General features: G+C 45.5%; 1 protein-coding gene and 1 long non-coding RNA gene across 2 annotated transcripts; both read left to right on the top strand.

Annotated features, from left to right (window-relative positions):
- Nucleotides 1-23624: 23624 nt before the first annotated feature.
- LOC139835262 (uncharacterized) lies at nt 23625-24654 on the top strand. The gene is made up of 4 exons (XR_011751048.1): nt 23625-23788; nt 23866-23911; nt 23996-24115; nt 24295-24654. It is a non-coding gene; the product is annotated as an uncharacterized lncRNA (long non-coding RNA).
- Nucleotides 24655-55859: 31205 nt separating this feature from the next.
- Nucleotides 55860-59017, top strand: LOC127321091 (zinc finger BED domain-containing protein RICESLEEPER 2). The gene is made up of 4 exons (XM_051350128.2): nt 55860-58152; nt 58230-58273; nt 58358-58478; nt 58658-59017. The coding sequence occupies exons 1-4, from the start codon at nt 55860-55862 to the stop codon at nt 58669-58671; spliced, it is 2472 nt and encodes an 823-aa protein (XP_051206088.1). The 3' UTR covers nt 58672-59017.
- Nucleotides 59018-72089: the final 13072 nt, after the last annotated feature.

Genomic DNA, 72089 nt, shown 5'->3' with positions numbered 1-72089 from the left:
AGATGAAAAGAAGATCATATTGGGAAATAATGACAATATAGCGACAAGGTGGACTAAAATGTTGAGCCTACAACCAAGCACAAGTTCTTGGCTGTAGCCTCGGGGGCTACTCCCATCGGGAACGCTGTTCGCGTGCCCGATGAAATTAAAAAACGAAAAGATAGAAAAGCAAGAGAGTATATTTCGAGTTTTAATTAACTCTACATATACTCCCATCGGGAGAGCAATATAAGTCATATTTGACTCGATAAAATGTGCCATTCCAACAGCCGGAAAAGCACTCGACAATATATTCTCAGAACGCCGAAGTTGCGATCAATTTCTGAATGCCGCAAATTTGCGAAGGTAAGACCCCAGATCCGTTTCAAGGGCGTGGCATCGCCGAAGACTGCGCTCTGCTACTTTTATCCGTATCAACAGATACGAAGAAAAATCCTAACGGACGCGTTAGGTACTCGATAAATTTGACTGGGACTCGACAGAATGGTAAGACCTTAAGCGGCACCTGTCGAAGTTTACACCAGTATCCCGAGATCATGTCCAGGGACGTGATCTCGAAGAAGGTTTTTGCGGATTGCCACTAGAGCAGTTAACTAGTACCTGATCCGTCAGATGAACTAGCCCCAACTACCAGTATCCCTGTACAATATAGAATTTTATGTGAAGAAATATAAAAAAGATTAAAGCTCTCGAATAAAAATAAAACAGTGGAGATTTTCCCTGACTCTACGATTCAAGCAAAATCTCGGGGGCTACTGACATAGGCATCCCAAATGGGCCTGCCGAAGATAGTACCCGGGGTTTACTGAAGGCCCAGTACTCGAAGAATAAGAAGATTCGGGAGCCCAAGATATATTAAGGAAAGTTAGAGTTGTAATAGGAAGTGTTATTTGTAAATCCGGCGGGATGAGTTAGAAACCGTCCCGGACTCTGTAACTTGTACAAAACGAAACCCTCGGCTCCGCCTCCTATATAAAGGGGGAGTCGAGGGACGAAGAGGCAATCGAATCATTGTTACAAACCCTAGTTTTCATAATCGTCGAGTACTTTTCGGCTGAAACCTTCGAGATCTACTTGCCCTCTACTTCTAACTAAACCCTAGCCTTCAATCCATAGGCATTGACAAGTTGATACCTTGTCACTATACTCATCATGATATGTATGTGCATGGTCATGCCCTCTTTATTTGTCAATTGCCCAACTGTAATTTGTTCACCCAACATGCTGTTTATCATATGGGAGAGACACCTCTAGTGAACTGTGGACCCCGGTCCAATTCTCTTTACTGAAATACAATCTACTGCAATACTTGTTCTACTGTTTTCTGCAAACAATCATCTTCCACACAATACGGTTAATCCTTTGTTACAGCAAGCCGGTGAGATTGACAACCTCACTGTTTCGTTGGGGCAAAGTACTTTGGTTGTGTTGTGCAGGTTCCACGTTGGCGCCGGAATCCCTGGTGTTGCGCCGCACTACATCCCGCCGCCATCAACCTTCAACGTGCTTCTTGGCTCCTCCTGGTTCGATAAACCTTGGTTTCTTTCTGAGGGAAAACTTGCTGCTGTGCGCATCATACCTTCCTCTTGGGGTTCCCAACGAACGTGTGAGTTACACGCCATCAAGCTCTTTTTCTGGCGCCGTTGCCGGGGAGATCAAGACACGCTGCAAGGGGAGTCTCCACTTCTCAATCTCTTTACTTTGTTTTTGTCTTGCTTAGTTTTATTTACTACTTTGTTTGCTGCACTAAATCAAAATACAAAAAAATTAGTTGCTAGTTTTACTTTACTTGCTATCTTGTTTGCTATATCAAAAACACAAAAAAATTAGTTTACTTGCATTTACTTTATCTAGTTTGTTTTATTTACTGTTGCTAAAATGGCCAACGCTGAAAATACTAAGTTGTGTGACTTCACAACCACAAATAATAATGATTTCTTATGCACACCTATTGCTCCACCTGCTACTACAACAGAATTCTTTGAAATTAAACCTGCTTTACTGAATCTTGTTATGCGAGAGCACTTTTGCAGTGTTAGTTACGATGATGCTGCTGCCCATCTTAATAATTTTGTTGAACTATGTGAAATGCAAAAATATAAAGATGTAGATGGTGATATTATTAAACTAAAATTGTTCCCTTTCTCATTAAGAGGAAGAGCTAAAGATTGGTTGCTATCTCTGCCTAAGAATAGTATTGATTCATGGACTAAATGCAAGGATGCTTTTATTGGTAGATATTATCCCCTGCTAAAATTATATCTTTGAGGAGTAGCATAATGAATTTTAAACAATTAGATACTGAACATGTTGCTCAAGCTTGGGAAAGAATGAAATCTCTGGTTAAAAATTGCCCAACCCATGGACTGACTACTTGGATGATCATCCAAACCTTCTATGCAGGACTAAATTTTTCTTCACGGAATTTATTGGATTCAGCTGCTGGAGGTACCTTTATGTCCATCACTCTTGGTGAAGCAACAAAGCTTCTTGATAATATGATGATCAACTACTCTGAATGGCACACGGAAAGAGCTCCACAAGGTAAGAAGGTAAATTCTGTCGAAGAAACCTCTTCCTTGAGTGATAAGATTGATGCTATTATGTCTATGCTTGTGAATGATAGGACTAATATTGATCCTAATAATGTTCCATTAGCTTCATTGGTTGCACAAGAAGAATATGTTGATGTAAACTTCATTAAAAATAATAATTTCAACAACAATGCTTACCGGAACAATTCTAGTAACAACTATAGGCCATATCCTTATAATAATGGCAACGGCTATGGTAATTCTTATGGGAATTCTTACAACAATAATAGGAGTTCACCCCCTGGACTTGAAGCCATGCTTAAAGAATTTATTAGTACACAAACTGCTTTTAACCAATCTGTTGAAGAAAAGCTTGGGAAAATTGATATACTTGCTTCTAAAGTCGATAGTCTTGCTGCTGATGTTGATCTTTTGAAATCAAAAGTTTTGCCTAATGAGAATCATCATAATAAAATTGTTACTACAGCAAATGCCATTCAAGTTAGAATTAATGAGAATATAAGATTAATGGCTGAACTGCGTGCTAGGTGGGATAGAGAAGAAAATGAAAAACTAGCTAAAGAGAAGAATGTAGCTAAAGTTTGGACTATTACCACCACTAGTAATGCTAATGCTACACATGTTGCTGCACCTCCTACTAATAATAATAAAAGAATTGGTGTTAGCAATGTTTCCACTTCTAATGCAAAGCGCGAGAAAACTGCTGAAACTGCCTGTGATAAAGCTGCTGAAATTTTTTCCAACATTGGGGATGATGATCCCATTGCTTTAGATTATAATGGTTTGAATTTTGATGATTGCCACATCTCTGAAGTTATAAAGTTCTTGCAAAAACTTGCTAAAAGTCCTAATGCTAGTGCTATAAATTTGGCTTTCACGCATCATATTACAAATGCTCTCATAAAAGCTAGAGAAGAGAAACTAGAGCGTGAAGCCTCTATTCCTAAAAAGCTAGAGGATGGTTGGGAGCCCATCATTAAGATGAAGGTTAAAGATTTTGATTGTAATGCTTTATGTGATCTTGGTGCAAGTATTTCTGTTATGCCTAAGAAAATTTATAATATGCTTGACTTGCCACCATTGAAAAATTGTTATTTGGATGTTAATCTTGCTGATCATTCTACAAAGAAACCTTTGGGGAAAGTTGATAATGTTCGCATTACCGTTAACAATAACCTTGTTCCCGTTGATTTTGTTGTCTTGGATATTGAATGCAATGCATCTTGTCCCATTATATTGGGAAGACCTTTTCTTCAAACTGTTGGTGCTATTATTGATATAAAGGAAGGTAATATAAAATATCAATTTCCTCTCAAGAAAGGTATGGAACACTTCCCTAGAAAGAGAATGAAGGTACCTTTTGATTCTATTATGAGAACAAATTATGATGTTGACACTTCGTCTCTTGATAATACTTGATACACACTTTCTGCGCCTAGCTGAAAGGCGTTAAAGAAAAGCGCTTATGGGAGACAACCCATGTTTTTACCTACAGTACTTTGTTTTTATTTTGTGTCTTGGAAGTTGTTTACTACTGTAGCAACCTCTCCTTATCTTAGTTTTGTGTTTTGTTGTGCCAAGTTAAGCCGTTGATAGAAAAGTAAGTACTAGATTTGGATTACTGCGCAGTTCCAGATTTCTTTGCTGTCACGAATCTGGGTCCACCTCCCTGTAGGTAGCTCAGAAAATTAAGCCAATTTACGTGCATGATCCTCAGATATGTACGCAACTTTCATTAAATTTGAGCATTTTCATTTGAGCAAGTCTGGTGCCATTTTAAAATTCGTCAATACGAACTGTTCTGTTTTGACAGATTCTGCCTTTTATTTCGCATTGCCTCTTTTGCTATGTCGGATGAATTTCTTTGATCCACTAATGTCCAGTAGCATTATACAATGTCCAGAAGTGTTAAGAATGATTGTGTCACCTCTGAATATGTTAATTTTTATTGTGCACTAACCCTCTAATGAGTTGTTTCGAGTTTGGTGTGGAGGAAATTTTCAAGGATCAAGAGAGGAGTATGATGCAACATGATCAAGGAGAGTGAAAGCTCTAAGCTTGGGGATGCCCCGGTGGTTCACCCCTGCATATATTAAGAAGACTCAAGCGTCTAAGCTTGGGGATGCCCAAGGCATCCCCTTCTTCATCGACAACATTATCAGGTTCCTCCCCTGAAACTATATTTTTATTCCATCACATCTTATGTGCTTTTTCTTGGAGCGTCGGTTTGTTTTTGTTTGAATAAAATGGATCCTAGCATTCACTTTATGGGAGAGAGACACGCTCCGCTGTAGCATATGAACAAGTATGTCCTTGGTTTCTACTCATAGTATTCATGGCGAAGTTTCTCCTTCGTTAAATTGTTATATGGTTGGAATTGGAAAATGATACATGTAGTAATTGCTATAAATGTCTTGGGTAATGTGATACTTGGCAATTGTTGTGCTCATGATTAAGCTCTTGCATCATATGCTTTGCACCCATTAATGAAGAAATACATAGAGCATGCTAAAATTTGGTTTGCATATTTGGTTTCTCTAAGGTCTAGATAATTTCTAGTATTGAGTTTGAACAACAAGGAAGACGGTGTAGAGTCTTATAATGTTTTCAATATGTCTTTTATGTGAGTTTTGCTGCACCGGTTCATCCTTGTGTTTGTTTCAAATAAGCCTTGCTAGCCTAAACCTTGTATCGAGAGGGAATACTTCTCATGCATCCAAAATACTTGAGCCAACCACTATGCCATTTGTGTCCACCATACCTACCTACTACATGGTATTTTCCGCCATTCCAAAGTAAATTGCTTGAGTGCTACCTTTAAAATTCCATCATTCACCTTTGCAATATATAGCTCATGGGATAAATAGCTTAAAAACTATTGTGGTATTGAATATGTAATTATGCACTTTATCTCTTATTAAGTTGCTTGTTGTGCGATAACCATGTTCATTGGGGACGCCATCAACTATTCATTGTTGAATTTCATGTGAGTTGCTATGCATGTCCGTCTTGTCTGAAGTAAGAGAGATCTACCACCTTATGATTAAGCATGCATAATGTTAGAGAAGAACATTGGGCCGCTAACTAAAGCCATGATCCATGGTGGAAGTTTCAGTTTTGGACATATATCCTCAATCTCAAATGAGAAAATTATTAATTGTTGTTACATGCTTATGCATAAAAGAGGAGTCCATTATCTATTGTCTATGTTGTCCCGGTATGGATGTCTAAGTTGAAGAATAATCAATAGCGAGAAATCCAATGCGAGCTTTCTCCTTAGACCTTTGTACAGGCGGCATAGAGGTACCCCTTTGTGACACTTGGTAAAAACATGTGCATTGTGATGATCCGGTAGTCCAAGCTAATTAGGACAAGGTGCGGGCACTATTAGCACACTATGCATGAGGCTTGCAACTTATAAGATATAATTTACATGATGCATATGCTTTATTACTACCGTTGACAAAATTGTTTCATGTTTTCAAAATCAAAGCTCTAGCACAAATATAGCAATCGATGCTTTTCCTCTATGGAGGACCATTCTTTTACTTTCAATGTTGAGTCAGTTCACCTATTTCTCTCCACCTCAAGAAGCAAACACTTGTGTGAACTGTGCATTGATTCCTACATACCTGCTTATTGCACTTATTATATTACTCTATGTTGACAATATCCATGAGATATACATGTTACAAGTTGAAAGCAACCGCTGAAACTTAATCTTCTTTTGTGTTGCTTCAATGCCTTTACTTTGAATTATTGCTTTATGAGTTAACTCTTATGCAAGACTTAATTGATGCTTGTCTTGAAGTGTTATTCATGAAAAGTCTTTGCTTTATGATTCACTTGTTTACTCATGTCATATACATTGTTTTGATCGCTGCATTCACTACATATGCTTTACAAATAGTATGATCAAGGTTATGATGGCATGTCACTCCAGAAATTATCTGTGTTATCGTTTTACCTGCTCGGGACGAGCAGAACTAAGCTTGGGGATGCTGGTACGTCTCCGACGTATCGATAATTTCTTATGTTCCATGCCACATTATTGATGTTATCTACATGTTTTATGCACACTTTATGTCATATTCGTGCATTTTCTGGAACTAACCTATTAACAAGATGCCGAAGTGCCAGTTGTTGTTTTCTGCTGTTTTTGGTTTCAGAAATCCTAGTAAGGAAATATTCTCGGAATTGGACGAAATCAAAGCCCAGGGGCCTATTTTTCCACGAAGCTTCCAGAAGTCCGAAGACGAAACGAAGAGGGGCCACGGGGTGGCCAAACCCTAGGGCGGCGCGGCCCCACCCCTGGCCGCGCCGGCCTGTGGTTTGGGCCCCCCGTGCTGCCTCCTGACTTGCCCTTCCGCCTACTTAAAGCCTCCGTGACGAAACCCCCGATGCGAGAGCCACGATACGGAAAACCTTCCCGAGACGCCGCCAACGCCGATCCCATCTCGGGGATCCAGAGATCGCCCGGCACCCTGCCGGAGAGGGGAATCATCTCCCGGAGGACTCTACGCCGCCATGGTCGCCTCCGGAGTGATGTGTGAGTAGTCTACCCCTGGACTATGGGTCCATAGCAGTAGCTAGATGGTTGTCTTCTCCCCATTGTGCTATCATTGTCGGATCTTGTGAGCTGCCTAACATGATCAAGATCGTCTATCTGTAATTCTATATGTTGCGTTTGTTGGGATCCAATGAATAGAGAATACTTGTTATGTTGATTATCAAAGCTATGTCTATGTGTTGTTTATGATCTTGCATGCTCTCCGTTATTAGTAGATGCTCTGGCCAAGTTGATGCTAGTAACTCCAAGAGGGAGTATTTATGCTCGATAGTGGGTTCATGTCTCCGTGAATCTGGAGGGGTGACAAGAACCTCTAAGGTTATGGATGTCTTTGTTGCCACTAGGGATAAAACATTGGTGCTATGTTCAAGGATGTAGTCACTAGTTACATTACGCGCAATACTTAATGCAATTGTCTGTTGTTAGCAACTTAATACTGGAGGGGGTTCGGATGATAACCTGAAGGTGGACTTTTTAGGCATAGATGCATGCTGGATGGCGGTCTATGTACTTTGTCGTAATGCCCAATTAAATCTCACTATACTCATCATGATATGTATGTGCATGGTCATGCCCTCTTTATTTGTCAATTGCCCAACTGTAATTTGTTCACCCAACATGCTGTTTATCTTATGGGAGAGACACCTCTAGTGAACTGTGGACCCCGGTCCAATTCTCTTTACTGAAATACAATCTACTGCAATACTTGTTCTACTGTTTTCTGCAAACAATCATCTTCCACACAATACGGTTAATCCTTTGTTACAGCAAGCCGGTGAGATTGACAACCTCACTGTTTCGTTGGGGCAAAGTACTTTGGTTGTGTTGTGCAGGTTTCACGTTGGCGCCGGAATCCCTGGTGTTGCGCCGCACTACATCCCGCCGCTATCAACCTTCAACGTGCTTCTTGGCTCCTCCTGGTTCGATAAACCTTGGTTTCTTTCTGAGGGAAAACTTGCTGCTGTGCGCATCATACCTTCCTCTTGGGGTTCCCAACGAACGTGTGAGTTACACGCCATCAGGAAGCCTTAGGAGGTTTCCCAGATTTCACAACGTCCACAAAGCTTTTGGTGCAATTGGACTTGTCAGAACCAGATGCATGCAAAAAATCCTCCAAAGCAGGAACAGAAGAACCAATACATTCTCCCACCAAAACAGAGAGATCCTTGAAGTCCACAATATGTCCAATCGTAATATGCTCATCTTGATGCAAAAATCTAGCAGAAATCACCTGCTCTTTTGAATCCAGAAGCAATAATCTTTTTGCATGGGGCTTCAAAATAAGGAAGGCAGATTTACCCATAGGGATTTTAGCATCCAATTTGCCCAGATCTGAGTAAGTTACCCTCCAACGGATAGGAGATGGTTCATTGAAAGAAGAAAAGCCCGGTGGAGAAACAAGGCACTCTTGCACGAAAACCAGATGAGAAGGAAATCTTAAAGAAGATCCAGGATAAAAGACTTCATTATCACGGAGGGTTTTACCAACCAAGGGTGAATCCTTGTGGTTTACTAAAGCCAACCAATTCTTCGGCCACAAAAGGAGAAAACCAGAGCCAGAAATGGGGGAACCATTGTCGATGAGAGATTCAAAGGAAACCTTCCATCGACCAAGGGGGGAATAGGGGGAGCCATGAAGAGATCACCTTGGGAAGGATCCAACGATGCACAAGCTGAGCGGAGAGGCTTGGAAAGATCACCGGAGATCCGAGGAGTCACCTTGGGAGACGCCGGAGATGGAGGTGGTGGGAGAGGAGAGCCATGAACGTTCGATGTGTTGAGTTGCATTTCCTGAGTACTTAAGCCGCATCGAAATCATGTTCATGGACCCTGTCCAATTAGCATACCATTACACGTACGGGGAACCTCTTGTCAGAGCTGCGGAGTTGCCTAATCTATCAACACAGCTGCGAAGACTACATAATTGGTACTTGGATGCATGTAAGGACGGTCAGAACTGGATCATGGTGGCAATAAGAGATGAGCACTACGGGCGAACTGACGTGATGAACATCGAATTTTGTGAATTATTTCAGTTATTCAACCAAGACGCCCTCGAAAAATCTCTGCTGAGTGCATACTGTCTGTAAGTATTATTTATGTAATTAAGTCTCTACCGCGGCTCGTCCATTATTGCATGCATATAACCATACTCTCACTGTATTATGCAGAATGAAGATTCGCGAATGCCGCAAGGGGCAAATTTATGATCTTAGGTTCGTTGACCCATATACCGTGAATGGGTATACTGTCGACAACTCTCCCAAGGACACGGAGAATAACTTGGTATATGTCTTAAGGAAAAACTCATACAAAAGGGAAATACTATTTCCTTACAACTTCGCGTGAGTGTTACTGTCTTCACACATTAAATCTTTTTCGCTTACTCCATGTGTTAAGTGTAATTGATGAGTTATGCATATATATATATATATATATATATATATATATATATATATATATATATATATATGTGTGTGTGTGTGTGTGTGTCCGCAGGTTTCACTATATCCTGCTAGTCATTGAACCCGACACCGGGATAGTAGAAGTCATGGACTCGAAGAGTAAACCCCTTGAGGCGTGGGGGGACATGGCTGATATCCTCCACAAGGCTTGGAAACGGTTCACCAACAAAGCTCCGGGTTTAAAGAATAAAGAACTTCGAATAAAACATGTACTGGTAAGTACTACTGGCTAGGCCGCGCATCTCTTTGATTCTAGTTTCAATACCATTATTATCATCCTTGATTATATATATATATTATTTTGATTGAACTTTGTTCTCGTAAAGTGCTTGAGACAAGAGGACGGGAATAATTTATGCGGGTTCTACGTTTGCGAGTTCATCCGCCAGAATACCCACCATGTGAGGGACATTTTGGAACAACTTGATGTAAGTAATTAAACAACATTCATGGCTTTATTTTATCACCTTGTGTTTCATTCACATACACACACACATATATATTGACCACCGTACCTTCTTCAAATTATTAGATCGAACGGTTGCGGGACGGTCTTCTAGCAACTGAGCGTGTACGAGCAATTCAAGAAGAACTGGCGGGATTCTTACTTGAGCATGTCATAGCTCCAGACGGAGAACACTATGTGGCCAACCACCAATATCAAAGTTGATGTAGACATATACATATATATATATATATATATATATATATATATATATATATATATATATATATATATATATATATATATATATATGCATGAACGTGTGTCACTTTGATCGATATATGTAATATAATGGTTTCCTATATATATATATATTTGAATTGTTTGCATTAATATTATACCGGGTTTTCGAATGGGGCAGAGTCTCTGCGCGGCAGAGTTTTAGTGCAATTCCACTGCCGCAGCAGAGTCTGCCGCGGCAGGGAATTGCAATAAAACTCTGCCGCGGCACAACCCTTTTGCACCGGTTCGTATTACGAACCGGTGCAAAAGCTCCCCCGCCGAGCGCCCCACAGCCTGCCACGTGGTGACCCCTTTAGCACCGGTTCGTAAGTGAACCGGTGCAAAAGGGGCCTTTGCACCGGATGGTTTGCACCGGTTGGCCATCCGGTGCATATGGCTCATACCAACCGGTGCAAAAGGCCCCGTTTCCACTAGTGTGAGGTACGAAGTAAAAAAATTATTCACACCTAGAAATGTTTTACGTTTATAATATAACTCATATAGTTTCTTAGGGGTGAATAACCTGCGTATTTGTGAGGTCGGCGTTGTACGTGTTTCTCAATAAAAAAAACTTGGTGGTCTACATGTAGAAAATGTTGTGTATTTTTTCATAGATTTTTTCTGTTTACCAAGAAAACTTATGTGAGGTGTGGGTTTTATATGGTAATTGGCTATGTATAGTACCATACCATGTAATTTAAGCAATTCTAAGAATTTAGAAAAAAATTGATGGATAATAGTGTATATATCAATTATGAATCAGAAAATATAGAATAATACAATTTATAATTGTCTCGAGTGCATGTTTCCTTCACGGGGCAACCCATTTAGTGTATGCTAGTCGTTTTTTTCCTATTTCACCCAATTGGCGTACATGAATGTAAATAATACCAAAATTTGTATTTAATAGCTAATACACCACCACTAAGTATACAATCAGAGAGTTCACATGCCATAATATCGAACACAAGTTTCAGATGACCCAAGTTTCATAGAAATACATAAAATAAGATAGATACGTGAGAACTGAGAACGCATCGTATTGTCGGATGACCACTTGCTTCTTTCAAACCAAGCCCTTTGAGCCGGGTCGATGATTTGCAAGTCATCCATCATGATCTCGTTCTCCTCGGTGATCAATTTAGCCTCTACCTCCATTTCACCTGACCAAGCATTTCTCTCTTCAACTGGTAGAGATCTCTCTTGTACCTCAAGGGTTTTATTTCTGAGGTCAAGAAAGCTTACTATTTGGTCATGTTTTCTCCAAGTGTCTCCTCTCATCTCTCTTGGCATTTGCCTCCTCCTTCACAGAAATCAACCCCTTCAGTGTCTCATGTAATGCAAGTGATAAACCATCACGCTTTAGATCTTACTTGGCGGCCTTGTGCCCCCTTGGTCGAATAACATGACCACTCGTGTTTGTGCCACCCTCTTTAAGAGCGATGACCGATGGTTCATTGCCGCGTTTCTTCTATCCTTCTTTACCCATTTTATATGAATGATAGCTTGTTTCTCACTTGGGTCACATTTGATCATCTTCCTTTATAAGTACAAGTGAATAGTGTGTTCTCGTATAGCTCCTTCACGTGATACACAGCTTGTAGCACCTACATATAGATGAAAAGCCACTAGATATAGCCACATATGCAAGGTATAGTCACATATTTAAGTTAGACGGGGTTTTACCAAGTCTCCAATACTGATGCCACTCATGGGTCGGTCCTTCACATGCTCATAAGAAGGCTTTGGATGAATTCAACCTCTTTTCCCGAGTGGCCGCAACATTGGCTTCGGCTGCTTGTGCCTTGCATTATCAACTCCTTTGAGGCTTTGACTAACCCTTATGTTGCTGGGCTGCTGGGCTGCATTGGATGGAGCCCTACGAATCCACATGACATGTATAAGTAGGTAAGATATGGGTATACTTGTGGGTATAGTCCTATACCCATGCCCTACCACTTGATGGGCACGTTAAGCTATCCACGGTTAGATGAGGCCATGGGTAAAATTGACATCCTTACACAAAACACACTTGTTTTGGGCTGGTGTGCTTATAAGAAAACCGACGCAGATTTTTTGGTTTCTCGTTTCGGTCCATGGACCTCCACGACCCAACAAATGTTGCGACTCATTGCCCCCACCACCCCCACCAACAAGCTGGAAGATTTTAACTTCTGCCCGCCATCAGTTCTTGTCTAACTCCTCCTTTGCTCATTGCGGTGCGCTTGTGAAATGAGGGTTTGCCACAGAAAATATTCTTACAGCCATTTCTTTCGACTTGATAATGTGTGTATTGCTCAAAATGTAATGAAAAATGTGATATTTTTCTAATGGGGCATAGCCTCCAGCAGCAAAGCCTGAAGATCTTTCTACATGGACAAAAACAAACATAGGGTAAAGTATCCCTCAAGGCTACACACCATAGTACCCCCTACTATTTTGCTCACAAAGTGTTTCCACAGCAACAAACTAGTCATGCTTCTAAATTTTGCTCCTAGTCAAATTGATTTTTTTACAATTTTGACAAAATGTGTAGCCAAACCTACCAACAATTATAATATCACATTTTATAGAACATGAAAATACCTCACAAAGTGTTGCATCGGCCGAGCAGCAACTCCCGACACCATGAACGGGCCCACACTGCAGGAGCGGCAGATGGCCCGAGAGGCCTGGATGCTAGTGCTATCATGGGCGCACAGGGACCCACACGTCAGCCATACAAAATCGGCTAATGGCCAAAAAACGCTCACACCTGAGTGACCCAGGGGCTAATTTGATTTCCTAGAAATTCATTAGGCAGACCAGGCTCCAGAGGCAGCGGCTAAAAAAGCGTGGAGTGCAGCATAGTGCCGCCAGCGCCATGCTGTTAGCAAATAAACCGCGATTTATGTTTCTCGTGTGTGTGCGCGAGTTTCTGCTCGTGTAGTTTCTGTAGTAGCATGCAATACGGGCCGTTTAGAGCTGATTGACCCAGGCCAGGCTGTTTAGAGTTGTTAGAGCAGCCGTGTTCTACGCGTATGTGCGCGTCGTGCGCGCCGGCCGGATCGCAGCGGCAGAGTGGAGAACGTGGAGTTCGTGCTCCCTAGTTAGCTATAAAACCTCATGTATGTGCGTGCTTGTAACTAGTGGCTTTGAGCCAGCTGAGAAGGAAAAAGATTAGGGTGTTGGTGCGCCCGTGGGGGCGTTCGTCGCCGGCCAGATAAAAATACTTGTGCTTCTTCTACCTCCGTCTGAGAGAGGGAGAGAGGGAGAGAGGGAGAGAGAGAGAGAGAGAGGGCACCGGCGTTTGTCGCCGGAGGGCTGGTTTAGCGTGTGTCGCCGAGGCCAGCCCCAACATTTGGTATCAGAGCCTTCATGGCCTGAGCTCGTGGAGCATGGCCATGCCATGCGTGCAGGAGCGCGGCGGCGCTGGCGGACCTGCGTAGTGGCGCAGAGGCTGCGGTGGCGCGGCGTTGAGGAGAAGCCGTTTGTGCGGCGGGTGAGGCAGCTCGAGCGGCCATGTTGCTTGCGTCAGGGCGCGGCATGTGCGTGAGCCGAGGGCGTGCGGATCACCGGAAGAGAGAACACGTCCAGCGGAGCGCAGGACGGCCGCGCTGATCACGTCAGTGCGTGATCGTGTGCGCAAGCCGGGCGTGCAGGGCGTGGCGTCATGGAGGAGCTCGGCGTGTGTCGCCGAGGAGCTCGATGGCGGAGTCTAGCGTGTGTCGACGGCGGAGCCCGGCGTGTGCCGCTGAGGAAGAAGATGGAAGCTGTCGCGGCTGTTCGGAGCAAGGACGTGGCGCGCGACGAGATCACGGTTTAGGGGGAGATTGTTAGCAAATAAACCGCGATTTATGTTTGTCGCGTGCGTCGCGTGTGTGCGCGAGTTTCTGCTCGTGTAGTTTCTGTAGTAGCATGCAATACGGGCGTTTAGAGCTGATTGACCCAGGCTGTTTAGAGTTGTTAGAGCAGCCGTGTTCTACGCGTATGTGCGCGTCGTGCGCGCCGGCCGGATCGCAGCAGCGGCAGAGTGGAGAACGTGGAGTTCGTGCTCCCTAGTTAGCTATAAAACCTCATGTATGTGCGTGCTTGTAACTACTGGCTTTGAGCCAGCTGAGAAGGAAAAAGATTAGGGTGTTGGTGCGCCCGTGGGGGCGTTCGTCGCCGGTCAGATAAAAATACTTGTGCTTCTTCTACCTCCGTCTGTGAGAGAGAGAGAGAGGGCACCGGCGTTTGTCGCCGGAGGGCTGGTTCAGCGTGTGTCGCCGAGGCCAGCCTCAACACATGCATGTACGCGCCGACAGCATCGTGTATGCAGCAGCGGCAGCGCTGATCGATTCGTGGGCGCGTTCGGAGTGGATCAAGGGGACCGAACCATCACCCTGCTGCGCCCATGCGTCTACTGTCGCACATCACCATACCTGGCAATCCAACACTGTCGAGTATATGTGTAGTTATCTGAATGCACAATAATCGCTCCATTACAATGAATAAAGCATCCTCTTTCGTCGTGTTTTTCTAATAATTACTTCAAATATATAAAAATTATTATGATAAGATTATCATTATTATAATTTACAAATTGTTTTTCAGTACGAATCCAAATATTAGTATAATATAATCAAGATTTTGTTGCACAAATTTTTGGGTTAAAGTTTATCTTGAAATTCGCATGTGCCTTATTCGTTAAAACGGAAGAGGTAGTAGAAATAGCATGTCTTTACTTAGCCTGTCACATTATTTAGAGAAGATAATATATATAAATCATACAATGCACTACTATCTTTTATACCTATCATATCAATTAATAATAATTGATTAAATTTTGGTAGAAAATTATGCTGCTAAGTAAAGTCATGTGGTACAATGGAAAGATAGCTTTACATTATTTTCTAAGAGATGATCCTTTAACTAAGGGAGGACAACTTTCTCTCTATTTATTCTCTCTGCTACAACTAAACAGAAACCAGATGTGTCATCTCTAAGGGAGGCTCACGTCACCTAATTGTACACGCTCTTAGTAAACCATCCAAAACAACGGCAACACGGCGGCCTGCACGGTGCATGAAGTTGATAAAAGTTTCTTCTTAAAATCCAGCTCGAAACCTTCCAACGTAGGACAACTTTGCAGCGGATGGATCATATTATTATGTCCCGAGGGCTGCTCTCTGGGTCACTGCGCTAATATAATGGCCGATGGTACCCGAAATGATAGTCAAATATACTGCAACAGCGATGCCAAATATATCTTCACATGCCACTCGGCTCATTTAGCAATCGAGTACAAATATGAAACTCGGCTCGACTCGCAAAACTCGCAAGTAACTCGCGAGTAGCTCATTTAAAATTTTCAAATAAAATATGTAAAACGTATAATGCATTGTTCCTAAATATTCGGGCATGAATGATGCACAACAATCATTATGATTATGGTATCAGAACAATATAAACTACAATAATCAATATATCCTGAGCATAAGATCGCCATGTTGAGAAAGTACAAATATACTTGCCCAATATGGTGGGCTTGGGCCGACACGACACTACTTGCTCATTTCAGGCTAGATTAATTTATTTAGCCAGATTATACAGCCTACTATTCATTTCTACCGAGCTAAATGAGCTACTCACGAGTTCGATGAACTCGGCTCGTTTAGCTTGAACTCATTTAACGACAAAATTTAAAACTCGGCTCGGCTCGTTAAACACCGAGTTCGAGTCGAGGCGAGCCAAGTCGCGAGTTACTCATTTAGCTTGCGAGTTTCGAGTTTTAATTCCAGCCCTAGTGGCACGACATGTGCACACCATGGATAGGCACGCAGATGGCCACATGCATGCATTATCCAACAATCTTGCTGGGCAAATCTTTACTATCGGGGAAAAAGGCAAGGGATGAGCACCGTGGACCAGCGACCGTGTCCAGTTGCGTCACGCACAGACGCTCCTACTTGAAGCACGATTATGCATGAGCAGCCAGCGCAAACATGTGATGGAGGCATGTGTCCCATACGTCGCGTGTCGACAGGATTTGCACGCATTGATTGATTAAACCCAATTGCTAAAAAGTGCACGGTGGCTGGTTTGCTCCATCGAGCCCTCGATTCTCGTCCGTCGGATCCCAGGATCAGACTGAGTCGTTTTTACCGCACACCCACGTCGCCGACTGCTCCCCACTCTCTCTCCCCATTTCGTTCCCCATTCATCGCACACACGCGACCTCCCCTCGTTCACATCATACCGCCGCGCCGCCGCCGTTGCTCGCCGCGCCGCCCGCTACTCCCGGCCGCCGCCATGTGCTGGTGCCACTCTGTCGTCGCATCCTCCTGCGAACCCCTAGCACATCTCATCCTCCTGCTTGGCTGCCGGCGCTGCTCCCACGACGCGCCGAGTCAGACCCAAGGTGTCTCGATGGCCACCACCTCCGCCTACGCAGCAGCGGCCGGCGGGGAAGCGGCGGCGGCGTGGCCGTGCCGCGGCGCCCTTCTCAGGCCACGGCCTCCGCCGCCTCGCCTCGCCTCGCCTTCCTCTCCAGAACGCCCGCTCGGGGAGCCTCGATCTCGCTACCAACGGGGCTTCACCGGGCGGCCGCGGCCGCTGAGGGGAGGACGGGGATGGGGGTCGGGAGTGAGGAGAAGGAGGAGGGTCGGCGTGGTTGGAGCTGGAGCCCATCGACAGCGACGACCAACTGGACTGGGCCCTTGCCGCGGGCCAGCAGCGCGGTGCGCCCATCGTCCTGCTCTGGTAACTACACTTTCCTCTGGCTGAATCTTCAAATTTTAGGATTCGCTACCGTGGTGACATAGGATTAGTGTAGGAAAAATGATTGTCATGTACGATGGAGCTTCAGTATCTTGGATTAGGTTTGGTAGTTATACCTTTGTGGGAATAGAGATCTTGTATCCAGTGGCGAAGCTGTATCCTGGATGAAAAAGGTTCTCAGTAGCTCTGTACGTCCTTTGTTCATCCACCATCAGACGAAATTTTCTTCGAGCGGTGATTGGACATGCCTAAGTTGGCTACCGGAATGAATTAAGTTGGTTCCACCAACATGCTTAAGTTGTTTTTTATAGTTTAGTTGGATTTGTTTTTTTTTTGAGCAACATGCATAAGTTGGCTAATTTAGGTTAATTAAGTTGTATTGTCAATATGGTGTACTTAAATGAATTAAGTTCGGTTCATCCGACTGTTCTCTTTCTTTCTATCCCATTTTCATTGATTAGCCACTTAAGTTTAAGTTGCTCCCCACTTTCTCCTAAGTTGCTTATCCCGTTTTATTAAGTTGATTAGCCACTTTAGTGTAAGTTGCTTATCCCGTTTCATTCAGTTGCTAAGTTGCTTTATTATTGGTTCATCCAAGTGTTATATTTCTTCTAAGTTGCAACATACAATACTTTGTTGGTACGCACATGTGTTAAGTTGCTTTACTATAGGTTCATCCGAGTGATCTCTTCCTTCTAAGTTGCCGCATACAATACTTTATTGGTTCACACATATGCTAAGTTGCTTTATTATTGGTTCATCTGAGTGCTCTCTCCCTTATAAGTTGCGGCATGCAATACTTTGTTGGTTTACACTTGTGCTAAGTTAATTTACTATCGGTTCCTCCAAGTGTTATTTTCTTCTAAGTTGCGGCATAGAATACTTTGTTGGTTCTCACATGTGCTAAGGGTGTGTTCGGTTCCAGAATCTGGAGGAATGGGACGGAACCGTTCCGCACCTGGAGCCCGTTCTCGTGTTCGGTTCGGCAAAGGAACGGAACGAAGTGGTTCCCCGGAAGGGAATATTCCTCAAATATGCGGAACGGCCTCGTTCGGCCGAATCGGCCGGATTGCGAGGAACGGCTGCCTACGAGTGAAAAAAAAAAGAGAAAAGCCCACACTAATCTGGTTCTGTCTCTCTGATTCTCTCCTGCGCCTCTCTCTCTCTTTCTCTCAGCACCCGACGGCGGCCAGCATGCCCGGCGACGACCCAGCACGGGGCGGCGGCCAACACGCGACGGCGGCCAGCACGCGGCGGCGTCCCAAGCACGCAGCGGCAAGCACGCGCAGCGACAAGAACGACCAGCGACGGCCAGCGACGACCGGCGCGCGGCGGCAGCCCAAAGACGCGGCGGCGGCGGCCAGCCCGTGGGGGCCAGGCATGCCGCGCGGCCAGCACGCTCGGCGGCGTCCCCAAAGACGTCTGGCGGCGTGCGATACCGGCGGCGGCCATCACGCCTGGCGGCGTCCCAGTACGCGGCGGCGGCCAGCGGGCGTGCTCCTCCATTTCGTGTTGATTTGGTCTGGGTTGACTTTGGTTTGCAAAAAAAATATGTTTAAGCCTATATTGATTTTGATTTGGATAAAAGAATCTTATTTAGGCTGTTCCGTTCCGCTATGAGATTCTAGAACCGAACAGAAAATGGAACCATTCCGTTCCTCGAATTTTTCTGAACCGAACACAGGGTCGGAACCATCCCATGACGTCGGAATGGAACCATTCCATTCCATTCCCTCTCGTTCTGAAACCGAACACACCCTAAGTTGCTTTACTATCCATTCATCCAAGTGTTCTCTTCCTTCTAAGTTGCGGCATACAACACTTTTGTTGGTTCACAAATGTGCTAAGTTGCTTTATTATAGGTTCATCTGAGTGCTCTCTCCCTCCTAAGTTGCGCTATACAATACTTTGTTGGTTTCCACTTGTTCTAAGTTACTTTACTATGGGTTTCTCCAAGTGTTATTTTCTTCTAAGTTGCGGCTTTCAATACTTTGTTGGTTCTCGCATGTGCTAAGTTGCTTTATTATCGGTTCATCCACGTGCTCTCTCCCTCTTAAGTTGCAGCATACAATACTTTGTTGGTTCACAAATGTGCTAAATTGATTTATTATCGGTTCATCCCAGTGGTCTATCCCTCCTAAGTTGCGTCATACAATACTTTGTTGGTTTAGACTTGTGTTAAGTTACTTTACTATAAGTTCCTCCAAGTGTTATTTTCTTCTAAGTTGCGGCATAGAATACTTTGTTGGTTCTCACATGTGCTAACTTGCTTTATTATTGGTTCATTCAAGTGCTCTTTCCCTCCTAAGTTGCGGCATGCAATACTTTGTTGGTTTATACTTGTTCTAACTTACTTTACTATGGGTTCATCCAGGTGTTCTCTTTTTTCTAAATTGTGGAATACAATACTTTGTTGTTCACACATGTGCTAAGTTACTTTAATATCGGCCCATCCGCGTGTTCTCTTTCTTCTAAGTTGTGGCTTACAATACTTTGTTGGTTCACACATGTGCTAAGTTGCTTTATTATCGGTTCAACTGAGTGCTATGTTAAGTTGAGGCATATAATACTTTGTTAGTTCAGAATCGTACTAAGTTGTTTTATTATTGGTTCATCCAAGAGTTCTATTTCTTCTAAGTTGCGGAATACAATACTTTGTTGGTTCTCCTGGCTAAGTTACTTTACTATCGGTTCATCCATGTGTTCTCTTTCTTCTAAGTTGTGGAATGAAGTACTTTGTTGGTTATGCTTGTGCTAAGTTGCTTTATTATCGCCTCATCTAAGTGTTCTCTTTCTTATAAGTTGCGGCATAGAGTATTTTGTTAGTTCAGACTTGTGCTAAGTTGTTTTATTATTGGTTTGTCCAAGAGTTTTATTTCTTCTAAGTTGTGGCATACAATACCTTGTTGGTTCACACATGTGCTAAGTTTCTTTATTATCGGTTCATCCAAGTGTTCTCTTTCTTCTAAGTTGCAGAATATAGTACTTTGTCGGTTCACACTGGCGCTAAGTTGCTTTATTATCGGTTCAGCCTTGTGTTTTTCTAAGTTGTGGCATGCAATAGTTTGTTAGTTCACACTTGTTCTAAGTTGTTTTATTATCGGTTCATCCAACTGTTCTATTTCTTCTAAGTTGTGGCATAAAATACCTTGTTGGTTCAGACTTGCGCTAAGTTGCATTATTATCAGTTCATGCAAGTATTATCTTTCTTCTAATTTGCCGCATACAATACTTTGTTGATTCACACGTATGCTAAGTTGCTTTCTTATCGGTTCACCAGAGTGTTCCCTTTCTTCTAATTTTTGATATGCCAATATACAATACTTTGTTAGTTCACACTTGTGCTAAATTGCTTCCTCATACAATTTTTCTAAGCTGCCTAAACTTCGATGCTAAGTTATGTAACATTGGGTAGGTTATGTGTATAACTTGTTATGCAGCCAGATGTACGCTGCCCAACAATCTTATAATTGTGCCTAACTTTCAGTGATAAGTTGCCTCCTAGCTAGACTTTTGCTTGGACAACATCAGCAACTTTCAATTATCTTGGTATACACTGGTGGTTCTCTGTTTTTCCTAGCCAGATTCCTGGATCATTTCAATGAAAAATGGAGAATAACGGAAGGAAGTACATTAGTTATCTAGATGATAATGCAACATAATAATTGCTTGTTGCTTTTTGGTTCGGCAAGAATCTGGATAGGAGCAAGGTGGGTGCTTGACCAGCTTGAAGCAATCAACAACCAGTTTTTGGAAGATCTCAACTAGTCGAGCTTTGTTTTCTTCATTCTTGGCCTTTTTTCCAACTACCGTTGTTGTGTCAATAAGTCATATAAAGTTGTAGGTTTCTATGGCTAGGTCGAATGTTAAGATATCAAAAATTTCATGTGTCGTTAATATTTTCAACATGGACACGCAATGTACAAACTGATGATGTGTCCATAAATTGATGCCAAAAGTTTATCTAAATTTGAATGTATCTAGACACGATTTAGTGTATAGATACACCCGAATTTAAATAAATCGTTGGCATCTATTTATGGACGGAGGGAGTATCATTTTTGTGAGCTGCTTGTTTTTTTTTTTTGCTGAAAAAGAGCAGTATAAATCATCGTGAACACACGTTGTGTGAAATTGCTTTTACACATGCAAACGAGTAGGTGTCACGAGGAGACCCGTTATTGTTTGGTGCGAGCAATTGGGGACCGGTGCGTGGTCACCTTGTGCTGGTAATAGGTACTTTTCGTAAATAGCTGTGACACAAGCGAAACTTTCCTTTTCCGGGTGAGGGCCAGGTTAGACAAACGAGCCACCGTTTGCTCCCTAGACATGTCCTTGATTAAAAACTAGACCACCAAGCGCAAGCGGCCGGAAGCAGGTGCAACGCAATTCGTACACGGCACTATACAGCGTGCTCCGTGCGACGCGATACGACAGCAATGTACAACTTCACGTCGTATTCCGGTAGTACATCTTTATCTCGGCATGCCACCTTCTGCACGGTGCTCACAAAGAATAGTCTGCACAAGGGCTTTCTCATCATGCGAGGCAATGTGAAGCGCCTTTACCTCTTTGACATCGAGGAAAAGAAACTTGACCTGAAGTACCTCAAGGAAGAAGAAACAGTCTATCCAGGAGCAGTTTTTGAGTTCCCTTGCCACATTGTTGATGTTGGACAGCCCATTCTTAAAGATGAGGATGCTTATGTCGCTATTGAACATGAACCAAAGAGGGATGTGAAGAGGAAGCGTTTGAAGAGAAAACCACAGCCGGTGACATCACCTCGAGCGGCATTGCTAAGATCATCCATAGGCATGTTTGCGAGAGTGGCATCATCAAGGAAGGGAGTATCCCCTCAAGCAAATGTTACTGTGCATTTCCCGTCTCCACATCTTCAACGGAGGCGTCGACCAAGGAAGCTGAAATCACAGATTTGGAAAGATTTCAGCCCTATATATGAACATGGAAAAGTTTCTCAAGGTCGCTGCAAGCATTGCAACGAAGTGTTTCTTGCCTCTCAGAGTTCAGGGACTAACCATATTCGTAGGCATCTAAAGAATTGTCTTGTGAGGAGTAGCATGCATGAGATGGTGGCAAAAATGCGTGCTTCTTCATCATCACCAAAATGCCTTGCCTTGGATGATTGGCACTACAGTCAAGAAGAGTCCAGGAAGCACCTTGCAAACATGATAGTTCAGCATGGGTTACCATTCTCGATTGTAGAATATAGTGGCTTTGTAAAGTTTGTGAAGAGCTTGAATCCTATGTTCACCATGGTTTCAAGAACAACTGTAAAAGATGATTGCATGGAGTCGTACAAAGAGCAAAGATCAATGTTACGGGAAATGTTGAAGAATTGTGGTGCTCGAGTCTCACTAACTGCGGACATGTGGACCTCCAACCAGAGGCTAGGATATTTATGTGTGACTTGTCATTTCATTGACAAGACATGGAAGATGCAGAAAAGAATACTTAGATTTTGTATGATGGAAACGCCACATAGTGGTTTTCGGATGTACAATGTCAAGTTAAAGAGTTTGCAGTATTGGAATATTGAAGATAAAATCTGCAGCATTACACTAGACAATGCATCGATCCAACGGCAAGATGATGGAGTATCTGAAAGAAAATTTGACGAAGAAACAAATGTTGGCTTGTGGAGGTGAACTTCTTCACATCCGATGTGCTGCTCATGTGCTCAATCTTATCGTGCAAGATGGTCTGTTTGTAATGAAAGGTCCCATCGATAAGATCAGAGCTAGTGTCAACTATGTGAGGAGTTCACAAACTCGAGAGCAGCTGTTTGATGACATAGTTAAGCAGTTGGGCATCATATGTGAGAAGGAACCCTCTATTGATGTTGCCACACGATGGAACTCGACATACCTTATGATCGAGTCATCTCTGCCTTACATGGAGGCATTTGACGAGTTGGTGAACCAAGATCGCCAAGTTAAGTATGCTCCTTCAGCTGAAGATTGGAAAATGGCTAAAGAGATCTGCTCACTATTGAAGGTCTTCTTCAAGCTACAAAAGTTGTTTCAGGTTCTAGCTATCCAACGGCCAACCGTTACTTTCATGAAATATGGAGCGTTAAAATGTTGTTGAAAAAACATGCAATGAGTAAAAACAAAGTGATTGCATCCATGGTGAGCAAGATGCAAAAAAAGTTTGACAAGTACTGGACTGAGTCATACTTGGCTAACTGCATACCTGTGATCCTCGATCCAAGATACAAGTTAGAACTCATTGAATTTCGCATCAAGCAAGCATTTGGAGATAAAGGTGGAGAACACCTAGAAAAGGTGGAAATGGTTCTCAATAGTCTCTTTGAAGAGTACTACAATAAGATGGGGGAATCTTTGCTGATCACTCAGAAGAGAATTTCATGTTGATGAGGTTGCGGATTGACAATCCATTAGCTGATTGGGAAGCCCATTTAAAAGTGAAGAAGAAACAAGCAACCAGTGAGCTCGATACATACCTGACCGGAGATCTTCACCCCCCGAAAAAAGATTTTGACATTTTGGAATGGTGGGAAATGCACAAAGATAAATTACCCAAATTCTATCTTGCATTGCTCGTGATGTCCTAGCCATTCAAGCATCGACCGTTGCATCAGAGTCTTCTTTTAGTGCCGGCGGGAGAATCATTAGTGATCACAGGACCAGGCTAAAGAGCGACACGGTTGAGGGGCTGTTATGCCTCCAAGATTGGCTAAATGCTAATGGTAAGTTATTCTACCGTTAAATAGTATAATAAAAATTTCAATTTTGTATCTGACTTGATGATCTTTCAATCTTGTAGACACTAAACCAACTAATAAAGATGCTTTGAGGAGGAAGTATACTTGGTAAGTTGGACAGGAGTTCTCCAAGATTAGCATCAAACCAATTAATGTTTGTCTTTGTCTCACCTACATCAAACTACCTAACAGGAGTTCCACCAAGCAAGCAAGTGCCACAAAGAAGGCCGCACTCGCTTGCGCTCCTTTGTGCCCTCCTCGTCGCCGCTCTCCTCCCGGCGTCGAGTAGCTCACTGTCTCCCTCGATCTCACGTGAGTGCTTCCTTTGCAAGTACCATATTTAGTGAGATATTATGAAAACTATTAATTTTGGAGGACCTGTGCATTTACTAGTACTACATTTAGTGAGATTTCTTGGTTGAGGACCTGTGCATGATAAGTCTGTCCAATTGATATTGCTCTCTACTCATTTACCAAATTATATTTTGTAGCTGATCAAGGATGAATCTGAATGCTCAAGGAAGTTGATGATTACTGTAGCGATTACTCTGTTACTCAGCTATTCAGAACAACATCGACGCTGCAATACAGCCACGGAACAGAACAACTTTCTATATTTAGCTATTGTCTATCTAACTTTGAATGGCTGATACTGAATGGTAATTCAGGCACATACTCAATGGCTGACGTGAGTCATATTGAAGAGTGTCATCTGACTTATGTCAAGATCTGAGCCTGTCATTTGGTTGTGCTATTTCTCTGTGAGTACTAGTTTGTATTTGATATGAGTGAAGTGCAACAAAATGGAAATATTGGGAAGAGTTTATTTTATTTTTTATAGTTTGTGCCAACTGAAGTATAATTTATGTGAATCATTTTGTGTATATACAAGTGTATGTACTGCAAGCTGTTGATCACTGTAGCTAGCGTGCAGAGCTACAGCTAAGCTAGCTAGTGTATACCTGATCTAGCTAGTGTAGCAACGTGTCCGTATTGTCCAGCGGACACCGCAGACAGCCGAACGTACTTCCACGGACTCCACGGACAGATAAATTCGCTTTCGTGGCTCAGTCAATGCACGCAACGGACTCTGTGGATGCGTCCGTCTGCATCCTGACCCCGACCCGCCGGTTCCCACGGAGGCGTGCAGCTGTGACTACGACGGTGTCGCCAGAGTAGATGGAGGTAGGGCTCGTACTCGTAGGGCCCTTTTCGACATTTTCTGACCGGGCTCCACCGTCTGATCATTCTCCTCCCTCCTCTCCTATCCAGTAGCCCGATTCCTGTGTGGTACCTTTCAGGAATCAGTGCCGCGCCGCGACATCGGAGCCAGGTGGGACCGACCACAAAGGGTCCACGATTCCACGTCCTCCCCTAGGTTCTCGGATAATTCTTGGTTGCACGCAGCCTACTCCACATTGTGTGAACACATCCCGTGAGTATAGCAAATGGAACCTTTGAGGAGGTGGTGTTTAATTTGGCTTAATCTATCTGCCATGAAAAACACATAAAATTTTTTTAACAAAATAATAATCTAAAAATATACTTTAAAACATAAAAAATTCTCAAAAGAAAATCGCTCATGTACATGCGGACATTCCATGTCAAGGTCGCACACAAAGTTTCGAGGAAAAAATATTTTTTATTGTCTAGTTAAAAGATAAAAAGTTTGTTAATAGTCATAGTCAAGCATCAAAAATAAGCTTTTTACACTGCCACATAGAATGAGTTTTTTCCCAATACTTTGTGCACGAACATAAAATGTCCAGATGTGATTTTCGAGTAAGTTTGAAATTTTGAAACATGTTAGCCCTAACATCTGTCATTTGCTTTTACGACCCTTCCTAGCATTGAACCGTACCTTCTGACCAGTGAGTACCACCATTCCGTTCATATCACCAGTTTTCCAAGATTAGAATTAGGGCATCTCCAGCGGTGCGACGTATTTTAATATCCGCGAGCGTCCGTTTACGTCGCGCTGTGGACGCTAAAATGATCGTTTTTGTCCGAGCGTCCGTTTGCGTCTGGGGGCAGCTCCAGCAGGGCGATGCATTTTTTTTCCTCTTCTCCATTTAAACATAGTTTCAAATATTACATTCTGAAACATGATTTTACACAAACTAACACATAGTTTGGAACATGGTTTACACAAACTAACACATAGTTTGAACCATGGTCGACACAAATATTATTATTTCAAATAGAAGCCAGTTGTGTTGATTTCCGTATGTTTGTTGCCAAGAAAGAACATTCGAGGGCACACCCAATCACCCAAACTGGAAAATGCAGCGGGAGGAGATGGTGCCCTTGTTGGTTCTACCGAGGAAGAACACACAGAGACCTCCACTACTGGCTTCGTCTGGCCCGTAGCCAGATTCGCTGCAAAGAAAGAACACTCTAAGTTCTAACTATCGGTGTCCGAGGCGCATTCGCCGGTGTGGTAGTGCCTGTGGCAGGCTGTTGTAGGGATTCGTAGCATAGAAAACAAAGATTTTCCTACCGCGAGAACGCAATCCAAGCCAAGATGCAATCTAGAAGACGGGAGCAACGAGGGGATGAACGAGACTAACCCTTGAAGATTTCCAAAGCCTACGAGAGGAGGCTCTCGTTGTTGCAGTAGACGATCACTTGCCGCTTTCAAAAGCGCGTAGAAGATCTTGACGGTGCCACAATCGGGCAGCACCTCCGTACTCGGTCACACGTTCGGTGTTGATGAAGACGACGTCCTTCTCCCCGTTCCGGCGGCAACAGAAGTAGTAGCTCCTCCTTGAATCCCGGCAGCACGACGGCGTGGTGGCGGTGTCGATGGAGATCTCCGGCGGAGCTTCGCTAAACGTTTGCGGGAGAGGTGGAGGAGGTGGGGCGGCTAGGGTTTGGGAGAGGGGTGGCCGGCCACTTAGGGGGTGCGGCCAAGCTATGGCTTGAGGTGTCCGGCCCCCTCCCCTTGTCCATCATTATATAGGTGGAATCCCCAAGAGTTGATCTACAAGTCTTCGAATAAGACCCCAACCCAAAACCTTCCATGTGTAGGGAAACCTACCCAAGGTGGGGTACCCACTTGAGGTGGGACTCCCACCCTTCCATGAGGGGGGTGGCCGGCCACCCTTGGTGGAGTCCACTCCGGACTCCACCCCTAGGGTTGGCCGGCCATGCTAGGGTGGAGTCCCTCCGGGACTCCGCCTTCCATAGTGATTTCTTCCGGACTTTTCTAGAACCTTCTAGAACCTTCCATAAATGCACCGGATCATTTTCAAACTTATAAAATGACTTCCTATATATGAATCTTATTCTCCAGGACCATTCGGAACTCCTCGTGATGTCCTGGATCCCATCCGAGACTCCGAACAAAACTTCGAACTCCATTCCATATATTCAATATCTACTAATATGACATCAAACCTTAAGTGTGTCACCCTACTTGCTCGCGAACTATGTAGATATGGTTGAGACCTCTCTCCGACCAATAACCAATAGCGGGATCTGGAGATCCATAATGGCTCCCACATATTCAACAATGACTTAGTGATCGAATGAACCATTCACATACGATACCGATTCCCTTTGTCACGCGATATTTTACTTGTCCGAGGTTTGATCATCGGTATCTCTATACCTTGTTCAACCTCGTCTCCTGACAAGTACTCTTTACTCGTACCGTGGTATGTGGTCTCTTATGAACCATTCATATGCTTGCAAGCTATTAGACGACATTCCACCGAGAGGGCCCAGAGTATATCTATCCGTCATCGGGATGGACAAATCGCACTGTTGATCCATATGCCTCAACTCATACTTTCCGGATACTTAATCCCACCTTTATAACCACCCATTTACGCAGTGGTGTTTGATGTAATCAAAGTACCTTTCCGGTATAAGTGATTTACATGATCTCATGGTCGAAAGGACTAGGTAACTATGTATCGAAAGCTTATAGCAAATAACTTAATGACGTGATCTTATGCTACGCTTAATTGGGTGTGTCCATTACATCATTCATATAACGACATAACCTTGTTATTAATAACATCCAATGTTCATGATCATGAAACTATGATCATCTATTAATCAACAAGCTAGTTAAGAGGCTTACTAGGGACTCATTGTTGTTTACATAACACACATGTATCAATGTTTCGGTTAATAAAATTATAGCATGGTATATAAACATTTATCATAAACACAAAGATATATAATAACCACTTTTATTATTGCCTCTTGGGCATATCTCCAATAGCTGTGTCGTCGAACACCATGACGATCATCTCGCTGTCCCCCTCTTAGAGGAAGGTGAGCTGAAGCCGGGCTCGAGCGCGAGGTCACGGCGAACTTGTCCCACCCCGTGTGTGTACATCTTGCCCCGCCCGTCGAACAGACCTCCACGGGCCGGCCGGGCAGGTTGCACCGGCCTCCCGTAGCTGCAAATGCGCCGGCTCGACGCCATCGCCGAACTCGGCAAACTTGTCCGGGAGCCGCTTGATGCCGAGTGGGTCGTCGTCGATGCGGAGGAGGAACTCGAAGCAGCAGTCATCTTGCGAAGACGAGGAGGGCGCAGGCGACGGCGAGCGTGTGGCCGTTGCTGCTCCACCACGGCGGCCCTTCCCCGGCTCCCCGGGGCGCCAGGGCCGTGGCCTCGACCGCCTCGCCGACCACCAGACCGGCCATGGACTTCCCGCGGGCCTGGATGCGTCGCAGAACAGCCTAGGCGGCAACGGTCGAGCTTTGTGGCGGCTAGGGTTTCTTTGGAGGAGCGGATGAGGAAGAAGAACGTGCGCCCCTTTATATAGGCGGGATGCATGCGGTGGCCGCGGACGCGTGGCGTCGCCATTAACGCGGTTGGCGGAGGTGGGCTGCGGCCGCTCGGCAGTCGAGGCATCGCTATTAACGTGGCACAGGCTGCCGAAGCGACGCAGCGGCGCAGTCACTGGCTCGTTTGAGAAGACGCATCGACACAGAGTTGCTGCAAGGCGGGCCCGACGAAACGTCCGCTAGACACGAGCGGACACTTTCCGGACGTCCGCGGAAACGCATCCGAGACGCATATTTGGACCAGATTTGCGTCTGCGGACGGCCGATCACTTTGTGTCGTCCCGTTGGAGGAGATCTAAACGCATTTCCGATCACGGCGGATGAAAACGGTCGCTCTTAGCAGCACTCCTGGACTACAAGCTGAAACGCAATCCCAACTCTCCGACAACCACTGGTAGAGCAAGGCCAATAAAGGAAGGAAGTAGCAATCCTGTCACGCCGCGATGTAATCGTCTTGTTCTAGACAAGCAGCCACCCGCACACGGATGTGTATACAAAACACACGGGACCAGGAAAATACAACGATTTGCATCAGCGAGTAGTGACAAAGTTGCTTGGTCGTATGCATCATCACCTTCACACCACCATCACTCTTTGTTCGCCGATCCCTTTCTTGCACGGTCACCGTCACGTACCGTTTATCCTATCTACTGCTCTACATCACCATTTCATTATGTCTACTGCTACCAGAAGATACTGCTGGGAATGCGAACAGGATATGCTTCCTGGTTTTATTATTTTTTCAAGCCCGTAACAGCATGTGCTTACTTCACTGCATACGTATGTACGTGCCGTCCGGTTCATGGTTCATGTCTACGAGTAGACGTAAACCTACTATTGCTTGGACAACAAGTAGTACTAGGCCGTCCGCAGCAGCTAACTAGTCGTACGAAGCTGCTGCTCTTCAACACGTACTCCGTAGAAGGAACTAGGTAGTCGTTGGAAGTTGGTCTTCAACACGTACATATACATTGGGAACCACGCCTACAAGAAGTACGTCGGATCCGACTAGCCTTTGAGATCAATCGCTACGCAGCATCCCATATCTTGCACGTCTCTAGGTTGGCAGGTGCATCAATTGGATCGACGTGCTGCCATTTTCAAAACTAGTACCACTGTGGCACTGTATGTCGTCCTTTTTCCAGTTTCTCCAAGGAAAAATGTGCGTCCTCCACCGAGTCACGATTAAGCAATTAATGCCCTTAAGGGAATCTCCAAGCATTTCCAAGCATTTCGGCCGGCTACGCGTGTCTATTTGCGTCGGACCGTCGACATGAAAAATAATTGTTTTAACTGTGTGTTCGCTCGGGTCTAGATATATTTCCAACGGGAACAATCCATATCGTTTTTCAATATTTTTTTCATACTAGCTAAAATGCATAAAGTGTACATACGGAAAACAAGAAGGAAGAACAAGGCCCTAAACTACTTGTTGCCCCTTGGGGCGGTTGACGGCTCGGTTCCATCATTGCCTCCGCCCCGCCCCTCCTCCTCAGCTTCTCCGCCGCCCATTGCTCCATCCGTCGTGCAGCCGTCAGAGCTCGGTGGGCCGCCACACCCTCCAGCAGCCGCTGTCGCCGCGTATCGTTGGCGGCATCCTCGGCCTTCTTGAGCGTCCTGAAGGACTCGACAAAAGCTATAGCCGGGCATAGTTCGGGCCAGGCCTAACTAAGCCTGACGCAAAACATCCAGGCCCAGGCCTGGCCCGGCCCGACCGTCGGGCCTAGAATTTTGGCCCAAGCTCGGCCCAACACAATAAATATCCATCGGGCTTCGGGCCTCGGGCCGGGCCTCTTCCTTATTTGGCACATTTCTCAAGCTCGGGCCCGGCCCAGCGCAACCATCAGGCCTAAATCTTCGGCCCAGGCCCGGCCCACAGGCATGCTCGGCCGGCCCAAGCCTGAAATTTTGGGCCGGTCCGGCCGGGCTTCCCATGGCCAGGTATAACTAAGGCCATCCGCTCCGTCGCCTTCTCCTGCGGGTCGTCATTGTCGGACTCCTCCTCTCGCGGCCACCGCCTCCCCTACGGCATACTTACTTTGCGTCGAACGCCGCGTGGATCGCCCGCTCCTCCTCCTCTCCTTCCTCGCTCCGCGTCGCCCATGAACTTCGCGTCCATGAGTCGATGATGTTGTCCACGCTATCTTCGTTCTCCTCATCGGAGCTCGACCGGGGAGGTGGAGGCGCAGAGCATGGCCACGTCCGACGATGCTCATGGCAAAGGCCGAGGGCAAAGCGAGGCGACGCTACGGTGGAGGTTGTACAACGACTAGGGTTTATGTGGAGGAGATGAGATGGGACAGCCGAGCGCGCGCCTCTTTATATACGTCGAAGGCGGCCGAGGGACGTGCCACGCGTGGCATCACCATTAACTTCATTGGCAGAGATGGGCGTCACCCGTTCAAAGAACAAGGCATCACCATTAACATGGCACAGACTGCTAAAGCGGCGTCTCATCTCCAGTACTGACGCTGCTTGGAAAACGCATCGAGCGAAGGTCACCGTAGGCGAGACTAAATGTCCGCCCAGACACGAGCAGTCACGAGGCACGACCGCTCAGCGCCGCGGAGACGCATCCAAGACGCATAATCAGACCGCGTTTGCGTCTCCATTGATTGCCAGATCACTATGCGTCTGGCCGCTATGCCTAGTTTCAGATGCGCCGGTCGCAACGGTTGTCGCCTCATTAGAGAAGCGCTAAGAAAACAGCGAGCAAGCTAGTGAGATTGATGGACAAGGAGGAAAGAGGCTGACCGTGGAGGTGGTCCGAACACGCCACTCCACGCGCGGGTCATCGTCGACGCCAACACCGGCATGATCATGCCTGGCCGGAAGAGCGCACGGTACTGTGATAGAACGCCGATCGACCTCATGGAGACCTTGCGTTGCTTTCGCCGTGATATACGGACACGCCACTTGCAGTTCAGCGTTTAGCGTTGTGGTTTAGAGAGGTCGCGGCTTGGTGATTGATGAGTAACGTACTTGTCTTATCGAGCGAAACGGGGATAGAATAGATAGATAGATGGTACACATTCACGCCAACATGTCATGTTCATCGAGCAATCTGCTGAGTGCTGACATAGACTCGTATAATAATGAACAATCCCAAGTTTAGGTTTTTAGCTTCAAATCCACGTGATCTGGCAGCGCCGCGGGCGGAGGAGTACATCAGGATGCAAGCGAGTGCGACGACGCATTGGACCTGTACAGTTTCGCCTGCCGGGCAAAGCGCCACGCCCAGCCACTTTTAATTACTTCCCTCGCCCGATGATGATGATCCCCACTGGCTCCGGTGGGTGAGGAACAGCAGCACAGAGACGGACGTGGTTCACCGTGGCAAACCCACTGGGCACGCACCGCGGCACCAGCGTTCGTGATCAGTGCATGTGTATAGCTTTTCCATGCATGCCCTGGTCGAGCAGGCACTGCGATCTTTCGTCAGACGCGCTAGCGATCCGCTCCTTCCCGTCGGAGACCACAACAGCTGCATAGAATACCCGGCATTTTATCCCATGCGAGCGAGCATGTGCCCGGTGTAGTTGCGTGCGTCTTTCCTCTCGGCATCCCTAGCTCGGCGTGCCTGCACTCGGGTTGATTCCACTGTCTTTCTTCTGCCGGCTGACCTGGTGCTATAGTGTAGCTTTGATGCTCACACCTCGGTCCATAGATGTCCCATGCCTGTATCGTCCCGTCCAATCATCCATAGATCAACCACATGCGTGCCTCCGCAAGGGAGCATCACGATGCAGTGCCTGGGCATCATGCATATAGCAAAGAAGATATCCATCTGTGCGTGATTGGTGCAAGTGCCATGACTAGTGTTAGACTATACCTTGTGTATATTAGGATAGAGATATGTTATAAAAGCGACAAGCAAATAACGAAGAACGAAACAAGAACACACGCAGGGGACACAAGATTTAACGTGGAAAACCCCTTCAAACACAGAAGGGGAAAAAACCACGGGCGCCAAAAGCAAAACTTCACTATATCGGGAGGTGTTTACAAACGCCGTGGGTTATCTTATAATCTAATAAACCCTAGCCGGCGGCTTACAATATATATATATAGGCGGTGCCACCGATCGGTACTTTACCGGGGGGGGCGGCCGCCCCCCGCACCCCCCTTCGCAAGCGTCCCTGCAGGGCACGACGTATGGGCTAACTTCTGACTCCGCTATGCTTCGGCCCAAGCCTCCGGCGACGGGCCTCGCTCCGCTCGTCAGAAGTTAGCTTCCCTTTAGTATATGAATTTGGATCACAATACAACAAACTCCACCTTGAGACAAATTCCATCTTGTAGCATGAACTTCAACAATCTCCTCAACAACAAAGGAAAAACACTTGTCGGCGCCAACAGCCACCCACTTGGGCTAAACAATATACCAACCAAGCTCGTGCAAAGCTCGAACTTGGAAACAGAACCGGCTTTGTCATCATATCGCCAGGATTATCATGAGTACTTATCTTGCATACCTTCAGTTTACCTTGAGCAACAATGTCGCGAATATAATGGTACTTGATATCAATGTGCTTTGTCCTCTCATGAAACATTTGATCTTTAGTAAGGTATATTGCACTTTGACTGTCAGAAAACAAGTTAATGCAAGAATCATCTCCACAAAGCTCAGCATACAAACCTTTCAACCAAACATACTCTTTTCCAGCTTCATTAATTGCTATATATTCTGCTTCGGTTGTAGATTGGGCAACAACGGATTATAACGTTGCTTTCCAACTCACAGCACATCCACCAACAGTGAACACATAACCTGTGAGGGATCTTCTCTTATCCAAATCGGCAGCAAAATCTGAATCCACATAGCCTACGAGTCCCTCACCGGTCTTGCCAAACTTCAAGCAAGCTTTGGATGTGCCACGAAGGTACCTGAAAATCCACTGAACAGCTTTCCAATGTTCTTTACTAGGATCAGCAAGGTATCGACTGACCAAACTCATAGCATATGATAAATCAGGACGAGGACAAATCATGGCATACATCAAGGAACCAACAGCACTAGAATATGGAACTCGAGACATGTACTCAATATCTTCATCAGTACTAGGACATTGCAATGCTGACAATTTGAAGTGAGAAGCAATTGGTGTACTAACAGACTTTGCATCATGCATATTAAAACGATGAAGAACTTTCTGAATGTAATTTTGCTGACTAAGAAATAACACACTAGATTTTCTATCTCTTGTAATTTCCATACCTAGTATTTTCTTAGCAGCACCAAGATCCTTCATCTCAAACTCACTACTTAACTGTGACTTTAAAGTGGTGATCTCTTTCTTGCTCTTGGCAGTAATCAACATATCATCAACATATAACAGCAAGTATATTGGTGATCCATTAACAAACTTGATATAGACACAACTATCATACTTAGATCTCTTAAACTCATGTGCAAGCATAAATGAATCAAACCTTTTGTACCACTGTCTTGGAGACTGTTTCAGACCATAAAGGGACCTCTTTAACTTGCAAACAAGATCCTCCTTACTGTGCACAACAAAACCTTCAGGTTGGTCCATGTATATCTCCTCCTCAAGCTCACCATGCAGAAAAGCAGTCTTTACATCTAGCTGCTCAAGCTCAAGATCACGCATAGCCACAATACCAAAGAATGCACGAATAGAACTATGCTTCACAACCAGAGAGAAAACATCATTATAATCAATACCTGGAATTTGGCTGAAACCTTTTGCTACTAACCTTGCCTTATACCTCGGAGGTTCATTAGGAGACAAACCTTCCTTTCTTTTAAATATCCACTTACAGCAGACAACCTTCTTTTGTTTAGGCAATGTCACAACATCCCATGTGCCATTCTTGTCAACTGACTGCATCTCCTCTTGCATAGCAGAAATCCACTTCACGCGGTCAACGGATGCAACAGCCTCAGTATATGTACCAGGTTCAGTATCATGCTCCACCTGTTCAGCACAACTCAAAGCATGGTGAACAAGATTACACTCTTCAGTTAAACGAGGACGTGGACCTTTGTTACGCCTCGGTCTATCAGCAGCAATTGAACTATTTGTTTGCTGCAAAACAGGTGGTGAGTGCTGAACAACAGTATTATCATTTTCAGCAATTTCATTTTCTTTCTCCTCCACGTGCTCCACCCGCACGCTGATCCTCTCGTTGCTCATCATCGTAACTATCGTAAAAATCAACAAAGATCAAGAATATCCGTAGATGAACTCTTATAAAACATGACAGCCTCATTAAAGACTACATTCTGCTAAGCAAAACTTTCTTAGTTTCAGGATTCCATAACTTGTATGCCTTAACTCGAACCATAACCAAGAAACACACACTTAACAGCCCTAGGCTCTAGCTTTCCATTATCAACATGAGCATAGGCAGTGCAACCGAAAACTCTCAACTGTGAATAATCAGCAGGTGAACCAGATCATACCTCAATAGGAGTTCTCTTATTAAGCGGAATACAAGGTGACCTGTTTATCAAGTAACAGGCGGTGGAGGCTGCTTCAGCCCAGAAACGTCTATGCATACCAGCATTGGACAACATGCAGCGAGCCTTGGAGATGATGGTTCTGTTCATCCTCTCCGCCACACCATTCTGCTGAGGAGTATATGGGATGGTGTGGTGCCTGACAATGCCTTCGTCGCTGCAATAATCATTGAAAACAGTAGAACAAAACTCCATACCATTGTCAAGATTTAAGCAATTTAACTTTCTTTTCTGTTTGCTTCTCTACCATAACTTTCCACTTTCTAAAAGCATCAAACACATCAGATTTATGTTTTAGAAAGAAATGCCACACTTTTTTGGAGTAATCATCTATGATAGTAAGCATGTAATTTGCACCACCAAGAGAAGTCTTGCGGGAAGGTCCCCACACATCAGCATGCACATAATCTAGTATCCCTTTAGTGGTATGAACGGAAGCATTGAATTTAACTCTTTTATGCTTACCAAAAATGCAGTGCTCACAGAACTCAAACTTACTCAAATGGCAGCCATCTAGCAGGTCTCTCCTGTGCAATTCTGCCATGCCATATTCACTCATATGTCCAAGTCGCATATGCCATGATTAGTTTTACCAGATTCATCAGGAATAACAGTAGCAGCAATACCAGACAAAGTACTACCTCTAAGAACATATAACTTTGCAGAATTCATATCACCAATCATGTGAACGAGAGAACCTTTTGATACCTTCAGAACTCCGCGAGAACCGGAGTGTTTGTACCCGTCAACATCAAGGGTACTGAGAGAGATCAGATTTCTGGCCATGCTGTATTTGTCTCACATCTGTCAGAGTGCGTGTCATGCCATCATGCATCTTGATCTGAACGGAGCCAATGCCCACGATCTCACGTGGGTTGTTATCTCCCATACGCACAACATATCCACTCTGCACACACTCATAAGAACTGAACCAGTCTTTGTTACAGCAAATATGAAACGAACATGCAGAATCAAGGATCCACTCATCATTACCAGAAAAACAATCAGCAAACACAACTAGGCAATCGCCATCAGAATTATCACTGGAAATAACAGCATCCTTACCATCACCCTCAGATTTGTTTTTCGGTTGGTAAGTACCGTTTCTCTTTGTTACGCAACTTCCAGCAATCATCAATATTGTGGCTAGTTTTCTTACAGGTACTTTGCAGAACTTACCATCTCGTCCCTTGGACTTTGAGCGACCTCTGTCGGTCTTGCTCTTATCTCGCTTGTAGTTGTTGTAGTTGTTGTTTCTGTTCTCGGTCCTGCCTCGAACTCGTAGTGCTTCTCGCTTAGATGACGAACCCTCCGCTCGCACCATAGATTTCATCTTTTCCCTCTGTTGGAGGGCCTCATAAACTTCGGCAAGGGTTAGTTCATCACGACTGTATAACAAGGTGTCTCGAAAATTCGCAAAAGAATTAGGCAACGAGACTAACAGTATAAGAGCTAGATCCTCATCATCATATTTTACCTCCATGGATAGCAAATCAGAAACGATCTCTTTAAAGATCGATATGTGATTCATCATTGACGCACCTTCTTGCAGCTTGTGCGAGAACAACTTCATCTTCACGTGCATCTTACTGATTAGATCTTTGGACATGCAGATCGATTCCAGTTTCAACCACAGCGCCGCTGCGGATTTCTCAGCCAGCACTTCCTGCAAGATATTGTTGGATAGATGAAGCTGAATTAATGAAAAAGCCTTACGGTCTTTCCTCTTTTCATCGTCGGTCCAGGTCGTGGCATCTTTCTTGCCAAAACCATCAAGAGCTTCATCCAGATCAGAAGATTGGGTAAGTATCGCCCTCATCTTCACTTGCCACAGAGAAAATCTCGCGGTGTAATCCAGCTGCGGTAGATCGAACTTCAAGGAAGACATGTCGCAAAACCCTAGATTGAAACACGGGCTCTGATACCACTTGTTATAAAAGCGACCAGCAAATAACGAAGAACGAAACAAGAACACACGCAGGGGACACAAGATTTAACGTGGAAAACCCCTTCCAACACGAGAAGGAAAAAACCACGGGCGCTAGCCAGCAAAACTTCACTATATCGGGAGGTGTTTACAAACGCCGTGGGTTATCTTATAATCTGATAAACCCTAGCCGGCGGCTTACAAGATGTATATATAGGCGGTGCCAACGATCCGTACCGTACCGCTCGTCAGAAGTTAGCCTCCCTTTAGTATATGAATTTGGATCACAATACAACAAGATAGACTATGATTGGTACCATCTTTGTATTCTAAGTCTACCACTCCTATGTACCTCTATATATACCCCAAAGGGTCATGGCAACACAATATTCTGGGATTCTATATTTCCAATATGGTATAAGACTAAGAGCGGTTAGCCTTGCGGCGCCGATCCTAGGTTCCCTACCACTTTCGCATCACGTCGCCCTCGGGGAGATCGCTCATCGGGGCGTCGCACCCGATCTTGATCAAAGATCAGATCGGTTCTTTAGTTTAGATCCTAGATCACATTCGAGTTCATAGATTAGATCCAATTTTCAAAAAATTCCAATTCCTACTTTTCTCTAGATCCAATTCGTTTCGTAGATCAAATTAGACACCAAATAAATCCCTAGATCCCAATTCTCATCCAATGGAGAAGGAGGGCGGTGTGCTTGTGTGCTTGGACGAGAAGTGCATCGGGCCTGCCGATCGAGCCAGCAAGCAGTCGCACGCACGGACGGCAACGAGCCCTACATGCAGCTCGGGCACAACCTGCCCCGATCCAATCTACGTGCGGCGACAAGCGATAAAAATCGAAGACTTCCGGGAGCCAGCTCGCGATCTGATCCGTGCGGCGGCGCACCACACTGTCGTGCGGTTTGCTCAAGGCCGGCACCACCAAGGCAAAAACGTCGCCGACTTTCCGAGCCGACCAGCTGCACCGATCTACATCAATACATCTATGTGATCATCACCGGCATCCCCATGCCGGCGTACATGCGCGTTTCCACAGGTGCGCCAACACATCGTCTACGTCGCCGACCATCTACACCAACATCGCCGATCCGAACAACTATGTCAAGCTGTACGGCTACACCAAGATCTACGTCGAGTTCTACATCGCCAAGGTCTACATCAACATGGTATCCATGACATCCTCGTCAACACTGCCGTCGCCGCCTACGACACAAAAACCCCGCCGCCGTCGCAGAACCGTTGCCGCCGCCGCGCTACGACAAAAACCCGCCGCCGCCGCGCTACGATAAAAACCCGTTGCCGCCGCAGACCCGCTGCCGCCGCCGCGCTACGACAAAACCCGCCGCCGCGCTATGACAAAAACCCGCCGCCGCGCAAAACATAAAACCCTACGACCAAAAACGCGCAATTTTTTGCGCCTTCGGCGAATACGGCTACACCATATACGACGACTACAACATCTACCACATCTCGACCACAGCTACATCATGCTCGGCTATCTCGACATCGACATCAACAAAACGTCTACGACAACTCAAGAACTCCAGTCAACAGCGTCCGCGTCGTCACTTGAAAAACGCCCACGACACTCCCGCTGTGGCTGCGGGAGGGAAGAGAAGGAACCAGAAGGGGGACGCCGGTGATGACAAGGAGGAGAAGCGACGGGAGCGCATGACTTCTCCAGTCGCAAGCGTCCGCTTCACTCCCGCTACGACTGAGGGGGGATGTTAGACTATACGTGTTTACATTAGGATAGAGATAGACTAGGATTGGTACCATCTTCTCCTCCAAGTCTACCTCCCCTATTTACCTCTATATATACCCCCAAAGGATCATGGCAATACAACAATTCTAGGGTTCCAATATTTCCAATAACTAGAAGGTGATGTTAGATAAGTTTTTAATGAGTTTAATTATCGATGCAAGGTTTTTCAAGTTATTTTTGCCAGAATCGTGGGAGCGGTGTTTTGGCACATACCTTTATTTTAAAATGCATGTCACACTCGTTTTGAAATTTTAAAAAATGAAACGAAAATTTTGCACTACATCTTCACGTGCTACGTGCTCACAAAGTCATTACATGAAAAATCGACTTATTGTGTGACATGTGTAAACAGTCAAATTCAATGCTTAAAATAAAGCTTTTTAGAATATTTATTTTCTCTTTTTTTACATAGATTACAAAATGTAAAGGTTCGGAAAACTTGACGAACACGCATATATTATGGATATGTACATGTATAATTTTTAGCTAATTTTTTCGGTATTTCGAAATATTATTTGTAGGTAGAGGGAGCATATGCACCCGAGAGCTAAACTGAATAACCGCATAATCGTTGGCGCGTCCATTTCGGCTAATGAAAGAAACGGCAATAAACACTTCTCCTAATAACTGCACACGGCGAATGGAGCCGCAGAATCAGCAACAATCGCACCTGCTTCCAAGCAAGCAAGCAGCACGCCATGCCCGCACGTCAGCAGTAGAAGCATGCATGCATCACTGCTCATGGCGGAAGGAAGCCGTCAATGGCGACTATTGCATGACAGGACAGCCCAGCATGCATGCAGTTACCCTTTCTTCCTTCCCACGGCCACTGCTACTCTGCGACTGCTAGTAGTACTGGTAATATTTTAATGTCTCTGTAACAGATTACAATGTCTCTGCTGTTGGCTGCAGGTGCATGGTCTGACCAAGGCTGAGTGTTCCCCATAATCCTGGGCCCTGCTGCACGCTGACAATCACGGAAAAGGTAAAAAGCTGGACAGGATATGCCCACACTGACCTACGAGTACTCGTACAGAGAGAGAAGAGGGATGCACTATTGGTACCTGCACCAAATGGTACCCTCAAAGGCTCAAACAAAGCACACCCATCAGTGCAGTGCATGCATCTCGCGTCGAACTACCAATTCAAAGGGGCCTAGTGAGAGAAGAGGGGTGTGCAGTGCCCCCATAATTTGGCACATATTTGAAGGAAAAAAATTCTGAGAGAGGTTAGAGCAACTCTAACCGAGCCTGTATTTCTTCGAACCGAAAACGCGGAGTTTAATCTCCTAAACTGTTCAGTTTAGATGGTTTTAGTCACGTGTAGATTAGAAACCGAACTCGCGAACTGAAAAACCGACAAACAAACATCGCAGGAAAATGTGATGCGATGATCTTGCGAAATTCAACCCATTCTTGCTTCAATCAAACTAGATTCGAAGATAATTTACATAAACTATCCAAAATACTTGATTAACCCTACCGCGCTCGTTAATTTAAATACTTAAACTACTAGATTAGGCCCCGGATTGTCACCGGGAAAGTTCTTGCGGCGGAGGGGGTTTTTCCGCGCCGGCGACTCATATGCGACGACGAGCGACCACCGCGAACGCCGCCACCTCCGCCAAGCTCCCGCAGGTGAGAGGCGGCCCATCTACGTCTGCAGCTGCTGCCGCCATCGCCGCGCAGGAAAGCGCCGGCAGCGGCGGGCTGCACGAGGCCGGCGGGCGCCTCGGCTTCTCCTTCGCGCACCTCCTCGCGCTGTCTAGCACGCGAAAGCACGCGGCCACTTCGGTGCCGCCCGCTTCCAAGCGCCGTTGGAGCATGCCCGCCTCGCACGGTCCGCCTCCGACTTGTTAGCCTCCGCATGCAATGAGTATGAACTCTACTCATGCATCCAGCCACCATAAACCAAAGTTTTTCAATTGTGTCCACCATATCTACCTAGTAGCATTATTGTTGTTCCAAGTATATTTATTATGATTTTATTTATCTTTCAAATTAAATTTTGTCATAAGAAAATCAGTCAAGATAAAGTTCTTACGAACTTGATGGCACATTTACTATATTGCACTTAATAAACTTGATCATTGTGACTATCTTATGAAGTTTATACGTTTGCAAATTGCAAGTTGGGAGTTAGCATAACCATGCTTTCATGGGAAACGCTTTCAACATAGCACTTATTCATATTTAGTTGATGTCATGTTCTTTTGTTTATGGATGCCTAGCGGTGCAAAATAAAGGGAAAACTTCTAAGTCCATGGAGTTTGTATAAGATTTAGAGAAACGCATTTAGCCACTAATCTAAGCCATGCATCATTCATGGTGGAAATGACCATAGTGTGCATTCTATGAAGCATTTTCAATAAAGAAGCTATACCCATAGTAAATAAAAAATTGCTGAGATGCTCATTGTCTGCTTGTCTTGTCATTTTGGCATGGGATTGCTCCTACAAGAGTACTTCCATATCGTCGAGCAAGAGGTACTCATTGGTGGTTCTCAATGATACATGTATACTTACAATGACAAGAACTTATTTGGGACCTAAGTTGAGTACCATGAGGCTTAGGTACTCGTATTCAACGGGCATGAGATTTTCAACTTGTGATTTGTTAAGCATATAGCTCATATTTGCCTCACATTAACTTTAACCATTCAAGATGCTTATGATAGGGGCAATGAGATCTCAAAGCTAATGAGTACCATACTTTTTTGGAGGTTTATAAAACTTGTTTATCTTGCTTACTCTACAAAAAGTCTCTCTTTTACTTTTATGTTGAGTCTTCATCTTCTACTGTATGCTCCAATTAAGAGAGCTTAGTTTTCATTCTTAGTTCAATGTGCATAGTCCCAAAATTATTATTGATTGATTCATGATTGTGTTATTTCTTATTCTTAAATTACTTGTATCTAGTCACCCTTTGAACTTTAAAGGTGTCGTAGCATTTATGTTTTGCTACTTCATAAAGGACATTTTGAGTACCACTTTGTCATGTTTTCTCTATGCTCGTAAAAAACAGTTACTTTCAGTGCACTATTATTCATGATCCTTTGTTTGAGTTACTTTTCATATTATAACATAGTTGCTAAGTCCTATTGTTAGAGTTATATCTATCATGCCTATATTTAGAGTACTTTGATCTCATCTCACAATGCTTTACAATAACTTAACAAGACTGTGTTGGCATCATGTCACCTCAAACATTCTTTTGTTATCACTTAACTACTCGAGGACGAGCAGGAGTTAACGGGATGTTGATACGTCTCAAATGTATCTATAATTTTTGATGCTTCATGCTTATTTTACATCAATTCATATATGTTTTGCTCATGCTTCATTGCACTTTTATACATTTTCCGTTACTAACCTATCAGCAAGATACCATAGTGTCAGTTCCCTGTTTTCTACTGTTTTGTATTTCAGAAAAGTTGTACAGGAAATATTCTCGAAATTGGACGAACTAAAAGCCGAATTCAATAACGAAGACAGAGTTCAGAGGGGAGTCGAAGAGGGGCAACAGGGCGGAAACACCATCCCTAGGCATCGCCTAGCCCTGGCCCGCACCTAGGGGTGGTGTGGCCACCCTGGACTCCACCGACATCGCCCCTCCACCTATTTATTCACGATCTCGGGAAAACCCTGAACACCCGACCCTCCATCCACGAAAAGTTCCATCGCGGCCGCCATTGCAGACCCTAGCTCGGGAGGGTTCTGAAGCTCTTCTCGGCATTCTGCCAGAGGGGGAAATCATCGCCGGTGATATAGGCATCCCCAATGGGCCTGTCAAATATGGTACTCGGGGTTTACTGAAGGCCCACGACCCGAAGTTTATGAAGCCCGGATGCCCAATTAAGAGATAGTTTGGAAAGATAGAGTTGTAATAGGAATAATGACTTATAACTATTACGGGACGAACTCAAAGAGTCTCCCGGACTTTGTAACTTGTACATCACGAAACCCTCGGCTCTGCCTCCTATATAAGGGAGAGTCGAGAGAGAAAGAGAGGATCGATTTCATTGTCAACACAACCCTAGGTTTCTAGCAGTTGAGTACTTTTCCGGCTGAACCCTCGACATCTACTTGCCCTCTACTTCTTACGAAAACCCTATTATACTATCTGTAGGCATTGACGATTCGATACCTTGTCAATTGGCACCGACCGTGGGGATTAGAGGCGATAAGGAGCTGATCTCGATGGCACGCTCAACATCGTCAACATCTTCGGTGGCAAGCAACGCGATGGACAGAGGTAAACAGATCGAAACTGGTCTAGTCGATTTTGTTCCTCACCCGCCCTCCCATTTGGATGCATATGCGTATCTGGAGGATCCTATGGAGATGATGTTCGGAAGGTTCCACTTCCGCGTCGAAAAAGAGGGGTCACATCGTCTCGAGGTTCCAGTTTTGTCGGGATCGTCGGCGGCTGATTCCGATCTTTCGGACTCGTCGTCATCGTTCGAGACAGGTGCCGAGGAGATCTCACCGCCACGCTTCGTCAAGACTGCGACAAGCGGAAAACTTGTCAAACTCTTCGGCAACATGTCCTTCGAGTCATCTGCAGACTCCAGTATAAGCAGCGACTCAAACAACATCGATAGCTTCGACTTCATCGACAAGTCTACTTCTGTTAGGGAGGTCTTCGCCGATCTATACGACGGTGTCACCAACCTCGACAAAAGTCAAACTCTAAAAAATCACCAAGTCTATGTAATTGGAGAAACAAGTCGCCTACAGGAGGAAACATCAGAGGCTTTCGATGATGTGTGAAATCCATACATCGATCCCGCTGATCTTACGCGAGGTTTAGGCACCAAGTATGTGGGACCTGCAACACGGCGGATGGTGCAGCTTCCGCAAGCAGCTTGGGATAGAGCTGCAAAAGCCATCGATGGCACGGAGCCAATGACTACGACTACCATAGCTGAAGAGTTGCAAGCATACCAATATAAACTCGCCCGTGCTGGACGAGAACTCAAAAAACAGAGAGCCGAGCTTGATAGAAGAAGGGCCGCATCTTCCGCGTCAAGCAGGCGAAGAGCTGAGTTAAGTCAACAGTCAGGTGCTTCGGGAGGAGATAGTCACAGAGCAGCTCGCAACAGGGCAAGAGGTTGCAGCATATACCTGAAGCCGAGAGGGAGAATCTAGTCCAGAACCTCGACATGTCATTTATGTCGATAGACACAAGGGGAAATATTATTCCCAAAACAGTGGAGGCAGGATATATGGCGACCCAAGCTTTCATACTGGCATCCAGGCCACCTCCCGGAGATCCAATAGAAGCATTGTACAATATGGCTATGGCTGGAGTTGGAGCCATGGGAACAGTGTTCGCAAGTACAAGTACACCTCTCGAAGGTGCGCCAAGGCAAAATAGTCCACGACCCACAGTGGTAGTACAAGATCCTCCGAGAACAAGTGGTGCAAGAGATATAGCAACACATGCGCGGGTCGATAGAGCGCGGCAAGAAAGGAGAGAACGTCGCCATTCACCTGAGGTCGATGAGGAGGATATGTGTGGACTCCTTGTTTTACCCGACGAGTTCGTAAAACTCGGGTTCCATCTGGGTTTAAATTGCCCGACAACTACAAGAAGTTCGACGGCTTGTAATATCCTGAGGATTGGTTAGTCGACTATCTGGAGACGGTGAAGTTGATAGGTGGAACTAAATCAACGGCCATGCAAAGCATCCAGATGCACTTAAGCGGAGCACCAAGATCATGGATAAAAAAGATGTCGCCTGGATCCATCGACAACTGGGAAACTTTCGAGGAGATATTTGTGAAGAATTTTCTATCCACATGCAAGAAACCCGCGACATTGGAGCAATTAAGGGCTTGCAGACAGAAGTATGATGAATCTATGAGGACATATATCTAGAGGTGGAACATCATCGATATATGCATGAACGTGTGTCACTTTGATCGATATATGTAATATAATGGTTTCCTATATATATATATATTTGAATTGTTTGCATTAATATTATACCGTGTTTTCGAATGGGGCAGAGTCTCTGCCGCGGCAGAGTTTTAGTGCAATTCCCTGCCGCAGCAGAGTCTGCCGCGGCAGGGAATTGCAATAAAACTCTGCCGCGGCACAACCCTTTTGCACCGGTTCGTATTACGAACCGGTGCAAAAGCTCCCCCGCCGAGCGCCCCACAGCCTGCCACGTGGTGACCCCTTTAGCACCGGTTCGTAAGTGAACCGGTGCAAAAGGGGGGGCCTTTTGCACCGGATGGTTTGCACCGGTTGGCCATCCGGTGCATATGGCTCATACCAACCGGTGCAAAAGGCCCCGTTTCCACTAGTGTGAGGTACGAAGTAAAAAAATTATTCACACCTAGAAATGTTTTACGTTTATAATATAACTCATATAGTTTCTTAGGGGTGAATAACCTGCGTATTTGTGAGGTCGGCGTTGTACGTGTTTCTCAATAAAAAAAACTTGGTGGTCTACATGTAGAAAATGTTGTGTATTTTTTCATAGATTTTTTCTGTTTACCAAGAAAACTTATGTGAGGTGTGGGTTTTATATGGTAATTGGCTATGTATAGTACCATACCATGTAATTTAAGCAATTCTAAGAATTTAGAAAAAAATTGATGGATAATAGTGTATATATCAATTATGAATCAGAAAATATAGAATAATACAATTTATAATTGTCTCGAGTGCATGTTTCCTTCACGGGGCAACCCATTTAGTGTATGCTAGTCGTTTTTTTCCTATTTCACCCAATTGGCGTACATGAATGTAAATAATACCAAAATTTGTATTTAATAGCTAATACACCACCACTAAGTATACAATCAGAGAGTTCACATGCCATAATATCGAACACAAGTTTCAGATGACCCAAGTTTCATAGAAATACATAAAATAAGATAGATACGTGAGAACTGAGAACGCATCGTATTGTCGGATGACCACTTGCTTCTTTCAAACCAAGCCCTTTGAGCCGGGTCGATGATTTGCAAGTCATCCATCATGATCTCGTTCTCCTCGGTGATCAATTTAGCCTCTACCTCCATTTCACCTGACCAAGCATTTCTCTCTTCAACTGGTAGAGATCTCTCTTGTACCTCAAGGGTTTTATTTCTGAGGTCAAGAAAGCTTACTATTTGGTCATGTTTTCTCCAAGTGTCTCCTCTCATCTCTCTTGGCATTTGCCTCCTCCTTCACAGAAATCAACCCCTTCAGTGTCTCATGTAATGCAAGTGATAAACCATCACGCTTTAGATCTTACTTGGCGGCCTTGTGCCCCCTTGGTCGAATAACATGACCACTCGTGTTTGTGCCACCCTCTTTAAGAGCGATGACCGATGGTTCATTGCCGCGTTTCTTCTATCCTTCTTTACCCATTTTATATGAATGATAGCTTGTTTCTCACTTGGGTCACATTTGATCATCTTCCTTTATAAGTACAAGTGAATAGTGTGTTCTCGTATAGCTCCTTCACGTGATACACAGCTTGTAGCACCTACATATAGATGAAAAGCCACTAGATATAGCCACATATGCAAGGTATAGTCACATATTTAAGTTAGACGGGGTTTTACCAAGTCTCCAATACTGATGCCACTCATGGGTCGGTCCTTCACATGCTCATAAGAAGGCTTTGGATGAATTCAACCTCTTTTCCCGAGTGGCCGCAACATTGGCTTCGGCTGCTTGTGCCTTGCATTATCAACTCCTTTGAGGCTTTGACTAACCCTTATGTTGCTGGGCTGCTGGGCTGCATTGGATGGAGCCCTACGAATCCACATGACATGTATAAGTAGGTAAGATATGGGTATACTTGTGGGTATAGTCCTATACCCATGCCCTACCACTTGATGGGCACGTTAAGCTATCCACGGTTAGATGAGGCCATGGGTAAAATTGACATCCTTACACAAAACACACTTGTTTTGGGCTGGTGTGCTTATAAGAAAACCGACGCAGATTTTTTGGTTTCTCGTTTCGGTCCATGGACCTCCACGACCCAACAAATGTTGCGACTCATTGCCCCCCACCACCCCCACCAACAAACTGGAAGATTTTAACTTCTGCCCGCCATCAGTTCTTGTCTAACTCCTCCACTGCTCATTGCGGTGCGCTTGTGAAATGAGGGTTTGCCACAGAAAATATTCTTACAGCCATTTCTTTCGACTTGATAATGTGTGTATTGCTCAAAATGTAATGAAAAATGTGATATTTTTCTAATGGGGCATAGCCTCCAGCAGCAAAGCCTGAAGATCTTTCTACATGGACAAAAACAAACATAGGGTAAAGTATCCCTCAAGGCTACACACCATAGTACCCCCTACTATTTTGCTCACAAAGTGTTTCCACAGCAACAAACTAGTCATGCTTCTAAATTTTGCTCCTAGTCAAATTGATTTTTTTACAATTTTGACAAAATGTGTAGCCAAACCTACCAACAATTATAATATCACATTTTATAGAACATGAAAATACCTCACAAAGTGTTGCATCGGCCGAGCAGCAACTCCCGACACCATGAACGGGCCCACACTGCAGGAGCGGCAGATGGCCCGAGAGGCCTGGATGCTAGTGCTATCATGGGCGCACAGGGACCCACACGTCAGCCATACAAAATCGGCTAATGGCCAAAAAACGCTCACACCTGAGTGACCCAGGGGCTAATTTGATTTCCTAGAAATTCATTAGGCAGACCAGGCTCCAGAGGCAGCGGCTAAAAAAGCGTGGAGTGCAGCATAGTGCCGCCAGCGCCATGCTGTTAGCAAATAAACCGCGATTTATGTTTCTCGTGTGTGTGCGCGAGTTTCTGCTCGTGTAGTTTCTGTAGTAGCATGCAATACGGGCCGTTTAGAGCTGATTGACCCAGGCCAGGCTGTTTAGAGTTGTTAGAGCAGCCGTGTTCTACGCGTATGTGCGCGTCGTGCGCGCCGGCCGGATCGCAGCGGCAGAGTGGAGAACGTGGAGTTCGTGCTCCCTAGTTAGCTATAAAACCTCATGTATGTGCGTGCTTGTAACTAGTGGCTTTGAGCCAGCTGAGAAGGAAAAAGATTAGGGTGTTGGTGCGCCCGTGGGGGCGTTCGTCGCCGGCCAGATAAAAATACTTGTGCTTCTTCTACCTCCGTCTGAGAGAGGGAGAGAGGGAGAGAGGGAGAGAGAGAGAGAGAGAGGGCACCGGCGTTTGTCGCCGGAGGGCTGGTTTAGCGTGTGTCGCCGAGGCCAGCCCCAACATTTGGTATCAGAGCCTTCATGGCCTGAGCTCGTGGAGCATGGCCATGCCATGCGTGCGGGGAGCGCGGCGGCCGCGGCGGACCTGCGTAGTGGCGCAGAGGCTGCGGTGGCGCGGCGTTGAGGAGAAGCCGTTTGTGCGGCGGGTGAGGCAGCTCGAGCGGCCATGTTGCTTGCGTCAGGGCGCGGCATGTGCGTGAGCCGAGGGCGTGCGGATCACCGGAAGAGAGAACACGTCCAGCGGAGCGCAGGACGGCCGCGCTGATCACGTCAGTGCGTGATCGTGTGCGCAAGCCGGGGCGTGCAGGGCGTGGCGTCATGGAGGAGCTCGGCGTGTGTCGCCGAGGAGCTCGGTGGCGGAGTCTAGCGTGTGTCGACGGCGGAGCCCGGCGTGTGCCGCTGAGGAAGAAGATGGAAGCTGTCGCGGCTGTTCGGAGCAAGGACGTGGCGCGCGACGAGATCACGGTTTAGGGGGAGATTGTTAGCAAATAAACCGCGATTTATGTTTGTCGCGTGCGTCGCGTGTGTGCGCGAGTTTCTGCTCGTGTAGTTTCTGTAGTAGCATGCAATACGGGCGTTTAGAGCTGATTGACCCAGGCTGTTTAGAGTTGTTAGAGCAGCCGTGTTCTACGCGTATGTGCGCGTCGTGCGCGCCGGCCGGATCGCAGCAGCGGCAGAGTGGAGAACGTGGAGTTCGTGCTCCCTAGTTAGCTATAAAACCTCATGTATGTGCGTGCTTGTAACTACTGGCTTTGAGCCAGCTGAGAAGGAAAAAGATTAGGGTGTTGGTGCGCCCGTGGGGGCGTTCGTCGCCGGTCAGATAAAAATACTTGTGCTTCTTCTACCTCCGTCTGTGAGAGAGAGAGAGAGGGCACCGGCGTTTGTCGCCGGAGGGCTGGTTCAGCGTGTGTCGCCGAGGCCAGCCTCAACACATGCATGTACGCGCCGACAGCATCGTGTATGCAGCAGCGGCAGCGCTGATCGATTCGTGGGCGCGTTCGGAGTGGATCAAGGGGACCGAACCATCACCCTGCTGCGCCCATGCGTCTACTGTCGCACATCACCATACCTGGCAATCCAACACTGTCGAGTATATGTGTAGTTATCTGAATGCACAATAATCGCTCCATTACAATGAATAAAGCATCCTCTTTCGTCGTGTTTTTCTAATAATTACTTCAAATATATAAAAATTATTATGATAAGATTATCATTATTATAATTTACAAATTGTTTTTCAGTACGAATCCAAATATTAGTATAATATAATCAAGATTTTGTTGCACAAATTTTTGGGTTAAAGTTTATCTTGAAATTCGCATGTGCCTTATTCGTTAAAACGGAAGAGGTAGTAGAAATAGCATGTCTTTACTTAGCCTGTCACATTATTTAGAGAAGATAATATATATAAATCATACAATGCACTACTATCTTTTATACCTATCATATCAATTAATAATAATTGATTAAATTTTGGTAGAAAATTATGCTGCTAAGTAAAGTCATGTGGTACAATGGAAAGATAGCTTTACATTATTTTCTAAGAGATGATCCTTTAACTAAGGGAGGACAACTTTCTCTCTATTTATTCTCTCTGCTACAACTAAACAGAAACCAGATGTGTCATCTCTAAGGGAGGCTCACGTCACCTAATTGTACACGCTCTTAGTAAACCATCCAAAACAACGGCAACACGGCGGCCTGCACGGTGCATGAAGTTGATAAAAGTTTCTTCTTAAAATCCAGCTCGAAACCTTCCAACGTAGGACAACTTTGCAGCGGATGGATCATATTATTATGTCCCGAGGGCTGCTCTCTGGGTCACTGCGCTAATATAATGGCCGATGGTACCCGAAATGATAGTCAAATATACTGCAACAGCGATGCCAAATATATCTTCACATGCCACTCGGCTCATTTAGCAATCGAGTACAAATATGAAACTCGGCTCGACTCGCAAAACTCGCAAGTAACTCGCGAGTAGCTCATTTAAAATTTTCAAATAAAATATGTAAAACGTATAATGCATTGTTCCTAAATATTCGGGCATGAATGATGCACAACAATCATTATGATTATGGTATCAGAACAATATAAACTACAATAATCAATATATCCTGAGCATAAGATCGCCATGTTGAGAAAGTACAAATATACTTGCCCAATATGGTGGGCTTGGGCCGACACGACACTACTTGCTCATTTCAGGCTAGATTAATTTATTTAGCCAGATTATACAGCCTACTATTCATTTCTACCGAGCTAAATGAGCTACTCACGAGTTCGATGAACTCGGCTCGTTTAGCTTGAACTCATTTAACGACAAAATTTAAAACTCGGCTCGGCTCGTTAAACACCGAGTTCGAGTCGAGGCGAGCCAAGTCGCGAGTTACTCATTTAGCTTGCGAGTTTCGAGTTTTAATTCCAGCCCTAGTGGCACGACATGTGCACACCATGGATAGGCACGCAGATGGCCACATGCATGCATTATCCAACAATCTTGCTGGGCAAATCTTTACTATCGGGGAAAAAGGCAAGGGATGAGCACCGTGGACCAGCGACCGTGTCCAGTTGCGTCACGCACAGACGCTCCTACTTGAAGCACGATTATGCATGAGCAGCCAGCGCAAACATGTGATGGAGGCATGTGTCCCATACGTCGCGTGTCGACAGGATTTGCACGCATTGATTGATTAAACCCAATTGCTAAAAAGTGCACGGTGGCTGGTTTGCTCCATCGAGCCCTCGATTCTCGTCCGTCGGATCCCAGGATCAGACTGAGTCGTTTTTACCGCACACCCACGTCGCCGACTGCTCCCCACTCTCTCTCCCCATTTCGTTCCCCATTCATCGCACACACGCGACCTCCCCTCGTTCACATCATACCGCCGCGCCGCCGCCGTTGCTCGCCGCGCCGCCCGCTACTCCCGGCCGCCGCCATGTGCTGGTGCCACTCTGTCGTCGCATCCTCCTGCGAACCCCTAGCACATCTCATCCTCCTGCTTGGCTGCCGGCGCTGCTCCCACGACGCGCCGAGTCAGACCCAAGGTGTCTCGATGGCCACCACCTCCGCCTACGCAGCAGCGGCCGGCGGGGAAGCGGCGGCGTGGCCGTGCCGCGGCGCCCTTCTCAGGCCACGGCCTCCGCCGCCTCGCCTCGCCTCGCCTTCCTCTCCAGAACGCCCGCTCGGGGAGCCTCGATCTCGCTACCAACGGGGCTTCACCGGGCGGCCGCGGCCGCTGAGGGGAGGACGGGGATGGGGGTCGGGAGTGAGGAGAAGGAGGAGGGTCGGCGTGGTTGGAGCTGGAGCCCATCGACAGCGACGACCAACTGGACTGGGCCCTTGCCGCGGGCCAGCAGCGCGGTGCGCCCATCGTCCTGCTCTGGTAACTACACTTTCCTCTGGCTGAATCTTCAAATTTTAGGATTCGCTACCGTGGTGACATAGGATTAGTGTAGGAAAAATGATTGTCATGTACGATGGAGCTTCAGTATCTTGGATTAGGTTTGGTAGTTATACCTTTGTGGGAATAGAGATCTTGTATCCAGTGGCGAAGCTGTATCCTGGATGAAAAAGGTTCTCAGTAGCTCTGTACGTCCTTTGTTCATCCACCATCAGACGAAATTTTCTTCGAGCGGTGATTGGACATGCCTAAGTTGGCTACCGGAATGAATTAAGTTGGTTCCACCAACATGCTTAAGTTGTTTTTTATAGTTTAGTTGGATTTGTTTTTTTTTTGAGCAACATGCATAAGTTGGCTAATTTAGGTTAATTAAGTTGTATTGTCAATATGGTGTACTTAAATGAATTAAGTTCGGTTCATCCGACTGTTCTCTTTCTTTCTATCCCATTTTCATTGATTAGCCACTTAAGTTTAAGTTGCTCCCCACTTTCTCCTAAGTTGCTTATCCCGTTTTATTAAGTTGATTAGCCACTTTAGTGTAAGTTGCTTATCCCGTTTCATTCAGTTGCTAAGTTGCTTTATTATTGGTTCATCCAAGTGTTATATTTCTTCTAAGTTGCAACATACAATACTTTGTTGGTACGCACATGTGTTAAGTTGCTTTACTATAGGTTCATCCGAGTGATCTCTTCCTTCTAAGTTGCCGCATACAATACTTTATTGGTTCACACATATGCTAAGTTGCTTTATTATTGGTTCATCTGAGTGCTCTCTCCCTTATAAGTTGCGGCATGCAATACTTTGTTGGTTTACACTTGTGCTAAGTTAATTTACTATCGGTTCCTCCAAGTGTTATTTTCTTCTAAGTTGCGGCATAGAATACTTTGTTGGTTCTCACATGTGCTAAGGGTGTGTTCGGTTCCAGAATCTGGAGGAATGGGACGGAACCGTTCCGCACCTGGAGCCCGTTCTCGTGTTCGGTTCGGCAAAGGAACGGAACGAAGTGGTTCCCCGGAAGGGAATATTCCTCAAATATGCGGAACGGCCTCGTTCGGCCGAATCGGCCGGATTGCGAGGAACGGCTGCCTACGAGTGAAAAAAAAAAGAGAAAAGCCCACACTAATCTGGTTCTGTCTCTCTGATTCTCTCCTGCGCCTCTCTCTCTCTTTCTCTCAGCACCCGACGGCGGCCAGCATGCCCGGCGACGACCCAGCACGGGCGGCGGCCAACACGCGACGGCGGCCAGCACGCCCGGCGGCGTCCCAGCACGCAGCGGCAAGCACGCGCAGCGACAAGAACGACCAGCGACGGCCAGCGACGGCCGGCGCGCGGCGGCAGCCCAGCACGCGGCGGCGGCGGCCAGCCCGTGGGGCTGGGCATGCCGCGGCGGCCAGCACGCTCGGCGGCGTCTCAAGACGCTGGCGGCGTGCCAGTACCCGGCGGCGGCCATCACGCCTGGCGGCGTCCCAGTACGCGGCGGCGGCCAGCGGGCGTGCTCCTCCATTTCGTGTTGATTTGGTCTGGGTTGACTTTGGTTTGCAAAAAAAATATGTTTAAGCCTATATTGATTTTGATTTGGATAAAAGAATCTTATTTAGGCTGTTCCGTTCCGCTATGAGATTCTAGAACCGAACAGAAAATGGAACCATTCCGTTCCTCGAATTTTTCTGAACCGAACACGTGGTCGGAACCATCCCATGACGTCGGAATGGAACCATTCCATTCCATTCCCTCTCGTTCTGAAACCGAACACACCTAAGTTGCTTTACTATCCATTCATCCAAGTGTTCTCTTCCTTCTAAGTTGCGGCATACAACACTTTTGTTGGTTCACAAATGTGCTAAGTTGCTTTATTATAGGTTCATCTGAGTGCTCTCTCCCTCCTAAGTTGCGCTATACAATACTTTGTTGGTTTCCACTTGTTCTAAGTTACTTTACTATGGGTTTCTCCAAGTGTTATTTTCTTCTAAGTTGCGGCTTTCAATACTTTGTTGGTTCTCGCATGTGCTAAGTTGCTTTATTATCGGTTCATCCACGTGCTCTCTCCCTCTTAAGTTGCAGCATACAATACTTTGTTGGTTCACAAATGTGCTAAATTGATTTATTATCGGTTCATCCCAGTGGTCTATCCCTCCTAAGTTGCGTCATACAATACTTTGTTGGTTTAGACTTGTGTTAAGTTACTTTACTATAAGTTCCTCCAAGTGTTATTTTCTTCTAAGTTGCGGCATAGAATACTTTGTTGGTTCTCACATGTGCTAACTTGCTTTATTATTGGTTCATTCAAGTGCTCTTTCCCTCCTAAGTTGCGGCATGCAATACTTTGTTGGTTTATACTTGTTCTAACTTACTTTACTATGGGTTCATCCAGGTGTTCTCTTTTTCTAAATTGTGGAATACAATACTTTGTTGTTCACACATGTGCTAAGTTACTTTAATATCGGCCCATCCGCGTGTTCTCTTTCTTCTAAGTTGTGGCTTACAATACTTTGTTGGTTCACACATGTGCTAAGTTGCTTTATTATCGGTTCAACTGAGTGCTATGTTAAGTTGAGGCATATAATACTTTGTTAGTTCAGAATCGTACTAAGTTGTTTTATTATTGGTTCATCCAAGAGTTCTATTTCTTCTAAGTTGCGGAATACAATACTTTGTTGGTTCTCCTGGCTAAGTTACTTTACTATCGGTTCATCCATGTGTTCTCTTTCTTCTAAGTTGTGGAATGAAGTACTTTGTTGGTTATGCTTGTGCTAAGTTGCTTTATTATCGCCTCATCTAAGTGTTCTCTTTCTTATAAGTTGCGGCATAGAGTATTTTGTTAGTTCAGACTTGTGCTAAGTTGTTTTATTATTGGTTTGTCCAAGAGTTTTATTTCTTCTAAGTTGTGGCATACAATACCTTGTTGGTTCACACATGTGCTAAGTTTCTTTATTATCGGTTCATCCAAGTGTTCTCTTTCTTCTAAGTTGCAGAATATAGTACTTTTGTCCGGTTCACACCGGCGCTAAGTTGCTTTATTATCGGTTCAGCCTTGTGTTTTTCTAAGTTGTGGCATGCAATAGTTTGTTAGTTCACACTTGTTCTAAGTTGTTTTATTATCGGTTCATCCAACTGTTCTATTTCTTCTAAGTTGTGGCATAAAATACCTTGTTGGTTCAGACTTGCGCTAAGTTGCATTATTATCAGTTCATGCAAGTATTATCTTTCTTCTAATTTGCCGCATACAATACTTTGTTGATTCACACGTATGCTAAGTTGCTTTCTTATCGGTTCACCGTAGTGTTCCCTTTCTTCTAATTTTTGATATGCCAATATACAATACTTTGTTAGTTCACACTTGTGCTAAATTGCTTCCTCATACAATTTTTCTAAGCTGCCTAAACTTCGATGCTAAGTTATGTAACATTGGGTAGGTTATGTATAACTTGTTATGCAGCCAGATGTACGCTGCCCAACAATCTTATAATTGTGCCTAACTTTCAGTGATAAGTTGCCTCCTAGCTAGACTTTTGCTTGGACAACATCGCAACTTTCAATTATCTTGGTATACACTGGTGGTTCTCTGTTTTTCCTAGCCAGATTCCTGGATCATTTCAATGAAAAATGGAGAATAACGGAAGGAAGTACATTAGTTATCTAGATGATAATGCAACATAATAATTGCTTGTTGCTTTTTGGTTCGGCAAGAATCTGGATAGGAGCAAGGTGGGTGCTTGACCAGCTTGAAGCAATCAACAACCAGTTTTTGGAAGATCTCAACTAGTCGAGCTTTGTTTTCTTCATTCTTGGCCTTTTTTCCAACTACCGTTGTTGTGTCAATAAGTCATATAAAGTTGTAGGTTTCTATGGCTAGGTCGAATGTTAAGATATCAAAAATTTCATGTGTCGTTAATATTTTCAACATGGACACGCAATGTACAAACTGATGATGTGTCCATAAATTGATGCCAAAAGTTTATCTAAATTTGAATGTATCTAGACACGATTTAGTGTATAGATACACCCGAATTTAAATAAATCGTTGGCATCTATTTATGGACGGAGGGAGTATCATTTTTGTGAGCTGCTTGTTTTTTTTTTTTGCTGAAAAAGAGCAGTATAAATCATCGTGAACACACGTTGTGTGAAATTGCTTTTACACATGCAAACGAGTAGGTGTCACGAGGAGACCCGTTATTGTTTGGTGCGAGCAATTGGGGACCGGTGCGTGGTCACCTTGTGCTGGTAATAGGTACTTTTCGTAAATAGCTGTGACACAAGCGAAACTTTCCTTTTCCGGGTGAGGGCCAGGTTAGACAAACGAGCCACCGTTTGCTCCCTAGACATGTCCTTGATTAAAAACTAGACCACCAAGCGCAAGCGGCCGGAAGCAGGTGCAACGCAATTCGTACACGGCACTATACAGCGTGCTCCGTGCGACGCGATACGACAGCAATGTACAACTTCACGTCGTATTCCGGTAGTACATCTTTATCTCGGCATGCCACCTTCTGCACGGTGCTCACAAAGAATAGTCTGCACAAGGGCTTTCTCATCATGCGAGGCAATGTGAAGCGCCTTTACCTCTTTGACATCGAGGAAAAGAAACTTGACCTGAAGTACCTCAAGGAAGAAGAAACAGTCTATCCAGGAGCAGTTTTTGAGTTCCCTTGCCACATTGTTGATGTTGGACAGCCCATTCTTAAAGATGAGGATGCTTATGTCGCTATTGAACATGAACCAAAGAGGGATGTGAAGAGGAAGCGTTTGAAGAGAAAACCACAGCCGGTGACATCACCTCAGGCAGCATTGCTAAGATCATCCATAGGCATGTTTGCGAGAGTGGCATCATCAAGGAAGGGAGTATCCCCTCAAGCAAATGTTACTGTGCATTTCCCGTCTCCACATCTTCAACGGAGGCGTCGACCAAGGAAGCTGAAATCACAGATTTGGAAAGATTTCAGCCCTATATATGAACATGGAAAAGTTTCTCAAGGTCGCTGCAAGCATTGCAACGAAGTGTTTCTTGCCTCTCAGAGTTCAGGGACTAACCATATTCGTAGGCATCTAAAGAATTGTCTTGTGAGGAGTAGCATGCATGAGATGGTGGCAAAAATGCGTGCTTCTTCATCATCACCAAAATGCCTTGCCTTGGATGATTGGCACTACAGTCAAGAAGAGTCCAGGAAGCACCTTGCAAACATGATAGTTCAGCATGGGTTACCATTCTCGATTGTAGAATATAGTGGCTTTGTAAAGTTTGTGAAGAGCTTGAATCCTATGTTCACCATGGTTTCAAGAACAACTGTAAAAGATGATTGCATGGAGTCGTACAAAGAGCAAAGATCAATGTTACGGGAAATGTTGAAGAATTGTGGTGCTCGAGTCTCACTAACTGCGGACATGTGGACCTCCAACCAGAGGCTAGGATATTTATGTGTGACTTGTCATTTCATTGACAAGACATGGAAGATGCAGAAAAGAATACTTAGATTTTGTATGATGGAAACGCCACATAGTGGTTTTCGGATGTACAATGTCAAGTTAAAGAGTTTGCAGTATTGGAATATTGAAGATAAAATCTGCAGCATTACACTAGACAATGCATCAGTCAACGGCAAGATGATGGAGTATCTGAAAGAAAATTTGACGAAGAAACAAATGTTGGCTTGTGGAGGTGAACTTCTTCACATCCGATGTGCTGCTCATGTGCTCAATCTTATCGTGCAAGATGGTCTGTTTGTAATGAAAGGTCCCATCGATAAGATCAGAGCTAGTGTCAACTATGTGAGGAGTTCACAAACTCGAGAGCAGCTGTTTGATGACATAGTTAAGCAGTTGGGCATCATATGTGAGAAGGAACCCTCTATTGATGTTGCCACACGATGGAACTCGACATACCTTATGATCGAGTCATCTCTGCCTTACATGGAGGCATTTGACGAGTTGGTGAACCAAGATCGCCAAGTTAAGTATGCTCCTTCAGCTGAAGATTGGAAAATGGCTAAAGAGATCTGCTCACTATTGAAGGTCTTCTTCGAAGCTACAAAAGTTGTTTCAGGTTCTAGCTATCCAACGGCCAACCGTTACTTTCATGAAATATGGAGCGTTAAAATGTTGTTGAAAAAACATGCAATGAGTAAAAACAAAGTGATTGCATCCATGGTGAGCAAGATGCAAAAAAAGTTTGACAAGTACTGGACTGAGTCATACTTGGCTAACTGCATACCTGTGATCCTCGATCCAAGATACAAGTTAGAACTCATTGAATTTCGCATCAAGCAAGCATTTGGAGATAAAGCAGGAGAACACCTAGAAAAGGTGGAAATGGTTCTCAATAGTCTCTTTGAAGAGTACTACAATAAGATGGGGGAATCTTTTGCTGATCACTCAGGAAGAGAATTTCATGTTGATGAGGTTGCGGCAGTTGACAATCCATTAGCTGATTGGGAAGCCCATTTAAAAGTGAAGAAGAAACAAGCAACCAGTGAGCTCGATACATACCTGACCGGAGATCTTCACCCCCCGAAAAAAGATTTTGACATTTTGGAATGGTGGGAAATGCACAGTATAAATTACCCAGTCCTATCTTGCATTGCTCGTGATGTCCTAGCCATTCAAGCATCGACCGTTGCATCAGAGTCTTCTTTTAGTGCCGGCGGGAGAATCATTAGTGATCACAGGACCAGGCTAAAGAGCGACACGGTTGAGGGGCTGTTATGCCTCCAAGATTGGCTAAATGCTAATGGTAAGTTATTCTACCGTTAAATAGTATAATAAAAATTTCAATTTTGTATCTGACTTGATGATCTTTCAATCTTGTAGACACTAAACCAACTAATAAAGATGCTGAGGAGGAAGTATACTTGGTAAGTTGGACAGGAGTTCTCCAAGATTAGCATCAAACCAATTAATGTTTGTCTTTGTCTCACCTACATCAAACTACCTAACAGGAGTTCCACCAAGCAAGCAAGTGCCACAAAGAAGGCCGCACTCGCTTGCGCTCCTTTGTGCCCTCCTCGTCGCCGCTCTCCTCCCCGGCGTCGAGTAGCTCACTGTCTCCCTCGATCTCACGTGAGTGCTTCCTTTGCAAGTACCATATTTAGTGAGATATTATGAAAACTATTAATTTTGGAGGACCTGTGCATTTACTAGTACTACATTTAGTGAGATTTCTTGGTTGAGGACCTGTGCATGATAAGTCTGTCCAATTGATATTGCTCTCTACTCATTTACCAAATTATATTTTGTAGCTGATCAAGGATGAATCTGAATGCTCAAGGAAGTTGATGATTACTGTAGCGATTACTCTGTTACTCAGCTATTCAGAACAACATCGACGCTGCAATACAGCCACGGAACAGAACAACTTTCTATATTTAGCTATTGTCTATCTAACTTTGAATGGCTGATACTGAATGGTAATTCAGGCACATACTCAATGGCTGACGTGAGTCATATTGAAGAGTGTCATCTGACTTATGTCAAGATCTGAGCCTGTCATTTGGTTGTGCTATTTCTCTGTGAGTACTAGTTTGTATTTGATATGAGTGAAGTGCAACAAAATGGAAATATTGGGAAGAGTTTATTTTATTTTTTATAGTTTGTGCCAACTGAAGTATAATTTATGTGAATCATTTTGTGTATATACAAGTGTATGTACTGCAAGCTGTTGATCACTGTAGCTAGCGTGCAGAGCTACAGCTAAGCTAGCTAGTGTATACCTGATCTAGCTAGTGTAGCAACGTGTCCGTATTGTCCAGCGGACACCGCAGACAGCCGAACGTACTTCCACGGACTCCACGGACAGATAAATTCGCTTTCGTGGCTCAGTCAATGCACGCAACGGACTCTGTGGATGCGTCCGTCTGCATCCTGACCCCGACCCGCCGGTTCCCACGGAGGCGTGCAGCTGTGACTACGACGGTGTCGCCAGAGTAGATGGAGGTAGGGCTCGTACTCGTAGGGCCCTTTTCGACATTTTCTGACCGGGCTCCACCGTCTGATCATTCTCCTCCCTCCTCTCCTATCCAGTAGCCCGATTCCTGTGTGGTACCTTTCAGGAATCAGTGCCGCGCCGCGACATCGGAGCCAGGTGGGACCGACCACAAAGGGTCCACGATTCCACGTCCTCCCCTAGGTTCTCGGATAATTCTTGGTTGCACGCAGCCTACTCCACATTGTGTGAACACATCCCGTGAGTATAGCAAATGGAACCTTTGAGGAGGTGGTGTTTAATTTGGCTTAATCTATCTGCCATGAAAAACACATAAAATTTTTTTAACAAAATAATAATCTAAAAATATACTTTAAAACATAAAAAATTCTCAAAAGAAAATCGCTCATGTACATGCGGACATTCCATGTCAAGGTCGCACACAAAGTTTCGAGGAAAAAATATTTTTTATTGTCTAGTTAAAAGATAAAAAAAGTTTGTTAATAGTCATAGTCAAGCATCAAAAATAAGCTTTTTACACTGCCACATAGAATGAGTTTTTTCCCAATACTTTGTGCACGAACATAAAATGTCCAGATGTGATTTTCGAGTAAGTTTGAAATTTTGAAACATGTTAGCCCTAACATCTGTCATTTGCTTTTACGACCCTTCCTAGCATTGAACCGTACCTTCTGACCAGTGAGTACCACCATTCCGTTCATATCACCAGTTTTCCAAGATTAGAATTAGGGCATCTCCAGCGGTGCGACGTATTTTAATATCCGCGAGCGTCCGTTTACGTCGCGCTGTGGACGCTAAAATGATCGTTTTTGTCCGAGCGTCCGTTTGCGTCTGGGGGCAGCTCCAGCAGGGCGATGCATTTTTTTTCCTCTTCTCCATTTAAACATAGTTTCAAATATTACATTCTGAAACATGATTTTACACAAACTAACACATAGTTTGGAACATGGTTTACACAAACTAACACATAGTTTGAACCATGGTCGACACAAATATTATTATTTCAAATAGAAGCCAGTTGTGTTGATTTCCGTATGTTTGTTGCCAAGAAAGAACATTCGAGGGCACACCCAATCACCCAAACTGGAAAATGCAGCGGGAGGAGATGGTGCCCTTGTTGGTTCTACCGAGGAAGAACACACAGAGACCTCCACTACTGGCTTCGTCTGGCCCGTAGCCAGATTCGCTGCAAAGAAAGAACACTCTAAGTTCTAACTATCGGTGTCCGAGGCGCATTCGCCGGTGTGGTAGTGCCTGTGGCAGGCTGTTGTAGGGATTCGTAGCATAGAAAACAAAGATTTTCCTACCGCGAGAACGCAATCCAAGCCAAGATGCAATCTAGAAGACGGGAGCAACGAGGGGATGAACGAGACTAACCCTTGAAGATTTCCAAAGCCTACGAGAGGAGGCTCTCGTTGTTGCAGTAGACGATCACTTGCCGCTTTCAAAAGCGCGTAGAAGATCTTGACGGTGCCACAATCGGGCAGCACCTCCGTACTCGGTCACACGTTCGGTGTTGATGAAGACGACGTCCTTCTCCCCGTTCCAGCGGGCAGCAGAAGTAGTAGCTCCTCCTTGAATCCCGGCAGCACGACGGCGTGGTGGCGGTGTCGATGGAGATCTCCGGCGGAGCTTCGCTAAACGTTTGCGGGAGAGGTGGAGGAGGTGGGGCGGCTAGGGTTTGGGAGAGGGGTGGCCGGCCACTTAGGGGGTGCGGCCAAGCTATGGCTTGAGGTGTCCGGCCCCCTCCCCTTGTCCATCATTATATAGGTGGAATCCCCAAGAGTTGATCTACAAGTCTTCGAATAAGACCCCAACCCAAAACCTTCCATGTGTAGGGAAACCTACCCAAGGTGGGGTACCCACTTGAGGTGGGACTCCCACCCTTCCATGAGGGGGGTGGCCGGCCACCCTTGGTGGAGTCCACCTGGGACTCCACCCCCTAGGGTTGGCCGGCCATGCTAGGTGGAGTCCCTCCGGGACTCCGCCTTCCATAGTGATTTCTTCCGGACTTTTCTAGAACCTTCTAGAACCTTCCATAAATGCACCGGATCATTTTCAAACTTATAAAATGACTTCCTATATATGAATCTTATTCTCCGGACCATTCCGGAACTCCTCGTGATGTCCTGGATCCCATCCGAGACTCCGAACAAAACTTCGAACTCCATTCCATATATTCAATATCTACTAATATGACATCAAACCTTAAGTGTGTCACCCTACGGTTCGCGAACTATGTAGATATGGTTGAGACCTCTCTCCGACCAATAACCAATAGCGGGATCTGGAGATCCATAATGGCTCCCACATATTCAACAATGACTTAGTGATCGAATGAACCATTCACATACGATACCGATTCCCTTTGTCACGCGATATTTTACTTGTCCGAGGTTTGATCATCGGTATCTCTATACCTTGTTCAACCTCGTCTCCTGACAAGTACTCTTTACTCGTACCGTGGTATGTGGTCTCTTATGAACCATTCATATGCTTGCAAGCTATTAGACGACATTCCACCGAGAGGGCCCAGAGTATATCTATCCGTCATCGGGATGGACAAATCGCACTGTTGATCCATATGCCTCAACTCATACTTTCCGGATACTTAATCCCACCTTTATAACCACCCATTTACGCAGTGGTGTTTGATGTAATCAAAGTACCTTTCCGGTATAAGTGATTTACATGATCTCATGGTCGAAAGGACTAGGTAACTATGTATCGAAAGCTTATAGCAAATAACTTAATGACGTGATCTTATGCTACGCTTAATTGGGTGTGTCCATTACATCATTCATATAACGACATAACCTTGTTATTAATAACATCCAATGTTCATGATCATGAAACTATGATCATCTATTAATCAACAAGCTAGTTAAGAGGCTTACTAGGGACTCATTGTTGTTTACATAACACACATGTATCAATGTTTCGGTTAATAAAATTATAGCATGGTATATAAACATTTATCATAAACACAAAGATATATAATAACCACTTTTATTATTGCCTCTTGGGCATATCTCCAATAGCTGTGTCGTCGAACACCATGACGATCATCTCGCTGTCCCCCTCTTAGAGGAAGGTGAGCTGGAAGCCGGGCTCGAGCGCGAGGTCACGGGCGAACTTGTCCCACCCCGTGTGCAGGTACATCTTGCCCTGCCCGTCGAACAGGACCTCCACGGGCCAGCGGCAGAAGTTGCAGCTGGCCTCCCGTAGCTGCAAATGCGCCGGCTCGACGCCATCGCCGAACTCGGCAAACTTGTCCGGGAGCCGCTTGATGCCGAGTGGGTCGTCGTCGATGCGGAGGAGGAACTCGAAGCAGCAGTCATCTTGCGAAGACGAGGAGGGCGCAGGCGACGGCGAGCGTGTGGCCGTTGCTGCTCCACCACGGCGGCCCCTTCCCCGGCCCCGGGGGCGCCCAGGGCCGTGGCCTCGACCGCCTCGCCGACCACCAGGACCGGCCATGGACTTCCCCGCGGGCCTGGATGCGTCGCAGGAACAGCTAGGCGGCAACGGTCGAGCTTTGTGGCGGCTAGGGTTTCTTTGGAGGAGCGGATGAGGAAGAAGAACGTGCGCCCCCTTTATATAGGCGGGATGCATGCGGTGGCCGCGGGACGCGTGGCGTCGCCATTAACGCGGTTGGCGGAGGTGGGCTGCGGCCGCTCGGCAGTCGAGGCATCGCTATTAACGTGGCACAGGCTGCCGAAGCGACGCAGCGGCGCAGTCACTGGCTCGTTTGAGAAGACGCATCGACACAGAGTTGCTGCAAGGCGGGCCCGACGAAACGTCCGCTAGACACGAGCGGACACTTTCCGGACGTCCGCGGAAACGCATCCGAGACGCATATTTGGACCAGATTTGCGTCTCTGCGGACGACCCGATCACTTTGTGTCGTCCCGTTGGAGGAGATGCCAAACGCATTTCCGATCACGGCGGATGAAAACGGTCGCTCTTAGCAGCACTCCTGGACTACAAGCTGAAACGCAATCCCAACTCTCCGACAACCACTGGTAGAGCAAGGCCAATAAAGGAAGGAAGTAGCAATCCTGTCACGCCGCGATGTAATCGTCTTGTTCTAGACAAGCAGCCACCCGCACACGGATGTGTATACAAAACACACGGGACCAGGAAAATACAACGATTTGCATCAGCGAGTAGTGACAAAGTTGCTTGGTCGTATGCATCATCACCTTCACACCACCATCACTCTTTGTTCGCCGATCCCTTTCTTGCACGGTCACCGTCACGTACCGTTTATCCTATCTACTGCTCTACATCACCATTTCATTATGTCTACTGCTACCAGAAGATACTGCTGGGAATGCGAACAGGATATGCTTCCTGGTTTTATTATTTTTTCAAGCCCGTAACAGCATGTGCTTACTTCACTGCATACGTATGTACGTGCCGTCCGGTTCATGGTTCATGTCTACGAGTAGACGTAAACCTACTATTGCTTGGACAACAAGTAGTACTAGGCCGTCCGCAGCAGCTAACTAGTCGTACGAAGCTGCTGCTCTTCAACACGTACTCCGTAGAAGGAACTAGGTAGTCGTTGGAAGTTGGTCTTCAACACGTACATATACATTGGGAACCACGCCTACAAGAAGTACGTCGGATCCGACTAGCCTTTGAGATCAATCGCTACGCAGCATCCCATATCTTGCACGTCTCTAGGTTGGCAGGTGCATCAATTGGATCGACGTGCTGCCATTTTCAAAACTAGTACCACTGTGGCACTGTATGTCGTCCTTTTTCCAGTTTCTCCAAGGAAAAAATGTGCGTCCTCCACCGAGTCACGATTAAGCAATTAATGCCCTTAAGGGAATCTCCAAGCATTTCCAAGCATTTCGGCCGGCTACGCGTGTCTATTTGCGTCGGACCGTCGACATGAAAAATAATTGTTTTAACTGTGTGTTCGCTCGGGTCTAGATATATTTCCAACGGGAACAATCCATATCGTTTTTCAATATTTTTTTCATACTAGCTAAAATGCATAAAGTGTACATACGGAAAACAAGAAGGAAGAACAAGGCCCTAAACTACTTGTTGCCCCTTGGGGCGGTTGACGGCTCGGTTCCATCATTGCCTCCGCCCCGCCCCTCCTCCTCAGCTTCTCCGCCGCCCGCTGCTCCATCCGTCGTGCAGCCGTCAGAGCTCGGTGGGCCGCCACACCCTCCAGCAGCCGCTGTCGCCGCGTATCGTTGGCGGCATCCTCGGCCTTCTTGAGCGTCCTGAAGGACTCGACAAAAGCTATAGCCGGGCATAGTTCGGGCCAGGCCTAACTAAGCCTGACGCAAAACATCCAGGCCCAGGCCTGGCCCGGCCCGACCGTCGGGCCTAGAATTTTGGCCCAAGCTCGGCCCAACACAATAAATATCCATCGGGCTTCGGGCCTCGGGCCGGGCCTCTTCCTTATTTGGCACATTTCTCAAGCTCGGGCCCGGCCCAGCGCAACCATCAGGCCTAAATCTTCGGCCCAGGCCCGGCCCACAGGCATGCTCGGGCTGGCCCAAGCCCAGAAATTTTGGGCCGGTCCGGGCCGGGCTTCCCATGGCCAGGTATAACTAAGGCCATCTGCTCCGTCGCCTTCTCCTCTGGGTCGTCATTGTCGGACTCCTCCTCTGCGGCCACCGCCTCCCTACGGCATACTTACTTTGCGTCGAACGCCGCGTGGACTGCCCGCTCCTCCTCTCCTTCCTGCTCCGCGTCAGCCATGAACTTCGCGTCCATGAGTCGATGATGTTGTCCACGCTATCTTCGTTCTCCTCATCGGAGCTCGACCGGGGGAGGTGGAGGCGCAGTAGCATGGCCACGTCCGACGATGCTCATGGCAAAGGCTGAGGGCAGGTGCGAGGCGACGCTACGGTGGAGGTTGTACAACGACTAGGGTTTATGTGGAGGAGATGAGATGGGACAGCCGAGCGCGCGCCCTCTTTATATACGTCGAAGGCGGCTGAGGGACGTGCCACGCGTGGCATCACCATTAACTTCATTGGCAGAGATGGGCGTCAGCCGTTCAGCAAACAAGGCATCACCATTAACATGGCACAGACTGCTAAAGCGGCGTCTCATCTCCAGTACTGACGCTGCTTGGAAAACGCATCGAGCGAAGGTCACCGTAGGCGAGACTAAATGTCCGCCCAGACACGAGCAGTCACGAGGCACGACCGCTCAGCGCCGCGGAGACGCATCCAAGACGCATAATCAGACCGCGTTTGCGTCTCCATTGATTGCCAGATCACTATGCGTCTGGCCGCTATGCCTAGTTTCAGATGCGCCGGTCGCAACGGTTGTCGCCTCATTAGAGAAGCGCTAAGAAAACAGCGAGCAAGCTAGTGAGATTGATGGACAAGGAGGAAAGAGGCTGACCGTGGAGGTGGTCCGAACACGCCACTCCACGCGCGGGTCATCGTCGACGCCAACACCGGCATGATCATGCCTGGCCGGAAGAGCGCACGGTACTGTGATAGAACGCCGATCGACCTCATGGAGACCTTGCGTTGCTTTCGCCGTGATATACGGACACGCCACTTGCAGTTCAGCGTTTAGCGTTGTGGTTTAGAGAGGTCGCGGCTTGGTGATTGATGAGTAACGTACTTGTCTTATCGAGCGAAACGGGGATAGAATAGATAGATAGATGGTACACATTCACGCCAACATGTCATGTTCATCGAGCAATCTGCTGAGTGCTGACATAGACTCGTATAATAATGAACAATCCCAAGTTTAGGTTTTTAGCTTCAAATCCACGTGATCTGGCAGCGCCGCGGGCGGAGGAGTACATCAGGATGCAAGCGAGTGCGACGACGCATTGGACCTGTACAGTTTCGCCTGCCGGGCAAAGCGCCACGCCCAGCCACTTTTAATTACTTCCCTCGCCCGATGATGATGATCCCCACTGGCTCCGGTGGGTGAGGAACAGCAGCACAGAGACGGACGTGGTTCACCGTGGCAAACCCACTGGGCACGCACCGCGGCACCAGCGTTCGTGATCAGTGCATGTGTATAGCTTTTCCATGCATGCCCTGGTCGAGCAGGCACTGCGATCTTTCGTCAGACGCGCTAGCGATCCGCTCCTTCCCGTCGGAGACCACAACAGCTGCATAGAATACCCGGCATTTTATCCCATGCGAGCGAGCATGTGCCCGGTGTAGTTGCGTGCGTCTTTCCTCTCGGCATCCCTAGCTCGGCGTGCCTGCACTCGGGTTGATTCCACTGTCTTTCTTCTGCCGGCTGACCTGGTGCTATAGTGTAGCTTTGATGCTCACACCTCGGTCCATAGATGTCCCATGCCTGTATCGTCCCGTCCAATCATCCATAGATCAACCACATGCGTGCCTCCGCAAGGGAGCATCACGATGCAGTGCCTGGGCATCATGCATATAGCAAAGAAGATATCCATCTGTGCGTGATTGGTGCAAGTGCCATGACTAGTGTTAGACTATACCTTGTGTATATTAGGATAGAGATATGTTATAAAAGCGACAAGCAAATAACGAAGAACGAAACAAGAACACACGCAGGGGACACAAGATTTAACGTGGAAAACCCCTTCAAACACAGAAGGGGAAAAAACCACGGGCGCCAGCTAGCAAAACTTCACTATATCGGGAGGTGTTTACAAACGCCGTGGGTTATCTTATAATCTAATAAACCCTAGCCGGCGGCTTACAAGATATATATATAGGCGGTGCCAACGATCCGTACTGTACCGCGGGGGGCTGCCGCCCCCCGCACCCCCCTTCGCAAGCGTCCCTGCAGGGCACGACGTATGGGCTAACTTCTGACTCCGCTATGCTTCGGCCCAAGCCTCCGGCGACGGGCCTCGCTCCGCTCGTCAGAAGTTAGCTTCCCTTTAGTATATGAATTTGGATCACAATACAACAAACTCCACCTTGAGACAAATTCCATCTTGTAGCATGAACTTCAACAATCTCCTGAACAACAAAGGAAAAACACTTGCTGGCGCCAACAGCCACTTGGGCTAAACAGTTATACCAACCAAGCTCGTGCAAAGCTCGAACTTGGAAACAGGAACTGGCTTTGTCATCATATCAGCAGGATTATCATGAGTACTTATCTTGCATACCTTCAGTTTACCTTGAGCAACAATGTCGCGAATATAATGGTACTTGATATCAATGTGCTTTGTCCTCTCATGAAACATTTGATCTTTAGTAAGGTATATTGCACTTTGACTGTCAGAAAACAAGTTAATGCAAGAATCATCTCCACAAAGCTCAGCATACAAACCTTTCAACCAAACATACTCTTTTCCAGCTTCATTAATTGCTATATATTCTGCTTCGGTTGTAGATTGGGCAACAACGGATTATAACGTTGCTTTCCAACTCACAGCACATCCACCAACAGTGAACACATAACCTGTGAGGGATCTTCTCTTATCCAAATCGGCAGCAAAATCTGAATCCACATAGCCTACGAGTCCCTCACCGGTCTTGCCAAACTTCAAGCAAGCTTTGGATGTGCCACGAAGGTACCTGAAAATCCACTGAACAGCTTTCCAATGTTCTTTACTAGGATCAGCAAGGTATCGACTGACCAAACTCATAGCATATGATAAATCAGGACGAGGACAAATCATGGCATACATCAAGGAACCAACAGCACTAGAATATGGAACTCGAGACATGTACTCAATATCTTCATCAGTACTAGGACATTGCAATGCTGACAATTTGAAGTGAGAAGCAATTGGTGTACTAACAGACTTTGCATCATGCATATTAAAACGATGAAGAACTTTCTGAATGTAATTTTGCTGACTAAGAAATAACACACTAGATTTTCTATCTCTTGTAATTTCCATACCTAGTATTTTCTTAGCAGCACCAAGATCCTTCATCTCAAACTCACTACTTAACTGTGACTTTAAAGTGGTGATCTCTTTCTTGCTCTTGGCAGTAATCAACATATCATCAACATATAACAGCAAGTATATTGGTGATCCATTAACAAACTTGATATAGACACAACTATCATACTTAGATCTCTTAAACTCATGTGCAAGCATAAATGAATCAAACCTTTTGTACCACTGTCTTGGAGACTGTTTCAGACCATAAAGGGACCTCTTTAACTTGCAAACAAGATCCTCCTTACCAGGCACAACAAAACCTTCAGGTTGGTCCATGTATATCTCCTCCTCAAGCTCACCATGCAGAAAAGCAGTCTTTACATCTAGCTGCTCAAGCTCAAGATCACGCATAGCCACAATACCAAAGAATGCACGAATAGAACTATGCTTCACAACCAGAGAGAAAACATCATTATAATCAATACCTGGAATTTGGCTGAAACCTTTTGCTACTAACCTTGCCTTATACCTCGGAGGTTCATTAGGAGACAAACCTTCCTTTCTTTTAAATATCCACTTACAGCAGACAACCTTCTTTTGTTTAGGCAATGTCACAACATCCCATGTGCCATTCTTGTCAACTGACTGCATCTCCTCTTGCATAGCAGAAATCCACTTCACGCGGTCAACGGATGCAACAGCCTCAGTATATGTACCAGGTTCAGTATCATGCTCCACCTGTTCAGCACAACTCAAAGCATGGTGAACAAGATTACACTCTTCAGTTAAACGAGGACGTGGACCTTTGTTACGCCTCGGTCTATCAGCAGCAATTGAACTATTTGTTTGCTGCAAAACAGGTGGTGAGTGCTGAACAACAGTATTATCATTTTCAGCAATTTCATTTTCTTTCTCCTCCACGTGCTCCACCTGCACGCTGATCCTCTGTTGCTCATCATCAGAACTATCAGAAAAATCAACAGCATCAGTAACATCTGTAGATGAACTCTTATAAAACATGACAGCCTCATTAAAGACTACATTCCTGCTAAGCAAAACTTTCTTAGTTTCAGGATTCCATAACTTGTATGCCTTAACTCCTGAACCATAACCAAGAAACACACACTTAACAGCCCTAGGCTCTAGCTTTCCATTATCAACATGAGCATAGGCAGTGCAACCGAAAACTCTCAACTGTGAATAATCAGCAGGTGAACCAGATCATACCTCAATAGGAGTTCTCTTATTAAGCGGAATACAAGGTGACCTGTTTATCAAGTAACAGGCGGTGGAGGCTGCTTCAGCCCAGAAACGTCTATGCATACCAGCATTGGACAACATGCAGCGAGCCTTGGAGATGATGGTTCTGTTCATCCTCTCCGCCACACCATTCTGCTGAGGAGTATATGGGATGGTGTGGTGCCTGACAATGCCTTCGTCGCTGCAATAATCATTGAAAACAGTAGAACAAAACTCCATACCATTGTCAGTACGAAGCAATTTAACTTTCTTTTCTGTTTGCTTCTCTACCATAACTTTCCACTTTCTAAAAGCATCAAACACATCAGATTTATGTTTTAGAAAGAAATGCCACACTTTTTTGGAGTAATCATCTATGATAGTAAGCATGTAATTTGCACCACCAAGAGAAGTCTTGCGGGAAGGTCCCCACACATCAGCATGCACATAATCTAGTATCCCTTTAGTGGTATGAACGGAAGCATTGAATTTAACTCTTTTATGCTTACCAAAAATGCAGTGCTCACAGAACTCAAACTTACTCAAATGGCAGCCATCTAGCAGGTCTCTCCTGTGCAATTCTGCCATGCCATATTCACTCATATGTCCAAGTCGCATATGCCACAGATTAGTTTTACCAGATTCATCAGGAATAACAGTAGCAGCAATACCAGACAAAGTACTACCTCTAAGAACATATAACTTTGCAGAATTCATATCACCAATCATGTGAACGAGAGAACCTTTTGATACCTTCAGAACTCCGCGAGAACCGGAGTGTTTGTACCCGTCAACATCAAGGGTACTGAGAGAGATCAGATTTCTGGCCATGCCAGGTATTTGTCTCACATCTGTCAGAGTGCGTGTCATGCCATCATGCATCTTGATCTGAACGGAGCCAATGCCCACGATCTCACGTGGGTTGTTATCTCCCATACGCACAACATATCCACTCTGCACACACTCATAAGAACTGAACCAGTCTTTGTTACAGCAAATATGAAACGAACATGCAGAATCAAGGATCCACTCATCATTACCAGAAAAACAATCAGCAAACACAACTAGGCAATCGCCATCAGAATTATCACTGGAAATAACAGCATCCTTACCATCACCCTCAGATTTGTTTTTCGGTTGGTAAGTACCGTTTCTTTTCTCTTTGTTCTGCAACTTCCAGCAATCATCAATATTGTGGCTAGTTTTCTTACAGTACTTGCAGAACTTACCATCTCGTCCCTTGGACTTTGAGCGACCTCTGTCGGTCTTGCTCTTATCTCAGTTGTAGTTGTTGTAGTTGTTGTTTCTGTTCTCGGTCCTGCCTCGAACCTGTAGTGCTTCTGCCTTAGATGACGAACCCTCTGCCTGCACCATAGATTTCATCTTTTCCCTCTGTTGGAGGGCCTCATAAACTTCGGCAAGGGTTAGTTCATCACGACTGTATAACAAGGTGTCTCGAAAATTCGCAAAAGAATTAGGCAACGAGACTAACAGTATAAGAGCTAGATCCTCATCATCATATTTTACCTCCATGGATAGCAAATCAGAAACGATCTCTTTAAAGATCGATATGTGATTCATCATTGACGCACCTTCTTGCAGCTTGTGCGAGAACAACTTCATCTTCACGTGCATCTTACTGATTAGATCTTTGGACATGCAGATCGATTCCAGTTTCAACCACAGCGCCGCTGCGGATTTCTCAGCCAGCACTTCCTGCAAGATATTGTTGGATAGATGAAGCTGAATTAATGAAAAAGCCTTACGGTCTTTCCTCTTTTCATCGTCGGTCCAGGTCGTGGCATCTTTCTTGCCAAAACCATCAAGAGCTTCATCCAGATCAGAAGATTGGGTAAGTATCGCCCTCATCTTCACTTGCCACAGAGAAAATCTCGCGGTGTAATCCAGCTGCGGTAGATCGAACTTCAAGGAAGACATGTCGCAAAACCCTAGATTGAAACACGGGCTCTGATACCACTTGTTATAAAAGCGACCAGCAAATAACGAAGAACGAAACAAGAACACACGCAGGGGACACAAGATTTAACGTGGAAAACCCCTTCCAACACAGAAGGGGAAAAAACCACGGGCGCTAGCCAGCAAAACTTCACTATATCGGGAGGTGTTTACAAACGTCGTGGGTTATCTTATAATCTGATAAACCCTAGCCGGCGGCTTACAAGATGTATATATAGGCGGTGCCAACGATCCGTACCGTACCGCTCGTCAGAAGTTAGCCTCCCTTTAGTATATGAATTTGGATCACAATACAACAAGATAGACTATGATTGGTACCATCTTTGTATTCTAAGTCTACCACTCCTATGTACCTCTATATATACCCCAAAGGGTCATGGCAACACAATATTCTGGGATTCTATATTTCCAATATGGTATAAGACTAAGAGCGGTTAGCCTTGCGGCGCCGATCCTAGGTTCCCTACCACTTTCGCATCACGTCGCCCTCGGGGAGATCGCTCATCGGGGCGTCGCACCCGATCTTGATCAAAGATCAGATCGGTTCTTTAGTTTAGATCCTAGATCACATTCGAGTTCATAGATTAGATCCAATTTTCAAAAAATTCCAATTCCTACTTTTCTCTAGATCCAATTCGTTTCGTAGATCAAATTAGACACCAAATAAATCCCTAGATCC

The sequence above is a fragment of the Lolium perenne genome, chromosome 2 (assembly GCF_019359855.2).
Source record: "Lolium perenne isolate Kyuss_39 chromosome 2, Kyuss_2.0, whole genome shotgun sequence".
Lineage (NCBI taxonomy): Eukaryota > Viridiplantae > Streptophyta > Magnoliopsida > Poales > Poaceae > Lolium > Lolium perenne.
This window is presented reverse-complemented; position numbering and strand designations above follow the sequence as displayed.

What these genes read in the sequence shown, in the direction of transcription:
- LOC127321091 (XM_051350128.2), top strand. Translation starts at nt 55,860, where the DNA reads ATGTACAACTTCACGTCGTATTCCGGTAGTACATCTTTATCTCGGCAT. An exon ending in AGATTGGCTAAATGCTAATG is followed by an intron (nt 58,153 to 58,229) that starts GTAAGTTATTCT and finishes TCAATCTTGTAG; the next exon opens with ACACTAAACCAACTAATAAA. An exon ending in CTGAGGAGGAAGTATACTTG is followed by an intron (nt 58,274 to 58,357) that starts GTAAGTTGGACA and finishes ACTACCTAACAG; the next exon opens with GAGTTCCACCAAGCAAGCAA.